The sequence below is a fragment of the Nicotiana tabacum genome, chromosome 17 (assembly GCF_000715075.1).
Source record: "Nicotiana tabacum cultivar K326 chromosome 17, ASM71507v2, whole genome shotgun sequence".
In the NCBI taxonomy this organism is placed as follows: Eukaryota; Viridiplantae; Streptophyta; class Magnoliopsida; order Solanales; family Solanaceae; genus Nicotiana; species Nicotiana tabacum.
The window spans coordinates 142,496,281-142,568,369 of record NC_134096.1 but is presented as its reverse complement, the minus strand read 5'-3'; the positions used below and the strand labels follow the sequence as shown (position 1 = coordinate 142,568,369).

Here is a 72,089-nt window from a genome sequence, read left to right as displayed (position 1 = left end):
AATGCTCATATATATATGAACAAATTGACATCCCCAAAAATAAGGATCATGCTAGCACAGATATGTGTAATTCATGAACTTGTTGAGTTGTTCTCACTAAATTTGGCAGACAAATGCATTCCTCCCACTATATGAAAAAATGAGATAAGACGGACCTATAATCAAATGGAAAAAAGTTATCTCGAAAGACCTACAATGTTTTGGATAAGGATCTCGAAAGACCTACAATCTCTTCGAATCTTGCAGACTTGGTGAAAAATAAAACACACAATAAAACAAAAGTCAATATATACGATACAAATTAATTGGGATTAATGCTTAGTAATGTTTGTAAACTTACATTAGGTCCCGCATTTGCTAGAAGTATTTTTAATTAAAATTTGTATGTTAAGAGGAAAATATAAAGGACATTCTAATGTTAGAACCTAAATTATTTGAACATTGGCTTAAAACAAGTTCAAATGGAGCAAAGTAGATAGAAGGGATTCATAGAGCCGACCCCTGCCAGCTTGGAATTGAGGTATAGTTGTTTATAAAGAAAAATGGAAAGCATCAAAGAAATTGTGAAAACAAACCAATCAAGGGCACTAACAGAAACTTTTCCAAAATAAGAAATCAAGGGCACTAACAGAAAACTAACATTCATCGCAAAAAAGAGGGTTCCCAAAAACCATATGTACATATAAAAGCTATAAATTGCACCACACATGTACACCACTTGCTTGATTAAGCAACCTGAGTTTTCAATGAATCAAGCATTACTTGATATATGAGCGTGAGAAAAATAAAATCAACAAACTGAATTTTCTCAGATGAATGAGTATAACCTGACATATAAACTTGATAAGTAGACAGAGATAAAGAATGACATAGAAACCTACTCATCAAGGATAACCAGGATATCACGAAGATTGCACCCTCAAATAGAACAACTAGTAAATGCCTCTCTGTGACACTTGAACTGCACAAACCAATTAAAGAGTAACCTCAAATCCACCAGAACACAGCAATGGAAATTGAAGAACTGGCTATTGTCATCAAATTTTAAAAACTGATAATAGGAAGCTGGATGACAATGGTGAAGGTGATTAAGCAAACAAGTAAAGGACTACTATTGTCATAAGTGAGTTACCTTGAAGGCTTTCACGGAGAAGGCGCAAAAAAGGCTGCATGAGGAGGTTAGTGCATCAATTGAATTAATTGGGTTTTATTTACTCCTGACAGATGAATGAGGAATTGATCTCTAAAGAAGACAGTCAAGAAAGTGACAGATATCCTGATTCTGCCAGTGGTTGGTGCAAACTTCCTTGCAGCCGACTGAACCAACAGTGATATCAAGATACAAGATCAATCGGATCAAAAGCGAACAACACTATCTCACATCTCAAGTAACTACCCAGCAACTTTAAGAACAAATTTGGAAGAAAATACTTTCACAGTTTCAGTTGCACAGGATAATATTTGTGATAAGATGAAAACCAACATACTCAAACTGACCTTCATCCCAGAATTATCTTTCAGTATGACAACAGATAAAGAGCATGATCATAACGAAATACATTTGGATTACATGAAGGGATTCATTACGGAAATACTCAGCAGGAACTGTAATTAACTTTCTGCAACATTCTATCGCCGAAAAGCATTGCCTTCTGAAGCTTCTGCTCTCTGCGAATAATGTGTTCGGCGACGAACACTTTCTTCAATTGTGGAGCTTCCTCCCTTCCCAGCACCATAAACACTTCTTTGAGCAGCATCCAGAAAATTCCTACCACCAGACGAGCCAACATGAACAGCTTCCTTAGCGTCCTTTTCCTCTGCCTTCTTAATTCTTTTCCATCTTTGCTCCTCATGCACTTCAGCATCTCTCTGCATCTCCCGTAGACGGGCAGCTCTCTCTTCTTCAGAAAGCCTAACAGGCTTACGAGAGTTATGACGTGATTCATGCCTTGGTGCAAAATCAGACCTTGTCTGCCTTTCGTACTTCTCAGGTTCAAGATTACCATGCCTAATCTTAGTTTTTTCTCTGCCAATATCATCGTCTCCTTCAGGAACTCGTAACAGAGACGATTTCCGCTCATTAAACTTCTTGTCCTTGTGAGAGACTTTCTTTCTCCTGGAATCATTTTCGCTCGAGTCTTCATCTAGATCAGACGTTTGTCTAGGTGAAGAATTCCTTAAATGCTTTGACTTTGAGTGGCGATGCTTTGATTTCTTGTCACGATGCTTATGTCTGTGTTCATCCTTCTCTTTCCCATCATGCCCCATATCCTTATTCTTCATCGTTTCAACAGATTTCCGAATCATGGCCATCTGGACAGGGTTGTTCTTCACACGTGCTAGGGCTTCTTGCTCTCGCTGACGAATCATAAGCAAGGGATCTGAATGGAGTTTCCTCCAAGCATCGTTGGAAGATTGTGGCTTATCCTCAAATAGAGCTCCTGGCGCAGATGGCACAGATGCTTGCGGCTTCTCAGAAGAACTGGAAGCAGCAGTTGTTCCAGGATCAGTCGGCTTGGCCAAAGATTCAAATCCACTAGAACTTCCCTTGCCAACAGCTAACCCAGAATCATAGAGAAATTCCAGCCTCTCTTGCCTGGGAACCAAGCCAGCTTGTTCCTGAAGTTGGCGAAATTCACTGCGCTCACGCTCCTCCAGGATCTGCTTGCGGAGCTCCTCCAACTTCTTCTGTTCGGCCTCATGCTTCTGCTCTGCTTTCCATACATTTTCAATGTTCCGAAGACTCCCCGTGTGCCATCCCTTCTTATTCAAGAACTTCAAAGCCATTGAGTCTTACAAAATTTATAAGGCTTAGACTGTTAGAGAATTCCTCTCTTGCTTACCTCTAATACCTACACATCACAGGAACCAAATAGGATAAATCAGAATGCCTTTAAGTACAGTTTTTGTTATCTGGTTGAACATAAAGCTCAAAACAAAGATCTTATGTCTATCTCTATGACTCTATCTCAAGAATGTTATCATACAAAAAGCTACCAAGTTGTCTAACATCAGCTCAAGGGGCCGTGTGGAAGGACTAATTTGGATTTACATGATATTTAAAATTAATTGATTTCAAATTCTTACTTGTTAGTTGTAGTATATCAGAAATCGTAAATTGCTAACTTAAATAATTAGAGAGGATTCGGCAAATACTTAGATCTGTCTTTCACTAAAACACACAACCTAACTGAAGAAATTCCATCTTTTACGGCCTCTAATTTTGCTTTTTCTATAGAAAAAATATGCAGAGAATTTATAAGTAATACTTCAAGGGCAGATTATTACCCACCAAACCCTTGAAACAATTACAACATCGGAATCAAATAACAAACAAAATTAACTTAAAAAAATCAAAAAGAAATCGGGTTGAGGATTTCTATATGCAGTAAGAGTAGACAAAAAGAAAGAGTAGAACGAATTAATACCTGATACTATTTTTTACCAATTAAAGGAACAACTTTAATTAGGGTTCTCGGTATAATATATATATATATATAGATAGATAGATAGATAGAGAGAGAGAGAGAGAGAGAGAGAGAGAGAGAGAGAGAGAGAGAGAGAGAGAGAGAGAGAGAGAGAGAGAGAGAGAGAGAGAGAGAGAGAGAGAGAGAGAGTGACTTACAGCTTGATTCGGCCGAGAAGAAGATCGCCGTATCTCGCCGTCGGGGAATTGGGAGCCCCGTAATAGTGGTTCGAACAATCGAACTGGTCCGGGAAAAAGTGATCGCAATTGGCAGCCAAGAGACTGTTTTAGTCAATTCTCTAATTCAGATTATTGAAAACTAAAAGCCTACACAAATCCTAATTCTGGATAAACCGGAACCTAACTTCTACAAATTACACTTTGACCCCAATATCTAATATAAATACCCCTGTTCCTTTTATTTTTTCACCCAAAAAACCAAAGAATTCTATTTTAATTCTCTTGGTGCTCTCTCTCAACCTCTCAATTTTTTAAGTCTCTCGATCTGTATTTGAAGTTTGACAATTTTTAATAAAGGCTTCCATTATTTTAATTGTAGCAATGTGGTACCTTAGTTCCAGTTTTTTTCCTTTAATTGATTTGTTTTAGTTAAATATATTTGCTACTATTACTTTTTATTTGCACGCATTATAACACACAATTTCATTCAACTTCTTAATAAAACAAGAAAAAGACCAAAGTGATGAAAATGATAAGAGAATAATCAATATATATTATATATACGAGTTAAATTAAGCCCCTATTAGTGAATCAGAGCATCCATGTTAAAGTAAAAGTCCAAGATATATGCCTATTTTGATAGAAATTATTATAAATATAAAGTTCACTGCATGTAGTGGCTGTTTGGACATAAAAATTGTAAAAATTCATAAAAATATTTAAAACAAATTCAAGTAAAAATGTTATTTAAAAATTAGAGTTGTGTTTGGACATGAATATAATTTTGGGCTGTTTTTAAAATTTTTTGAGTGATCTGAAGTGAAATTTTTAAAAAATAGCTTTTTAGAGTTTTTCAAAATTTTGTAAAATTCTGAAATTTATATTTAAATGAAAATCAAAAATTTCATTGACAAACACTGATTTCGAAAAAGTATAAAAAATATATAAATTACTTTTTTTTATGACCAAACGGCCCATAATGTGAATATCTTTTTTATTATGAAATTGGGAGTGGTGATGAGGTGCCAAATAATAAGGGACTATTTTAAGACTTCAAACCTTCGAGTAGGGGTGTTCATAAAAATCCGAAAAACCGAACCAAACCGAAAACCAAACTAAACCGACCAAAAAAATCAATACTTTTAGGTTTGGTTTGGTTTTGGTTTTAAATTTTAAAAACCGATCAAATTTGGTTTGGTTTTGGTTTTAATAAAAAAAAACCGAACCAAACCGACTATAAAAGTAGCTATTTAAATTTATTATTATGCCTATATATATGTATATTTTTATATAAAATTTTTAAAATTTTATGGCACATATTAGTCATTTGTATTTTTAGTCTAGTTCTTTGCTATTATAATAATCTAATTATTTGCCTTCTAGTTTGATTGGTAGTTTTCTTTTATTAAATACAAGAATTTATTTTATGTTAAAAATAATTAATTTTTAATTGAGCACTTAAGTTATTCATCACTATTTGAGTCAATTATCATCAATATATCTTGGTAAATGATAGATTTCTCAAAGAGCAATTGGTTTGATAGCGTTACGTTGAAAATGTACTCGCCGGAATATGCGTTTGGTAGTGTATGTCTCATATTTTAGAAAAAAACCGATAAAAAAAATGAAAAAACCGAAAAACCGACAAAAACCGAATGGATAAAAAACCGACTTAATTGGTTTGGTTTGGTTCCAATTTTTGAAAAACCAATTTACTTGGCTTGGTTTCTTTTTAGGAAAAAATCGACCCAAACCGATCCATGAACGCCCCTACCGTCGAGACAAATGCATTGCTAACTCAAGTACAACAATCAATTCACTCACGAGTCTATTCACTACTAGTTTCGTACCATTAAGTTGAACATGTTTAATCTTCACGTTACCCATTATTAGTAATTGGCTCATTGTTTTTGGGTGGTACAAAAATTAATGAAACTTTAACTTATTACTCCGTTTGAAATGAAACACTAAATTATAGGGTCTTACCTACTCCAGCTAAGCTAATAATTTTTTCAAGGGTATTCAAATAAGAAGTATAAAAAAATTTCGACAAAGGGTGTTCAATATGTGTTATATACTTCTAAAATGTAATATTATATCTATATACATAGTGTAATTTTTTGACGAAGGGTGGTCAAATAACCATCCTTATGACCATATAGCTTCGCTCCTGCTTATATAGGAAGTTTGATTATTCCATGGGTGCAGTAAGAATGTCCTTGTTCTATAGGAAACACAATGCATGGAGTTATACACACACAAACATTGTGTTACAATCTTTTGATTAGATGCCTTGGTTTGTACGTGCATTATTGTATAGGGTAAAATATGTTATATTAAATGATCGCATGAGGAAGTGATACGTGGAGCTAAAGACAGAAGATAGTTGAAACCGAAGGAAACGATCCCGTCTGTTACCGGAGAGAATAATACTCAAAAAGATGAAATAAATGCCTGCCACCCGGTAACATTTAATGAAGAACATTCTACAACATTAAATACACTGCATGTTACAAGAAATATGGCATTTAGTGCCCGTCTTTACACATTCTTCAGTGGCCCTCATAATTGACATTAAAGAAGGGCTTGATCCTAGGACCTTGCTCCCTAGGTGCAAACTATAAATAGTGAGCTATTATCATTGTAAGGGACATGAATTTTCTGGCAAACATACGTTACACTCTATTCAAAACTTAATATAATTTTATCTTCTTATTTTTTGACATCATTGATGTTTTGCCCGGAAGCCCTGCTATCGGAACTACTATTTCTGCTATTTCGTCTCCATCTCAAGGCTAAGAATTAAATTTTTATCTAATTCATCTGTTATTTCAGGATCAAATTAATTCACTTGTCTAAAAATCACGTATAAATTTAATTGTACCATTTTACGGGTAAACAGTTTGGCGCCCACCGTGGGGGCCTAGACAATTGTGTAATTAAGTTGGTCCTTACCTCTTTTACTAGCGTGTTTTGTTATTTGTTCTTAGCAAAAAATTATAGAAAATAGCAGATAATGGTGTTAACAACATACACATTCTTGAGGCCCAAGGAAACTAGCCTCAGCACGAGGATTCAATCAGTGATACCCGCAATGAGAGAAACGAGGCCACACCAGTCCACGGCAGGTGTTACTCGCGACATGTTCAGGAGGCGACTCCTGATGATGCTGAAGAGGAGCACGTCGTTGAAGCAGTAAGGGTCCTGCAGAAGCAACAAGAGGCCATTCTAAGCCATCTTACACGACAAAATAAGGTTATGACACAGCTAAAACAGGCATTATCGGGTGCTTCCAATAACGCAAACGGACAAAGTTCAGTTCCTCCCGGTGCTCCCTCAAATCAAACAACGCAGAGAGTCGACAAAAACACCGCGAGGGGCGAGGTCGGCTTCGATGGGGCCGAGGAGAGCGGATCCGGTCACAACAACAAGAGCGATCCCTTCAAAAATGAACTCATACGGCTTATGAGGGAAGTGAATGCCCGTATGGACCAAATCCCCGGTGCTGAAAGGACCGGATAAGTACACTAAATTGTCGTACAAACTAAGTGCAACACCAAAATTGATCCCGAAGCGGTTTAAAATGCTCGATGTGCCGAAATATTATGATGACCCGATAGGTCATTTATATTTTTAACCCTCAATTATGTGTTTTGAAACCCCGAATAGCTCCGTTTAGCCTTTTTAGATTTGTGTGCACAGTCCGTGTCTTTTTCTGGAAGGTTTTTATATGAAAATTTAATAAAAATGTGAAATCGTACTTTAAAACTCATTCGAGTTGATTTCGGTCAATGTTTTGAGCAAACGGATCTAGATCAGTGTTTTGACGGTCCCGGTGGGTCCGTATCATGATTTAGAACTTAGTCGTATGCCCCGAATTGAATTTGAAAGCCCCTAGCTTGATTTAACACAATTTGTTGAAAACTAGAAGTTTAAAGGTTTAAAGAAATTTCAAGTTTGACCGTAATATGACTTTGTTGCTTCCGGGTCCGAATTATAGTTTCAGAACTTGGTATAAGTTCATTACAATATTTATAACTTGTCTGCAAAATTTGGTGCAAAACAGAGCTGATTTGACGTGATTCGGACGTCCGGTTGAAAAGTTGCATGTTCTTAAGTTTCATTGAAAATTTCATTCGTTCTGGTGTATGATTCATAGTTCTAGGTATTATTTTGGTATTTTGATTACGCGAGCGAGTTCGTATGATATTTTTGAACTTGTGTGCATGTTTGGTTTGGAGCTCCGAGGGCTCGGGTGAGTTTCAGATAGGCTTCAGAGTAGTTTTGGACTTAATGAAATTATTGGTTGTGGTGCAGGTCTCTGACCTCGCAATTGCGAGGTCAGTGTATATTTGCAAACGTTCATGTCTTCTGTCAAGTTCGCATTTGTGAATAAGTAGTTCGCATTTGTGAAGTGGTACTGTTTTGCGATCAAATAGTCGCAATTGCGGAAGTCCAAGTTCGCATTTGCGATGGCAGCAGAGATGGGGGATCTTCGCATTTGCGAAGGCTTTCTTGCATTGCGAACCCCGAGTTGCAATTGCAATATCTGCGCCTCGACAAAAGAAGAAAAAACGAGAATTAGCTCATTTCTTTTAAAACTTTAACCCTAAACACCTTAGAGACGATTTTTTCAAGAGTTTTTCTTTCTAAATTCATTGGTAAGTGACTCTAATCTACTTTCTTTCAATTACCCATTACATTTCATAAGATTTCAATATCAAATCTAGGATTTCCATGTTAGAAATAAGGGATTTGGGTAGAATTAGGAATTTTTGTAAAATTAGGATTTAGACCTCGAATTGAGGTCGAATGTTGAATTGAATTACATAATAGGGCTTGGGGGTGAATGGGTGATCGGGTTTTGTTCCGAACCTCGAACTTTGACCAAGCGGGCCCGGGGTTAACTTTTGTTGACTTTTTTAATAATGACTTAAATTGAACCTCTTTCATTCGTGAGTAGTTTCTAAAGCTTATTTTGAATCGTTTGGTTAATAATTTTCTAGATTTGGTTAATTTGGAGGCTTGTTCGAAAGGCAAAGTCGTGGTTGAACTTTGAGTTGATTGCGGAGTGAGGTAAGTGTTGTGTCTAATCTTGATTTGAAGGAATAGGAACCCTTAAGCTATGTGTTATGTGAATTTCATTTGTAGCAGCGTATATGCAAGGTGACGAGTGCCTATACGCCTTCAATTACTTGTTTCAATGTCTACCCGCATTTCATTAGTTATAGCATTCTATGTTTTGATTGTTACATGCCTTAATTGCTTCCTATGTCTTAACTTACTATTTGTCATTTATTATTCTCGCATTATAAATGTTAACTTTTTCCATGCTCTCATGCTTATCGATACTTGCCTTAATTGTCTTACTTGTATCCTTTAACTACCATATATTTGACTTGTCTTGTTGCTCTATACTAATTGTAGCCTTTCATGATTTGGTACGAGATTCCTTCTTGATTTGTAGCTTTTATATTCGTTAATTGTAGAGATTCTTGTGATTTGAGTTGTTAAATTTATTGCGCTTATTGATTTATTTATGGATCGGGTTGCACATCGCAATAGGTGGAATAAGGGTGAATTTATATTGATACAGTGGGATCGGGTTGCTCGCCGCAACAAGTGAAATAAGGATGGATTGATATGGTGAAATAAGGAGAATTATGATATTTACTCTGATTATATGGTGGGATTGGGTTGTGCACCGCAACATATATTTACTTATTATTATTGATATTTATATGGTGGAATAAGGGAGGATATGTGTTGTACGGTGGGATCGGGTTGCGCGCCGCAACAGTTTATGTGTTTCTATTCCTTATTGTATTGTGTTGGCTTTGGTACTTTCATAAGAGACTATAAGGATTGGTATTTCTGGCATTCACTGGTTTTCTTTGAGGATTGGGTTATTTTTATGAGTTAACTGCCTTATTTTGTTTCTGAAATTTCCTTTCCTGTCATTATTTTTATACTCCGTACAGGTTATTGTAAGTGATTCGCCTTAGCTCATCACTACTTCGTCGAGATTAGGCTCGGTACTTATAAAGTACATGGGGTCAGTTGTACTCAAACTATACTCTGCACTTCTTGTGCAGATTTTGGAGTCGATCCCAGCGGCAGTTAGTAGATTGCTCGGGTTGACTATCAGTACGGAGACTTGAGGTACATCTGCTCGGCGTCTGCAACTCTGATGTCCCCTTCTATTTTATCATAGTTATGTATTTTCTTTCAGACAGCTTAACTTTTATTCAGACCTTTATCTGTATTATTCTAGTAGCCCGTGCACTTGTGACACCAGATTCGGGGTTATATTTAGATATTTCGGTTGTTATGACATTTTCACACTTTATTCTAGTTTTGTTACAGTTATTTCAGTTTAATTGGCATTTGTTAATTTGACTTGTTAAAAATGGCTTAAAACTATTCTAACATTGGCTTGCCTAGCAAGTGAAATGTTAGGCATCATCACGGTACCAAAAGTAGGATTTTCAGGTCGTGACTAGTTGGTATCAGAGCACTAGGTTGCCTAGGTCTCATGAGTCATGAGCAAGCTTAGTAGAGCCTGGAGGATCGGTACAGAGACATCTGTACTTATCTTCTAGAGGCTATAGAGTTTAGAAAAAAATGCCACATTTTTCTTACTCTGTCGTGCGATTTTATTCTACATTGATGATTGAACCCTTGTATTCTTATTCTCTCGCAGATGGCGAGAACATGCACTGCATTTACCATCGGATAGGAGCCAGAGCCCCCTGTGGAAGCTACGACTTGGGGAAGAGATCGAGGCAGAGGTCGCGCCAGAGGCCGAGGCAGAGGAAGAGGCAGAGCTCAGCCTAGAGCTCGAGCAGCAGTACCCGCAGTGGAGCCTCAGGTGGATTTAAGAAGGAGGTTCCATCTCAGACTGTACCTGTCGGACCAGCTGAGGTCCCGGAGGGATTCATAGCCACTTTAGTGCTTCAGGACACTCTAGTCCGTTTGGTGGGCCTTATGGAGAGTGTGGCCCAGACCGGTACATTCCCGGAGGCACCAGTCATCTCTCGGGCTAGGGGAGGAGCACAGACTCCTGCTACTCATATCCCGAAACAGGTGGCTCCCCAGTTTCAGACTCCAGCAGCCCCGCCAGTTAGGGTAGTTTAGCCGGTTGTTGCAGCACAGGCCGGGGTTAGGCCCGCTGTGTCTTTTGAGGCTATGTTGAGATTTGATAAGTTCATCAAGCTCTTTCCTATTCATTTCAGTGGTGCATCTTCTAGGGACCCACAGGATTTTCTGTACCGTTGCTATGAGGTGTTATGTAACATGGGTATAGTTGAGACCAATGGGGTCGTATTTGTAGCATTTCAGATGACTGGTTCGCCCGGAGATGGTGGAGAGACTATATGTTGACTAGACCAGCTGGGTCGCCTGCACTTACCTGGGATCAGTTCTCACAACTATTTCTAGAGAAGTTCAACCATGTCACCCTAAGAGAGGAGTACCGCAGGCAGTTTGAGCGACTTTAGTATGGTGGTATGACTGTCAACCAGTACGAGACTCGGTTAGTGGACTTAGCCCACCATGCCACTATCTTGCTTCCTACTGAGAAGGAGAGAGTGAGGAGATTTATTGATGGGCTCACTTACACTATCAGGTTTCAGATGGCCAAGGAGACAGGGAGTGATATATCTTTCCAGACGGCCGTAGATATTGCTAGACGGATCGAGTTAGGTATGGATTGGTTGTCACCATATCATATTATATTAGATTGTCACGCCAAGACGGTCACCTTAGCCTTGCCGGGGTTGCCTCGATTAGAGTGGAAGGGGACTCTTGTCCATGCTACCAGCAGGATTATCTTCTATGTGAAGGCTCGATGCATGGTTGATAAGGAGTGTCTAGCTTATTTGGCTTATGCTACCGCCGGAATTAAAGGAGTTGAAGTAGCAGTTGCAAGACTTGCTTGATAAAGGCTTCATTAGACCAAGTATCTCGCCCTTAGGTGCGCCCGTGTTGTTTGTGAAGAAGAAAGATGGATAGATGAGGATGTGTATAGACTATCGGCAGTTGACCAAAGTCACTACCAAGAAAAAGTATCCACTGTCGAGGATTGATGACTTATTTGATCGGCTTCAGGGTACCAAGGTATTTTCAAAGATTGATTTGAGGTCTAGCTACCATCAGTTGAGGATTAGGGCATTCGTTATCTCTAAGACGGCTTTTCAGAATTGGTATGGGCAGTATTAGTTCCTAGTGATGTCATTTGGGTTGACAAATGCCTTAACAACATTTATGGATTTGAGGAACCGGGTGTTTAAACCCTACATGGATTGTTTTATGATTGTGTTCATTATTGATATCTTGATATACTCCCGCAGTCGAGAGGAGCATGAGCAGCATCTTCGGGTTGTACTTGAGACTGTGAGAGATAACCAATTATATGCCAAGTCTACAAAGTGTTAGTTTTGGTTAGACTCAGTCGCATTTTTGGGACATGTTGTATCGGCAAAGGGCATAAAGGTGGATCCTAAGAAGATTGAGGGGTTTTCATCTATAGCAACCCCATTGACCAGATTGACCCAGAAGGGTGCCCCATTCGGATGGTCGGACGAGTATGAGTTGAGCTTTCAGAAGCCCAAGACTACTTTGACTATGGTGCCAATGTTGGTATTGCCCACCGGTTCAGGATCTTACATGGTGTGTTGTGATGCATCTCGTATTGGGCCTGATGCAGTATTGATGCAAGATGGCAGGGTGATTGTATATGCGTCGTGACAGTTGAAGGTTCATGAGAAGAATTACCTTGTTTATGACTTAGAGTTGATAGCCATTGTTCATGCACTGAAGATTTGGAGGCACTATCATTACGACGTGTGGGGAGAGGTATTCACGGATCATCGGAGTCTGCAGTATTTGTTCAAACAAAAGGATCTCAATTTTAGGGAAATGAGATGGTTGGAGCTATTGAAAGACGGTGATATCACCATTTTGTATAATCTCGGGAAGGTCAATATGGTGGCCGATACCTTGAGTAGAAAGGCTGTGAGTATGGGCAGCCTTGAATATATTCCACTTGGTGAGAGGTCGCTTGCTGCAGATGTTCAGGCGTTGGCCAATTAGATCATGAGGTTAGATGTTTTAGAGCCCAGTCGCGTTTTATCTTTCACAGTCGCTCGGTCTTCCTAGTATGAGTGCATTAGAGAGCGTTAGTATGATGATCCCCTTTTGCTTGTCCTCAAGGATATGGTGCAGCACGGCGTGGCACGGTGGTGCCAAGCAGGTTACTGTAGGAGATGATGGGGTTTTGAGGATGCAGGGTCATATTTGTGTGCCCAAAGTGGATGCACTTCGTGAGTTGATTCTTGAGGAGGCCCATAGTTTTCGGTATTCTATTCATCTGTGTGCCGCCAAGATGTATCCGGACTTGCGGCTGCATTATTGGTGGAGGACGATGAAGAAGGATATAGTTGCATATGTAGCTCAGTGTCTAAATTGCCAGTAAGTAAAGTACGAGCATCAGAGACCTGGTGGTTTGCTTCAAAAGTGAGAGATTCCTGAGTGGAAGTGGGAGCGCATCACTATGGAGTTTTTTGTCGGACTCCCAAGAACTCAGAAGAAGTTCGATGCAGTATGGTTCATTGTGGACAGGTTGACCAAGTCGGCATATTTCATTCTAGTGGCAGTTACATATTCTTCAGAGCGGTTAGCTGAGATCTACATCCTCGAGATCGTCCGTCTTCACGGTGTGCCCGTGTCTATTATTTCTGATCGAGGTACGCAGTTTACCTCGCACTTTTGGAGGGCTGTACAGTTTGAGTTGGGCACGTAGGTTGAATTGAGTACAACATTTCATCCCCAGACGGACGGACAGTCCGAGCGCACTATTCAAATATTGAAGGATATGCTTCGTGCTTGTGTTATGGATTTCAAGGGGTTCTTGGGATCAGTTCTTGCCACTCATAGAGTTTTACTACAACAACAGCTACCAGTCGAGCATTTAGATGGCTCCCTATGAGGCAATATACGGGAGGCGGTGTCGTTCGCCAATTGGATGGTTAGGCCCGGGGGAGGCTCGGTTGTTGGGTACAGTTTTGGTACAGGATGCCTTGGATAAGGTCAAGATTATTTAGGATCGACTTCGTACCACTCAGTCTCGGCAGAAGAGTTATATCGACCGTAAAGTTCAGGATATTGCATTCATAGTCGGAGAGAGAGTATTGCTCCGAGTTTGAGGTTTGGAAAGAAGGGCAAGTTAAGCCCTAGGTATATCAGACCCTTTAAGATTCTTGAGAGAGTGGGAGAGGTGGCTTACAAGCTCGCATTGCCACCCAGTTTATCAGCAGTCCATCTAGTGTTCCATATGTCCATGCTCTGGAAGTATCTTGGTGATCCATCCTATGTGCTAGATTTCAGCTCAGTCCATTTGAGTTGACTTCGATCAACGTTTTAAGAAAACAGAGCCGGATCAGTATTTTGACGGTCCTGGTGGGTCCGTATTGTGATTTGGGACTCGGGCGTATGCCCGAAATTGAATTCGGAAGTCCATAGCTTGATTTAACGAAATTTATTAAAAACTAGTAGTTTAAAGGTTTAAAAAATTCTAAATTTGACCGTAATTTGACTTTGTTGCTACGGGGTCTGGATTTTGGTTTCGGAACTCTATACATTATAGTACTTATGACTTGTCTGCAAAATTTGGTGCAAAACGGAGCTGATTTGACGTGATTCGGACGTCCGGTTGAAAAGTTGCATATTCTTAAGTGTCATTGAATATTTCATTCGTTTTGGTGTATGATTCGTAGTTTTATGTGTTATTTTGGTGTTTTGATTGCGCGAGAGAGTTCGTATGATATTTTTGGACTTGTATGCATGTTTGTTTTGGAGCCCCCAGGGTTCGAGTGAGTTTCGAATACGCTTCGGAGTGGTTTTAGACTTAAGGAAATTTCTGGTTCTGGTGCAGGTCTCTGACCTCGCAATTGCGGGGTCAGTATTGCATTTGCGAACGTTCATGTCTTTTGTCAGGTTTGCATTTGCGAATAAGTAGTTCACATTTGTGAAGTGGTACTAGGGGGAGGGGGGTTCGCATTTGCGATCAATTGGTCGCAATTACGGAAGTCCAAGTTCACATTTGCGAACAAAACCATCGCATTTGCGATGGCAGCAGAGATGGGGGATCTTCGTATTTGCGAAGGATTTCTCGCATTTGCGGGGTTCGCACGGTCGCAATTGCGACATCTGCGCCTGGACAAAAGAAGGGGAAAACATGAATTTGCTTATTTCTTTCAAATTCTCAACCCTAAACACCTTAGAGGCGATTTTCCAAAGAGCTTTTATTCTTAAATTCATTGGTAAGTGACTCTAATCTACTTTTCTTTAATTACCCATTACGTTTCATAAGATTTCAATATCAAATCTAGGATTTTCATGGTAGAAATTAGGGATTTGGATAAAAATAGGGATTTTTGTAAAATTAGGGATTTTTGTAAAATTGGGATTTAGACCTCGAATTAAGGTTGGATTTGGAATTTTATTGCATAACCAGGCTCAGGGGTGAATTGGTGATTGAGCTTTTGTCCGAACCTCGGGTTTTGACCAAGCGAGTCCGGGGTTGACTTTTGTTGACTTTTTCAATAATGACTTAAATTGAATCTCTTTCATTCGTGAGTAGTTTCTAAAGCTTATTTTGAATCGTTTAGGTAATAATTTGCTAGATTTGGTTAGTTTGGAGGCTTGTTCAAAAGGCAAGGTCGTGGTTGAACTTTGAGTTGATCGCGGAGTGAGGTAAATGTTGGATCTAACCTTGATTTTAGGGAATAGGAACCCTTGAGCTATGTGTTATGTGAATTTTATGTGTAGCGGCATATATGCGAGGTGACGAGTGTCTATATGCCGTCAATTACTTGTTTCCATGTCTACCCGTATTTCATTAGTTATAGCATTCTATGTTTTGATTGTTACATGCCTTAATTGCTTCATATGCCTTAACTTGCTACTTGTCATTTATTATTCTCGCATTATAAATGTTAAATTCTTCCATGCTCCCATGCTTAATTGATACTTGCCTTAATTGTCTTACTTGTACCCTTTAACTGCCATATATCTGACTTGTCTTGTAGCCTTTCATGATTTGGTACGAGATTCCTTCTTGATTTTATAGCTTTCATATTAACTTATGGATCGGGTTGCACGCCGCAACATGTGGAATAAGGGTGAATTTATATTGATACGGTGGGATCGGGTTGCGTGACGTAACATATATTTACTTATTATTATTGATATTTACAAAGTGGAATAGGGGAGAATAGTGTTGTACGGTGGGGTCGGGTTGCGCGCCGCAATAGTTTATGTGTTTCTATTCCTTATTGTATTGTGTTGACTTCGGTACTATAGTACGAGACTCTAAGGATTGGTATTACTGGCATTCACTGGTTTTCTTTGAGGATTGAGTTATTTTCATGAGTTAACTGCCTTATTCCGTTTCCGTAATTTCCTTTCTTGTCGTTATTTTTATACTGCGTACAGGTTATCGTAAGTGAACCGCCTTCGCCTCGTCACTATTTTGTCAAGGTTAGGCTCGACACTTACAGAGTACATGGGGTCGGTTGTACTCACACTACATTCTGCACTTCTTGTGAAAATTTTGGAGTCGGTCCCAGCGGCGGTCAGTAGATTGCTCGGGTTGACTATCAGTACGGAGACTTGAGGTATAGTTGTTCGGCGTTCGCAGCCCTGAAGTCCCCTTCTATTTTATCTTAGGTGTGTATTTTCTTTCAGACAGCTTTACCTTTATTTAGACCTTTATGTGTATTATTCTAGTAGCTCGTGCACTTGTGACACTAGATTCGGGGTTGTATTTAGATATTTCGGTTGTTATGATATTTTTGCACTTTATTCTGTTTATGTTACAATTATTTCAGTTTAATTGGTATTTGTTCATTTGACTTGTTAAAAATGGCTTAAAACTATTCTAATGCTGGCTTGCCTAGCAAGTGAAATGTTAGGCGTCATCACGGTCCCGAGACTGGTATTTTCGGGTCGTGACTAGTTGGACGAGTCATGAGCAAGCTTAGTAGAGCCTGGAGGATCGGTACAGAGACATATGTACTTATCTTCCAGAGGCTATAGAGTTTGGGAAAAAATGCCACTTCTTTCTTACTATGTCATGAGACTTTACTCAATCATTGATGATTGAACCCTTCTATTCTTATTCTCTCGCAGATGGCGAGAACACGCACCGCATCTACCATTAACCTGGAGTCGGAGCCTCCATAGGGACAGATGTTGAGGCCGAGATCCTACTAGAGGCCGAGGCAGAGGAAGAGGCAGAGCTCAGCCTAAAGCTCGAGCAGCAACACCTATAGTGGAGCCTCAGGTGGATTTCGAGGAGGAGGTTCCAGCTCAGATTGTACTTGTCGGACCAACTCAGTTTGGTGGGCCTTATGGAGAGTGTGGCCAGACTGGTACATTCCCGGTGGCAGCAGCCGTCCCTTGGGTTAGGGGAGGAGCACAGATTCCCGCTACTCACACCCCGTAGCATGTGGCTCCCCAGCTTTAAACCTCAGCAGCCCCGCCAGTTGGGGTAGTTTAGTCGGTTATTGCGGCACAGGTCGGTGATATGCCCGCTTTATCTTCCGAGGCTATGTTGAGATTAGATAAGTTCACCAAACTCTTTCCCGTTCATTTCAGTGGTGCATCTTCTGAGGACCTACAGAATTTCATTCAGTGCTTCAAGCATCTCACAGTGCTTCAGGGAGTCGTGGTCCTTATGTGCCCTACTCTGGGCAGCCAGCCTACAGTGCACCATCAGCTCCTATCAATGTGCCTCCAATGCAGAGCTATCACCGTGGTTATTTGGCCCGTTGGGTCAGCTTCAGTTTCAGTAGCCACAATAGAAGGATGGGTGTTTTGAGTGTGGTGGTATTGGGCACATCAGGAGGTCCTGTCCGAGATTATTAGGCGGTATGCCACAGCAGAGTTCTCGTGCCATAGTTGCGGCATCGGTTGCTCCATCGCCCTCTCAGCCAGCTGGAGGCAGGGGTCAGGCACCCAGAGGTGGGGTTCATGCCGTTAGAGTTGGAGGTCATGCCGTTAGATGTGGAGGCCAACCAGCTAGAGGCCATCCTAGAGATGTAGTTCAGAGTGGTGGGACCCAGGCCCAATGCTATGCTTTCCCAACAAGGCCTGAGGCCGAGTCATCTAACATCGTTATCACAGGTATTATTCCCGTTTGCCATAGAGATGCTTCAGTTCTATTTGATCCGGGATCTACTTATTCCTGCGTGTCATCCTATTTTGCTTCATATCTGGTTGTGCCTCGTGATTCTTTGAGTGCTCTTGTGTATGTGTCCACGCCTGTGGGAGATTCTATTATTGCAGATCGTGTTTATCGCTCGTATGTAGTTACTGTTGGGAGTCTTGAGACTAGTGTAGATCTTCTACTTCTTGATATGGTAGATTTTGATGTAATCTTGGGAATGGATTGGTTGTTACCTTATCATGCTATATTAGATTGTCACGCCAAGATGGTGACCTTAACCGTGCCGGGGTTGCCTCGATTAGATTGGAGGGGGACTCTTGTCCATTCTACCAGTAGGGTTATCTCCTCTGTGAAGGCTTGATGCATGGTCGAGAAGAGATGTCTAGCTTATTTGGCCTATGTTCGTGATTCTAGTGAGGAGGTTCCTTCCATGGATTCAGTGCCAATTGTTCGTGAGTTTCCAGAGGTGTTTCCTGCAGACCTGCCGGGTATGCCACCCGATAGGGATTTTGATTTCTGTAATGATTTGGCTCCAGGCACTCAGCCCATTTCTATTCTGCCATACCGTATTGCCCCACCGGAGTTGAAGGAGCAGTGGCAAGACTTGTTTGATAAGGGCTTCATTAGACCAAGTGTCTCGCCCTAGGGAGCGCCCATGTTGCTCGTGAAGAAGAAAGATGGATCGATGAGGATGTGTATAGACTATCGGCAGTTGAACAAAGTCACTATCAATAACAAATATCCATTGCCAAGGATATATGACTTATTTGATCAGCTTCAGGGTGCCAAGGTGTTTTCGAAGATTGATTTGAGGTCTGGCTACCATCAGCTGAGGATTAGGGCATCCGATATCCCTAAGACGGCTTTTCGACTCGGTATGGGCATTATAAGTTCCTAGTGATGTCAATTGGGTTGACAAATGCCTTAACAATATTTATGGATTTGATAAACCGGGTGTTCAAACCCTACTTGGATTTTTTTGTGATTGTGTTCATTGATGATATCTTGATATACTCCCGCAGTCGAGAGGAGCATGAGCAGTATCTTCGGGTTGTACTTCAAACTCTGAGAGATAGCCAGTTATATGCCAAGTCTTTAAAGTGTGAGTTTTGGTTAAACTCAGTCGCCTTTTTGGGACATGTTGTATCAGCTGTCACACCTCCTTTTTTCCGAGGGGGATAGGAAGTTTTTCCAATTTAACTGACATGAATCGAAATAGGATTATTTATTTATTTCAGAGTCGCCATTTGGGATAATTTATGGTGTCCCAAGTCACCTATTTATTTTAAATCCCAAATCAAAGAAATTAGCTCTTATTTATGGTCTATAAACATAGAAGATCGGGAAAGGAATTATGTTAACGCGGGAGAAGGTGTGAGGTACTCCCGAGTTCAGTGGTTTTAGCACGGTCGCTCAACTATTAATAACTGATCTAATTATCTGATTTATTGCATGTTTAAAACCTATTGTGCATTTTTTTACTTTTGAACCGCATTTAATATTTATGAAATTATTTCTAGACCAAGTCACGATGTCGTACACTTGTCGTTTTGGTATACATTGCAAACTGCGCCGCATGAAATGCACCCGCAATTTACGACATATTTATTTTTATTACTATTAGAAGTTATGTTCGGGCCACATGAAATGCACACTCGAATGGGATTTACGTATCGTGATCATGCCAAGGGAACCGTACCCATAGTCACGATGATTTATTTATTTATCGTGCCTAAAGCAACTAGTGCATTTGAATCATTTTCTTAAACTATTTTTGAAATTTGTTGTGGGACTGCTCGCTTCTTTCTGGTGGCCTATTTCATACCAAGAGCTCAATAGATGTTTACCAACCATCCTTTCTAATTACTTTGTTTAACAGCCAAAATGCATGCCTCAATTAATTGATAATCAACTTAAGAATTGGATATTTGCATCACTAACGCATTGACTATTCACATGGGGAATTATTTGATTATTTATATGAGGAACTAAATGATCAAAATAAGTTTATACCTAATCTTAAATCCCAACTATTTTCTTACTGGGCCAAAATCCCTTTTCAGTGCATTAACTATTTAAAACAATCTGAAAACCAAAACTTTGATTCTAACTAAACCCAAAACTCACTATTGTCCGAGTTCTAAAAAGGAATTAATTCACAGTGAAGCATTCAAAATTTCTCATCAAAAGGTGCATTAGCAAAACCCAAACAAACGCATGGAAAAGGATTCAATAGCAAACAAAAATTTAAAAGAGAGACCACTAAGAAATTCGAATAGCAAAGATAAGAATGAACCTTTATATTCAGCAAATAAACTTCTTCAATAGATGAAAATACGCAGCTCCCAAAGTCAACAAAATATATGAATCCCAAATATTACAACTCCAATAAAGAGCTCGAACAAGATCCACGACATGAGCACTCGAACGACGACCTCGACTCTCTTTGTGGTGATTTAAGATCTGATTGGAGTTGGTTCTTGGACTGATTTATAATTGGGTTTGAGTTTTGTTTTTTCACGTTCTTGGAGCTTATTCCACTGCGTTCTTGAGGCTGTTTTGTGGTGTCATAGATCTGATTTTTGAGACTTCTTTTGGAGCTAAAACAATTGGTTTTTCATGGTTATGGAGGTTAAAAAATGAAGCATGGAGAAGGAATCAGTTAACAATGGTGGACTGATTTCTTAGAAGTGAGGTCTAGAAGATGCTTGCGGCGCTTAGAAATTTTTCTCCGCCGACTGTTTCTCCGTTTTTTACTATCCTCCCTCTCTTATTTTTGCTTCTCTCGCCACTCCCCTCTATCTGTATTCCTCTCTTTTCTGTTTTCAGAGTAGTGTCCATTTGTCATTGTGTGTGTGTTTTTTGTGTGTGGTCACGTGAGAGTTGAGTGAAACAAAATTAAAAAAAAATAAAAAATAATAACATCAAAAAGAGAAAAGAATGAAACGTCAGTGTGTGGAGTGATTGTGAGGTATCTGATCAAGTTTGTTACAAAGTGAATAATGAAAAATCTTTAGGCATGTGCTATTCTTTAATCGGCTTTTTTTTTTTTTTTAATGTGTGTGGAAGATATATAGGTGTAGGTATATAGATTAATTGGTGGGCAAGAAAAAAAAGAGTATATATGGGCATGTGAGTTTTGAGGGAGAGCATGTGAGTTTGTTACAAAAGATAAGGAAGAATCTTGCCACATGAAAATGACTCATTGACTCTTGCTTTAATTAATATTTTCTTTCTTTTCTTTTAAGAGTGTAAAATAAAAAATACTAGCTAAATATTTTAAAAATCAAGAACATATAATATTTTTTGTGATTTTTAAATTTTTTTAAATAAAATCTACTAAAAATGAAATAAAGGTAAAAATATATAGATTAAACTTTAAAATTATTTGCATACTAAAAATTGTTGAAAAATTTCAAGTATAGTAAAAAATTATGTGCTCACAGCTGCCCCTCTTTGCTTGGAAACATGAAAAGTTTTCAGCCAAAGATAAAGTGAGCCGTGTGACTAATTTTTGACCAAATCTTTATTCAAAAGGGAAAATAAACAAAGGAAAGGGTGCAACCGAGTCCTGATTTTAGACAACCTACATATCCCAGGCTATAAGGGAATTAGGTCGTGTGTAGTTCAAAAGTGAATAAAGTGATGGAGTATGATAAGATAAGGAGAGAGTCGAGTGAGGTTCCGTCGAGGCTCCGATCTATGGTCCTGTTATTACATCAAAATCAATATCTAAGGAACTAAATAAGCCTATCAGCTATGAGTTACAAGATTCCTATCTATAAGTCTTCTGAAGCTTGATTTTGTGTCTTGAATGGTTCTTCATGTAGACTTTTGATTTGAACCTTGATGCTTGCTAGCTGTAGGTGTTGATTCATTCTTCCACGGCTTCTTCGGATCAAGACCGGACATGTAGTGCTCGTGACTTCAGCCATGTTTTGAGCAGTTCACATCTTTCATCTGCTTCTGCATTTTGGATTCACTTCTTTTTTTCCTTTTCTTTTATTCTGGATAGAGACTTCTTCTTTTGGTCATCTTGGACTGTCGACTCGCATTCTTGAGGCGAGCTTCTGCTACTTCTAACTTGAATTGAATTCTGAAATGACTTCTCTCATTCTCCAAGTGGGCGCCTGCTACTACAACAAAACAGACAAAACAAAAGAAACTTTTCTGCCCCAGTTTACACTAGAAAATTTTGTGAGTTATTAGCAAAACTATAAATCACCTATGTTATCGATAAAGGATGCAATTATGAGAATAAAATTGAAGACTCGACTAGGATGTGTGTCTCCTGTGAGTAAAACCAAGAAACATTTCGACTAGCAAATGCGTCTGCTAAAGAGAACCTAAATGACTCGAACTAGGAAGCGCGTCTCCTAGGGATGAACTCGAACGACCCAAACTAAGAAGTGTGTCTCCTAGGAGTGAAATCTCAATTTAGGAAGTGTGTCTCCTAAAATAATAACCTACAAGACCCAGATTAGGAAGTACGTCTCCTACTTCATACGGGTGAAACTTAAATGAACCAAACTAGGAAATGCATATCCTAGGGGTGAAACATGAATGAATCAAACTAGGAAGTGCGTCTCCTAGGGGTGAAACTTGAATAAACCAAACTAGGAAGTGTGTCTCCTAAGGGTGAAACATGAATGAATCAAACTAGGAAGTGCATCTCCTAGGGGTAAAATTTGAAAACTAGGAAGTGCATCTCCTAGAGCTGAACTTAAATGACCCAAACTAGGAAGTGCGTCTCCTAGGGGTGAAATCTCAGTTTAGGAAGTATGTCTCCTAAAATTTATATCTTGAAAGACCCAGACTAGGAAGTGCATCTCCTAGGGGTGAAACTTCAATGACTCAAACTAGGAAGTGTGTCTCCTAGGAATGAATTTAAATGACCCAAACTAGGAAGTGCGTCTCCTAGGGGTGAAATCTCAATTTAGGAAGTGCGTCTCCTAAAACTATATCCTAAAAACCCAGACTAGGAAGTGCACCTCCTAGGGGCAAAACTTCAATGACTCAAACTAGGAAGTGCGTCTCCTGGGGATGAACTTAAACCTAAGATTAGGAAGTGCGTTTCCTAAAAAGTATGACCTGAAAGACTCAGACTAGGAAGTGCGTCTCCTAGGGATAAAACTCGAATGACTCAAACTAGGTAGTGCGTCTCCTAGGGATGAAAATTGAATGAACCAAACTAGGAAATAAAACCTGAATGACCCAGATTAGGAAGTGCGTCTCCTAAGGGTGAAACTTAAATGAACCAAACTAGGAAGTGCATCTCCTAGGGGTAAAATCTCAATTTAGGAAGTGCGTCTCCTAAAAGTATAACCTAAAAGACCCAGACTAGGAAGTGCGTCTGCTAAGGGTGAAACTTGAATGAACCAAACTAGGAAGTGCGTCTCCTAGGGGTGAAATCTCAATTTAGGAAGTGTGTCTCCTAAAATAAAAATATAACTTGAAAGACCCATACTAGGAAGTGCGTCTCCTAGGGGTGAGACTGAGCTTGAGGAAAACTATAAACTAAGCATGACTAAAGTAAAAACTGACACTATTCTCCAGGCGGGACCCCTGAACTTTAAGAAAAGCCAAAGATTCCTCTCAACTAGGGATATGCCTAGGAGGTATAGTGCTTCTCAACTAGGGAACATGCCTAGGAGGTATGATCTTCTCAATAGCCTTTACGTTAGCAGAACTGGGGCATTACACCTGAAAAATTCAAGCTTCCAAGCTTTGATATGAACATAGCCTTCATCCCTGTTTTAGACAAAGAAAACTTGTGAGTTTTAAACATGGTGGTTAGTTTGTGGCTTTGACTTCGAGGGCGATTTCTCTTGCACTTGCCATGACAACTTTGAATTCAACTTGGGGACCTTGCTTGTTATTGGCCAAACACTTTTCTATCAACCCTTATCATAGAAAACACCTTTGATCCATTCAAGCCTAATACCCTTTATCTGTTGCATTTTGCTCATGAAGTGACATTTACTGAACCTTTGCATTTCATATGAATACCAAAACACGTCAATTATCACAAACCAAGGGCGCATACTACTGTTTCCTGACTTGTGCCACTTTGATGTGCTAGCCAGACTTCGCTTTGTGCAATTGGAAAGCTGGTAGCAAATTTTGAAGTCATTTCTCGCTTGTTCTAACCAAAAGGACTCAAAAAAAGGACTTGAACAAAGCAAGAGGAATAGAGTAAGGGGACAATGGAAAGAGATGACATCTAACAAGAAAATTACCAAATAGAAACTTATCAGATGTGGATACCAACTCTAATGACCGTGACATGCATTTTGGATTAAGTGGCCTAATCTGTCAAGCAAGTCTAATGTTCAACTCTTGTTGTACCTCTAAGCCGTGAAACTGGGCTTCAATGCTCCGATTATCCCTATCTGATTCACGATCCTTATTCGACTTGTAGTGCCCGAAGGGTTTTCACCATCAAGCCTCTCTCATTTTGTTCTTTCTTTCAACTCACTGTCGCCTTATGGTGCCTGTGAAGGTTTTCACCGATAATACTATCATTTTGTTCTTTTTTTCTTATTTCCTCTGATTCTGCAGATGACAAGGCATTAACCATGGTAAAAATAACGTCATATGCTCCTGGCATGTCTAGCTAGGCACTCTCAAAGATTATCTCGGAGGTCTTTTTGGACTGTAATGTGGCTTTTGGACAAGGTTAAAAAGAAAGAAAGGCATGAAGACTCAAATTAAAACTAAGACAAAAGGGCTAATTTATTTACAACTTTTGGAATCCATTAAAAACTTTGCCCCAGTTTCTAGAACAAGTGAATTTGATTCTTTTCTTTTTTTTCTTTTTTTTAGATGGAATTACTAAAATAACTGCCCCACTCTTGACTTCGTGGAATTTATAAAATATTTTATTTGGTGCTACCGAACCGTAAGGCTGCCTACGTATCTTGTGGTGACAAGAATCAGGTCGGACGCAGTTCAAAACTAAGAGTTGTTTTGTTTTTGTTGCTTCCCCATTTTTTTCTTTTCTTTTTTCTTTTCTTTTCTATTTTTCTCTTCTTCTTTTTTTTGCTTTTTTGTTCTTCTTTTCTTTTTCTTTTCTCTTTTCTAACTTTACTTCTGATTCCAAAAATGGGGTATGAAAGAAAATAAATAAGGCTCAAAAGGGGTAACAAATGATAAAAGTGTTTGGGCTAGCAGAATAAAATGCCTTCGTCATTCCAAACTTTAAAAATGCCAAGTACAAACATGCAATTGAAGATAAGCAAAGAAATCATACGTAGTATCTATTGATGGCATCAACACAAACAAAAAGTGCTAATGGGTAATACCTTCATCCCAATGAATGACCCTTGCCAGTTCGAAGCAGACTTGACTCAACCTTATCTTGATGTGGAAGGATGAATTTCAACACTGACTGATCTACCTCAAACTGCTTGAGAGACATTTCCTTGTTGTGTGCTCTTATCAACCTCTTGATTTTCCAGACTAACTGCCTTAGTTTCACTCAATTCAAGCTTGAGGTTATCTTAGAATGCGTGAATCTTTACTTGTTTCCTCAAATGAATCTTTTTATCATATATAAAATTATGTTTCATTATTCCATGATTAAACTGGCTTTCAAGATCTGGCTAAAAACTCCGCATGCATGTCATGTCATTAGAACTAGCGGGAAAAGAACTAAACATAGAATGACACAAAAGGTCAAACTGTGTTTCATTGAGTAAAGGATGGAAGGGTTTAACAACAAGACAAACAACCTAAAATCCGAGTTACAACCCTAAAATAACCCGGATAATGAAAATAACAATAGAACAGACACACAAGATTCACACAAATAGAGGGATAGAAGAGTTTGACTCAATAAAACAAATAAAATCTGGATCACAACCCTGAAATAACCCAGTTAATAGAAAAAATATCAAAACAAGCTACCAAGATTCCTTCCGAGTGAGGAGAGAATGACCTTTCCATTACTAAGCTTGACACTTAGCCACAAATTTGCTCATCAGAATCACCAGGGCCTTCTCCAATTTCAAAATCATTAACTTTAGTCAACAAGTTCCCGAGAGGATTCTCATACTTCCTGTCACCACGTATCATCCACACAAAGGGTACATCATCATGTGCAGGTAAAGGATTCTGCACGATATTCTGGGTGTCACTGTCCTGGATCATAATTATCCCTTCTTGAATCATTCTTTCTATTTCCCTTTTCAAAGCATGACAATATTCAATATTATGCCCTTGTACATTAGAATGGTACATGCACCGTATATTAGGATCAAAACCTTTTGCGCATGGGTTCGGAGTATAGTCGATAAGTGGCTCAATCAGGCCAGAATGTTTTAACTTTTCAAACAAGCTTGTGTAGGATTCCCCGATTGGCGTGAAACTATATCTTTGCCTTTGTTCCTCTCCATGCCCCTATTTTCTAGGGTTATTGGGTGCTCGGAAATGATGTGAAGGCGAATGAGTATTTTGCGGTGCTGGTGCTCGCCATAAGGGGTGGCCCAATGGTTGAACAAATGACTGGACTTATACGGAGGATAATACTGGCTAGGATTACGTGGAGCTCGGGGATAGGTTTGAGGTTGGGGTTGGGGTCGAGGCTGAGTCTATTGGTGAGGCGGACCCTTTGAACCATGTCGTAATCCTGAGATAACCATGGCAACATCATCCTTTTTCTTCTGACCCGACAAGCTTCATATGCCGTTCCGAATTGCTTGTGTTGTGGATTTTAAAGCAAAATAGCTCATGATCTTGCTCGACTTCAACCCATCTTCTACCATTCCTCCCATTTTAAACACATCATTAAAAGGCTTACCCACTGCCGAGATCAAATGCCCAAAGTAAGTAGGCTCTTGAGCTTGAAGAAAGTACTCAACCATCTCGTCTTCTTCCATCGGCAGATTGACCTAGGCAGCTTGTTCTCTCCATCTGAACCTGTAATCCCTAGAGCTTTCATTAGGTTTCTTTTCTATCTTGGTGAGGGATAGGTGATCCGGGACAATATCTATATTGTACTGAAAATGCCGGGCAAAGGCATGAGCCAAATCATCCCATGTGTACTACCTGCTAGCGTCTTGGCAGGTGTACCATTCCAGAACCGCCCCACTCAGACTTTGACTGAAATACGCCATCAATAATTCGTCCTTCCCACTAGCGCCTCTCATCTTGAAGCAAAAACATCTCAAATGGGCCACGAGATCTCCATGTCCATCGTACAGGTCAAACTTGGGCATCTTGAACCCGGTGGGCAGTTGGACGTTAGGGAACAAGCACAAATCCTTGTAAGCCACACTCACTTGGCTTCCTATCCCTTGCATATTCCTCAAAGATTGCTCCAAACTCTTCACTTTCCTGAATATCTCATCTTGCTCCACGTTCTTAGATGGCTTCTCCGTTTCAACAGGAGGCTCAAAGGGAGGGGTGTAACAATAAGGATCCGGGACCTTGAAGGATTGGTTCTACAGCATAGAATTGGGCATCTGGAACTTTGAATGGGAGTTCACTAGAAGATCGATGGATGGTAGCTTATGGAGGGGCTACAAAGACAGGACTGGATGTTGGGGCAGGGTATGAGGTTGTTTTGACTTGTGGAGCATGGGAAGGTTGGGACAAAGTGCTAGGGTAGTTGTGGTAAGGGGTAAAGCCTGGTGCATGTTGAGGGAAAAGATCACCGGCAGTGGGAACCTAAGCTTGTGATAGTGGTGGGATAGAGGCAGGGAAAGATACCCCGATCCAAGCCTGATACATTTCTGCCATCTGTTGTTTCAACCTTTGGACCTCCTCTTTCAATTCAGATTCCGACTCCACAATATCTCTCGATGGGTCAACCACTCCTATGTCCAATTCTTTGCCAGTCATGACTGCCTTATGCTTTGACCTGGTGTTGTATGGATGACTCGCCAGAATGCCAACAAACTAACCACCTTAAAAAGAACATTTATTTCAAAACAAGAAGCATGTTAGAATGAACACTCAATTTTCCCCCTCTTTTTCTCTTTTTTTTTCTTTTTCGCTCTTTTTTTCCTTTTTTTTTCTTTCTAATTATCTCTTTTCTTTTCTCTCGTCCCACAACTTCATCTTCTTCTTTTTCTTTTTTTTTCTTTTTTTCTTTTTTTTTCTTTTTTCTTTTAATTTCAAAAATAATTTGATCGAACCCGATGTAGGTTGCCTACGTATCATGTGGGAATATGAATTAGATCTTGCGTAGTTCGGGCAGATCGGGAATAAAGTAAATAAATTAACTGTTCTTTTGGGATTTTGGTTTTTTTTTAATGTCTTTTTAATTTTCGAAAGAAAGACTTATAAAGAAAAATATTTTTGGATATCGATTTATTTTATTTTTTTAAGAATTTTGGAAAAGAAAAACTTCTAAATAAGAAAGAAAATATATATATATTTTTTAACTTCAACAACTTTTGTTTTTGTTTTTGGAATTTCGCAAGAAAAACTTCTAAAGAACTTTTATTTTGAATTTATGAAAGAAATACTTCTAAAAAAGAAAATATTTTTGAATCTTGAATTTTCTTTTTAATTTTCGAAAGATAAATGAAAATGTTTTTGAATTTTGAGAAGAAATTAAAAGAAAAATATTTTTGGATTTTTAAAATCTAATGAAGGAAGTAAAGGAAAATATTTTTGAATTTTTAAAAATTATGGGCTGGAACCGATGAGGTTTGCCTACGTATCTCACATCTGGTGAGGTTTGCCTACGTATTTCTTCTTTTTTTTCAAAATTTGGCAGAGTTTCGGATTTTAACTACGTCTCACTCTTTTTTTTTCGTTTTTTATTTTTTATTTTCTTTCCCTATTATAGAAGCCATTCAACATGCAAGCCGAAACAATCAACTGCGCAAGTAGAATATAAGATGCATCACGATGGTCTTTTTAATTTGGGTAACACCTCTTCTAAACGGACCCAACCTCTGTGTTGAGTCTCCAAAGTCAAAAATGCACGTGATGCAAATAAACATACCTACTAGGGATCCAGCATGAGGTTATGTTATTCTAGGTTTGAAACCTAGGGTATATTGTTCTAAACCTGGCTTATCCGAGCGGACAACTCGAGCCAAGGGGCAGCGTACCGGGAATACAGAAGCTTCACCGGCTTTGCAACTTGTCCGAACCTCGTTCTAAAATTAGGATATGACTCTAACATACAAGAAGCCACGCGAAGCACACACTTCCCAGAAGATTTAGAAGACACGGAGAGAAGAAGGGTTTTGTAACAGTTTTATATACAGTTCAAACAATATCAAAGTGGCAAAAAGCGGCAGTTAGCACATTAGGCTCAAACACGTAAAAATCAGATAATAAACAAAACCAAGTATCACAATTATTCTAACCTCGAATTCTGAACCCTGAACTAAAGATTCTGGGTTCTTTTCCCTAGCAGATTCGCCAGAGCTGTCACACCTCCTTTTTTCCGAGGGGGATAGGAAGTTTTTCCAATTTAAGTGACATGAATCGAAATAGGATTATTTATTTATTTCAGAGTCGCCACTTGGGATAATTTATGATGTCCTAAGTCACCGATTTATTTTAAATCCCAAATCGAGGAAATTGACTCTTATTTATGGTCTACGAACACAGAAGACCGGGTAAGAAATTATGTTAACGCGGGAGAAGGTGTGAGACACTCCCGAGTTCCGTGGTTTTAGCACGGTCGCTCAACAATTAATAACTAGCCTAATTATCTGATTTATTGTATGTTTGAAACTTATTGTGCATTTTTTTTACTTTTGAATCGCATTTAATATTTATGGGATTATTTTTGGAACAAGTCACGATGTCATACACTTGTCGTTTTGGCAAATATTGCAAACCACGCCACATGAAATGCACCCGCGATTTACGACATGTTTATTTTTATTACTATTAGAAGTTACGTTCGGGTCACATGAAATGCACACCCGAATGGGATTTATGTATCGTGACCATGCTACGGAAATCGTACCCATAGTCACATGAAATGCACACCCGATGATTTTCTTAAACTATTTTTGAAATTTGTTGTGGGACTGCTCGCTTCTTTCTGGTGGCCTATTTCATACCAAGAGCTCAACAGATGTTTACCAACCATCCTTTCTAATTACTTTATTTAACAGCCAAAATTCATGCCTCACTTAATTCATAATCAACTTAAGAATTGGATATTTGAATCAATAACGCATTGATTATTCACATAGGGAAATATTTGATTATTTATATGAGGAACTAAATGATCAAAATAAGTTTATACCTAATCTTAAATCTCAACTATTTCCTTACTGGGCCAAAATTCCTTTTTAGTGCATTAACTATTTAAAACAATTTGAAAACCAAAATTTTGATTCTAACTAAACCCAAAACTCATTGTTATCCGAGTTCTAAAAAGGAATTAATTCACAGCGAAGCATTCAAAATTTCTCATCAAAAGATGCATTAACAAAACCCAAACAAACGCATGGAAAAAGATTCAATAGCAAACGAAAATTTAAAAGAGAGACCACTAAGAAATTCGAATAACAAAGATAAGAATGAACATTTATATTCAGCAAATAAACTTCTTCAATAGATGAAAACACGCAGCTCCCAAAGTCAACAAAATACATAAATCCCAAAGATTACAACCCCAATAAAGAGCTCGAACAAGATCCGCGACATGAGCACTCGAACGAAGACCTCGACTCTCTTTGTGGTGATTTAAGATCTGATTGGAGTTGGTTCTTGGACTGATTTATAGCTGGGTTTGAGTTTTGTTTTTTCACGTTCTTGGAGCTTATTCCACTGCGTTCTCGAGGCTGTTTTGTGGTGTCATATATCTGATTTTCGAGACTTCTTTTGGAGCTAAAACAATTGGTTTTTCATGGTTATGGAGGTTTAATGAAGCATGGAGAAGGAATCGGTTAACAATGGTGGACTTGTTTCTTAGGAGTGAGGTCTAGAAGATCCTCCCTCTCTCATTTTTGCTTCTCTCGCCAATCCCCTCTATCTTTATTCATCTCTTTTTTGTTTTCAGAGTAGTGTCCATTTATAATTGTGTGTGGTCACGTGAGAGTTGAGTGAAGCAAAATTTTAAAAAAAAATTATAATAATATCAAAAAGAGAAAAGAACGAAACATCAGTTTGTGGAGTGATTGTGAGGTATGTGATCAAGTTTGTTACAAAGTGAATAATGAAAAATCTTTGGGCATGTGCTATTCTTTGATCGGCTTTTTTTTTGTTTTTTTTTGTTATGTGTGTGGAAGATATATAGGTGTAGGTATATGGATTAATTGGTGGGAAAGAAAAAAAGAGTGTGTACGGGCATGTGAGTTTTGGGGGAGAGCATGTGAGCTTGTTACAAAAGATAAGGAAGAATCTTGCCACATGAAAATGACTCATTGACTCTTGCTTTAATTAAAATTTTCTTTCTTTTCTTTTAAGAGTTTAAAATAAAAAATACTAGCTAAATATTTTAAAAATCAAGAACATATAATTTATTTTGTGATTTTTTAATTTTCTTAAATAAAATCTACTAAAATGAAATAAAGGTAAAAATATATAGATTAAACTTAAAATTATTTACATACTAAAAAGTATTGACAAATCCCAAGTATGATCAAACATTAGGTGCTCACATCGGCAGAGGGCATGAAGCTGGTTCAGAACTGGCCTAGACCTACTTCAGATACTGAGATCCGGATTTTCCTGGGTTTGGCCAGTTATTATCGCCAATTCGTGGAGGAATTTTCATCTATAGCAACCCCATTGACCAGATTGACCAGAAGGGTGCCCCGTTCGGATGGTTGGACGAGTGTGAGTTGATCTTTCAGAAGCTCAAGACTGCTTTTACTACTACGATAATGTTGGTGTTGCCCACCGGTTCAGGATCTTACACAGTATGTTGTGATGCATCTCGTATTGGGCTCGATGTAGTATTGATGAAGGATGGTAGGGTGATTGCATACGCGTCGCGACAGTTGATGGTTCATGAGAAGAATTACCTTATTCATGACTTAGAGTTGACGGCCATTGTTCATGCGCTGAAGATTTGGAGGCATTATCTCTACGGTATGTCGTGTGAGGTATTCACGAATCATCGGAGTCTGCAGTATTTGTTCAAACAAAAGGATATATATTTGAGGCGGAGGAGATGGTTGGAGCTGCTGAAAGACTATGATATCACCATTTTGTATCATCCCGGGAAGGCCGATGTGGTTACCGATGCCTTGAGTAGAAAGGTTGTTAGTATGGGCAGCCTTGCGTATATTCCACTTGGTGAGAGGCCGCTTGCTGCAGATGTTCAAGCGTTGGCCAATCAGTTCGTGAGGTTAGATACTTCAGAGCTCAGTCGCGTTTTAGCTTGCACAGTTGCTCGGTCTTCCTTGTATGAGCGCATCAGAGAGCGTGAGTATGATGATCCCCATTTTTTGTCCTCTATGATACGGTGCGGTACGGTGGTGCCAAGCAGGTTACTGTTGAAGATGATGGGGTTTTGAGGATGCAAGGTCGTATTTGTATGCCCAATGTAGATGGACTTCGTGAGTTGATTCTTGAGGAGGTCCACAGTTTCCGGTATTCTATTCATCCAAGTACCGCTAAAATGTATCAGGACTTGCGGCAGCATTATTGGTGGAGGAGGATGAAGAAGAACATAGTTGCATATGTAGCTCGATGTCTAAATTATCAACAAGTAAAGTACGAGCATCAGAGACCTGGTGGTTTGCTTCATAAGTAAGAGATTCCTGAGTGGAAGTGAGAGCGTATCACTATGGATTTTGTTATTGGACTCCCACTAACTCAGAAGAAGTTCGATGCGGTATGGGTCATTGTGGACAAGTTGACCAAGTCAGCATATTTCATTCCAGTGGCCGTTACATATTCTTCAGAGCGGTTAGATGAGATCTACATCCTCGAGATTATCTGTCTTCACGGTGTGCCCGTGTCTATCATTTCTGATCGAGGTACGTAGTTTACCTTGCATTTTTGAAGGGTCGTACAACGTGAGTTGGGCACGCAGGTTGAGTTGAGAACAACATTTCATCCCCAGATGGATGGACAGTCTGAGCGCACTATTCAGATATTGGAAGATATATTTCATGCTTGTGTTATGGATTTCGGGGTTTCTTGGGATTAGTTCTTACTGCTCGCGGAGTTTGCCTACAACAACAACTACCAATCGAGCTTTCAGATGGTTCCTTATAAGGCATTAAACGGGAGGCGGTGTCATTTGCCAGTTGGATGGTTCAGGTTGGGGGAGGCTCGGTTGTTTGGTACATATTTGGTAAGAGATGCCTTGGATAAGGCCAAGATTATTTAGGATCGACTTCGCACCGCTTAGTCTCGGCAGAAGAGTTATGCCGACTGTAGAGTTCAGGATGTTGCATTCATGGTCGGAGAAAGAGTATTGCTCCGGGTTTCACCTATAAAGGGTGTGACGAGGTTCTGAAAGAAGGGCAAGTTGAGCCCTAGGTATATCAGACCCTTTGAGATTCTTGAAAGAGTAGGTGAAGTGGTCTACAAGATCGCATTGCCACCTAGTTTATCAGCAGTCCAGTGTTCCATGTGTCCATGCCCTAGAAGTATCACGGTGATCCATCATATGTGTTAGATTTTAGCTCAGTCCAATTGGACAAGGATTTGACTTATGAGGAGGATCTGGTGGCTATTCTAGCCTGGTAGGTCCGGCAGTTGAGGTCTAAGAGTTATCCCTCTGTTCGAGTGCAATGGAGAGGTCAAACAATCGAGGCTGGCACTTGGGAGTCCGAGTCGAACATGCGGAGTAGATGTCCACTCCTTTTCACCAGTCTAGGTACTTTTCTATGTGTGTTCGGGGACGAACGTTTGTTTTAGAGGTGGAGAATGTGATGACCCGATAGGTCATTTATAGTTTTAACCCTCAATTATGTGTTTCAAAAACCTGAATAGCTCCGTTTAGCCTTCCTCAATTTGCATGCGTAGTCCGCATTTTTTTCGGAAGGTTTTTATGTGAAAAATTGATAAAAATGGTAAATCGTGCTTTAAAACTCATTCGAGTAGAATTCGGTCAATATTTTGAGCAAACAGACATGGTTCAGTATTTTGACGGACCCGTCCGTATCGTGATTTGGGACTTGGGCGTATGCCCGGAATTGAATTCGGAAGTCCCTAGCTTGATTTAACGCAATTTATTGAAAACTAGAAGTTTAAAGTTTAAAGAAATTTCATGTTTGACCGTAATTTGACTTTGTTACTATCGGGTCCAGATTTTGGTTCCATAACTTGGTACAAGTTTATTACAGTATTTATGACTTGTCTGCAAAATGTGGTGCAAAACGGAGCTGATTTGACGTGATTCGGACGTCCGGTTGAAAGGTTTCATTAAAAATTTCATTCGTTTTGGTGTTCGATTCGTAGTTCTAGGTATTATTTTGGTGTTTGATCACGCGAGAGAGTTCGTATGATATTTTTAGACTTGTGTGCATGTTTGGTTTGGAGCCCCGAGGGCTCGGGTGAGTTTCGGATAGGCTTCGTAGTGGTTTTGGACTTAAGGAAATTGTTGGTTCTGGTGCAGGTATCTGACCTCGCAATTGCGAGGTCAGTGTCGCATTTGCAAACGTTCATGTCTTCTGTTAGGTTTGCATTTGTGGAGTGGTACCGGGGGAGGGTGGTTCGCATTTGCGATCCAATGGTCACAATTACGGAAGTCCAAGTTCGCATTTGCGATGGCAGCAGAGATGGGGGATCTTCGCATTTGCGAAGGCTTTCTCGTATTTGAGAGGTTCGCAAGGTCGCAATTGCGACATCTGCATCTCGACAAAAGAAGGGAAAATGAGAATTAGCTCATTTATTTCAAATTCTCAACCCTAAGCACCTTAGAGGCGATTTTCCCAAGAGCTTTTCTTCTTAAATTCATAGGTAAGTGACTCTAATATACTTTCCTTCAATTACCCATTAGATTTCATAAGATTTTAACATCAATTCTTGGATTCTCATGTTAGAAATTAGGGATTTGGGTAAAATTAGGGATTTTTATAAAATTGGGATTTAGACCTCGAATTGAGGTTGGATTTCGAATTGAATTGCATAATCGAGCTGGGGCGTGAATGGGTGATCGGGTTCTGGTCCGAACCTCGAGTTTTGACCAAGCGAGCCCGGGGTTGACTTTTTCAATAATGACTTAAATTGAACCTCTTTCATTCGTGAGTAGTTTCTAAAGCTTATTTTGAATCGTTTGGGTAATAATTTGCTAGATTTGGTTGGTTTGGAGGCTTGTTCGAAAGGCAAGGTCGTGGTTGAACTTTGAGTTGATTGCGGAGTGAGGTAACTGTTAGGTCTAACCTTGATTTGAGTGGATAGGAACCCTTGATCTATGTGTTATGTGAATTTCATGTATAGCGGCATATATGCGATGTGGCGATTGTCTATACGCCATCAATTGCTTGTTTCCATGTCTACCCGTATTTCGTTAGTTATAGCATTCCATGTTTTGATTGTTACATGCCTTAATTGCTTCATATGCCTTAACTTGCTACTTGTCATTTATTATTCACGCATTATAAATGTTACTTTCTTCCATTCTCCCATGCTTAATCGATACTTGCCTTAATTGTCTTACTTGTACCCTTTAACTACCATATATTTGACTTGTCTTGTTGCTCTATACTAATTGTAGCATTTCATGATTTGGTACGAGATTCCTTCTTGATTTGTAGCTTTCATATTCGTCAATTGTAGAGATTCTTGTGATTCGAGTTGTTAAATTTATTGCACTTATTGATTTAATTATGAACCGGGTTGCACGCCGCAAAAATTGTGGAATGAGGGTGAATTTATATTGATACGGTGGGATCGGATTGCCCGCCGCAACAGGTGAAATAATGGTGGATTGATATGGTGAAATAAGGGAGAATTATGATATTGACTCTGATTATATGGTGGGATCAGGTTGCGCGCCGCAACATATATTTACTTATCATTATTGATATTTACAAGGTGGAATGAAGGAGGATAGTGTTTGTACTGTGGGATCGGGTTACGCGCCGTAACAGTTTATGTGTTTCTATTCCTTATTGTATTGTGTTGGCTTCGGTACTTTCGTACGAGACTCTAAGGATTGGTATTACTGGCATTCACTGGTTTTCTTTGAGGATTGAGATATTTTCATGAGTTAACTGTCTTATTCCGTTTCCGTAATTTCCTTTCCTGTCGTTATTTTTATACTGCGTACAAGTTATTATAAGTGATCTGGCTTAGCTCGTCACTACTTCGTCGAGGTTAGGCTCAACACTTATAGAGTACATGGGGTCGGTTGTACTCATACTACACTCTGTACTTCTTGTGCATATTTTGGAGTCAGTCCCAACGGTGGTTAGTAGAGTACTCGGGTTGACTATCAGTACGGAGACTTGAGGTACAGTTGCTCGGCGTTCGCAGACCTAAAGTCCTCTTCTATTTTATCTTAGCTGTGTATCTTCTTTCAGACCTTTATCTGTATTATTCTAGTAGCTCGTGCACTTGTGACACCAGATTCGGGGTTGTATTTAGATATTTCGATGTTTATGACATTTTCGCACTTTATTCTAGTTATGTTACAATTATTTCAGTTTAATTGGCATTTGTTAATTTGACTTGTTAAAAATGGCTTAAAACTATACTAACATTGGCTTGCCTAACAAGTAAAATGTTAGGCGCCATCACGGTCCCGAGGGTAGGATTTTCGGGCCGTGACAAATATGATGGGACTTCTGACCCTCAGGAGCATATCACCACCTATACAACGGCGGTGAAGGGAACGATTTATCTCCCCATGAGATCGAATCAAGTTTGCTAAAAAAATTCAGAGACTCTCACGAGGGGAGACTTGACATGGTATTTGTTGTTGCCCCAGCATTCTATAGACTCCTTCGAGATGCTCGCGAATTCTTTCATTAAGGCCAATGCCAGGTCCAGGAAGGTGCAGTCCCGGAAGGCCGATATATTTAGGATTGCACAAGGAGAGTCTGAGTTGCTGCGGGAATTTGTAACCCAGTTCCAGAAGGAAAGATGTTGCTCTTGTCCATTCCGGATGAATGGGTGGCTAAAGCATTTACCAAGGGTTTGAATCCGAGAAGTTTCGATGCTTCCCGGAAGTTGAAATAAAGCTTGCTCGAATTTCAAGCAACAACTTGGGTAGATGTTCATAACCGGTATGAGTCAAAGATAAAGATTGCAGATGATCAGTTCGGCTTCCCGGTCGGGAGAAGAATAAAGAGAAATCAAAAGACGATTTCGATACAGATAGATGGTCTTCGAGGAGCCAGTGTTTGCCCTATGAACGAGCCAAAAGACGCGGCAGAGGCTTTCGGATGGCAGACAAGTTCGTTACCAATAGAAGAACTGATTGCGGTAGGAACAATAGGTCATAACAGGACAAGGAAACGTAAGGTTCTCGAGATCCTTCTCACCCCAGACTTTCAAATTACAACTTCAACGTCAGTGTAGTAGAGTTGGTATCGGATATGAGGAACATTAATGAAGCACGATTCCCGAAGCCGATGAGATTTGATCCCATCCAGAGGGATCCTAATTTGTGGTGCGAATACCACGAAATGTACGATCACCGGACTAGAGACTGTCGGCATCTACGTAAAGAGGTGGCGCATTGCTGAAAAATGGCCATCTTAGGTAATTTTTAAGTGACCGGGCCAAAACCAATTACGGTCGCAACCGTGAAAACACAGAGCCATAAAAATCTAGAGAAGACCCCCCCTCCCTGATAATTAACATAATTTTCGGGGGTACGAGATTAACGGGGTTACCTTCTTGGCAGCAAAAAAGACGGAGGTATCAGTAACTCACAACAAGATACTACGAGAAGTCGTTGAAGACGACATCACTTTCACGGAGGAAGACGCAGATGGATTGTTGCTACCGCACAACGACACATAGGTAATTTCTTTAAATGTATTAGATTTTAAAATCAAACATGTTCTGGTGGATCCAAGGAGTTTGGCCAATATTATACAATGGCGGGTATTGGAGCAAGCCAATCTTACTGGAAGTATCATTTTGGCCACAAAACTCCTCGTTGGGTTCAACCTAGCAAGCGTGACAACCGAGGAGAGATCCTGTTACCCACGAACGCTGAGGGGGTGATGAAGATGACCCTTTTTGAGGTGGTGGATGGTGATATGGGTTACAACATTATCCTGGGAAGACCATGGTTGCACGAGATGAAGGTTGTACCATCGACGTATCACCAGTTGCTGAAATTTCCAACTCCCAAGGGGATTAAATAGTCCCCCCCTTCCTACGGGTTCCCCCACCGACCAGTGACACACCAACCATGCCATTTCTCTTTCTCCGATCATAAAGCCCCCTGATATCTTTATTTGTCTTTCATACCTCCAAAATAAGTAAGATCCTGCTCTTTCTAATTCAAAAAAAAGGAGGGGCGAAGCGCCCGTTTGAAGTGGCGAAGGCCCAAAAGTCGAACTCAGATTAGACAGAATCCTACCAATCTAAATCAAAGTTTCCAACAGTGAATGGTTGCCCCTGTCGGCGGGTTGCTTAGGTCCATGTAGTCCAAATCTCCGCTTAGGAAAGAAGTCCAAGTTTACTTTTTGGAAAAGGGAAAATGGCTTTCTGTTAGAGAGTGATCGAGAGAAATTTTCAGTTGGGAGCCATTCTTTAGCAGCTAGGAGACATTGTTGTTATGTTTTCCAGTTATGAGCTATTGTTGCGACAAAGAAGATGAATGTGATTTTGGTCTCCAGTAGAAAAGGGAAGGAGCACGCGGCATAGCAATTACAGGAACTGGCGCCTGCTCCCAAGTCACGCGAAGTTAACCTGGGGGAAGAAGCGTCGGAATTTTATCAGATACCAAGATATTTCTAGGTACCAGAAGAGACAGACGCAACAAAGCCTATAACGGAAGAGCTTGATCAAGTCGCATTGTTCAAAAAGTTCTTGGAGAGAAAATTCTACTTGGGGATAGGACTGCACCCCGAACTAAGGTATAGTTTTACTGAATTTATTAAATTTAACGTCAATTGTTTTCCGTGGTCGCATGCGGATATGACAGGTATCCCGACGGAAGTGGCCGTACACAAGCTAAGATTGGATCCCAGCATCCCTCCGGTAAGACAAAAGAAACGTCCTATTGCCGAGGCCAGAAATAAATTTGTCAAAGAAGAGGTAACTCGCCTACTTGATATCGGTTCAATCCGAGAGGTAAAGTATCTGTACTGGCTAGCTAACGTGGTAGTGGTTCCTAAGAAGAATAACTAACTTTTCATGTGCGTAGACTATAAGGACTTGAATAAGGCATGCCCAAAGGACTCGATCCCATTGCCAAACATCGATCAAATGATTGATGTAAAGGACGGGCAAGAGTTAGTGAGTCTCCTTGATGCTTACTCCCGGTACAACCAAATTATGATGAACCTCGAGGATCACAAAAAACCTTCGTTCATAACGAATTTCAGCACATATTGCTATAATATAATGCCCTTCGGGCTAAAGAACGTTGTAGCCACTTATCAGCGGCTCGTAAATAAGATGTTTGGAAAATAGATTGGGAAAACCATGGAAGTTTATATAGACTATATGCTTGTTATTCTTTAAATGTAGGTGAACATCTTAAACACTTGTAAAAACCTTTTGACATCCTAAGGAAGCATAACATGAAGCTTAACCCCGAGAAGTGTGCGTTCGGGGTCAGCTCTGGCAAGTTACTTGGATTCCTGCTGTCACAAAAGAGGATTGAGGTTAACCCCGATAAAATCAAAGACATCCCGGATCAGCTAGCAAGCGTAAAAGAGGTTCAAAGGCTCACAAGGAGATTAGCCACTTTGAGCATGTTCATTTCCCGGTCTTCAAAGAAATGCCACCATTTCTTTGCGTTGCTTAAAAAGAAGAAGAACTTCGAATGGACCCCGGAATTCCAGCATGCTTTGAGGGATTTGAAAAGGTACTTATCAAGTCCTCCGTTACTATCGATGCCGGACGAAGGCAAAAAATTATTAATCTACCTAGCAGTCTCGCTACTAAGCGCCGTTTTAGTTCGTGAGGATGCAGGTACGCAATCTCCCATTTATTACGTTAGTAAAATTTTAACGTAAGCAGAAACTCGCTACCCGCATTTGAGAAGTTGGCCTTGGCCCAGGTAGTCGTCGCTCGGAAGCTAAGGCCGTATTTCCAATGTCACTTGATAGTTGTGGTGACCACCTTTCCCCTGCGGAATATCCTTCATAAACTCGAACTTTCTGGTAGGTTGGCTAAATGGGCCATCAAAATGAGTGAATTTGACATAGAATATAAACCTATGACTGCGATTAAGTCACAAGTTTTGGCTGACTTTGTGGCCGATTTCAGTCTAGGATTGCTGCCTCTGGAAACCAAAAAAGCAGTGTTGGTGTCGTAATCGACATCAGGAGTATGGACGCTATTTCTGGACGGAGCTTCCACCATAAAATGGTGCGAGCTTGGCATAGTATTAACTACGCCTTCGGGAGAAACCCTAAGGCAAGCCATAAGAACGGTTCCTATAACTAACAATGAAGGGAAGTATGAAGCTTTAATTGTAGGTCTCGAATTGGCCCAAGGACTAGATTCCGAGGTCATAAAAATCAAATACGACTCCCAACTTGTGGTAAATCAGGTATACAGGATCTTTGAAGCCAAAGAGGAATATATACAACAATACATAGCGAAGGTTCAAGCTCTGCTTACTCGATTCTAGGAGTGGTCAATTATGCATATCCCGAGGGAAGAAAACTCAGAAGCAGACGCATTAGCTAACCTTGGCTCATCAACGAAAATGAAGGGATCGGACTCCGGTACGGTCTTACAGCTTATGCACTTGGTTCTAGACTCGGATAATAACTATGAGGTAAACAAAACTAATTGTTTTGGGACTGGAAGAATAAGATCATTGACTATCTCGAGCACGGAAAGTTGAGTGAAGACCCTAAGGCATCCTGGGCGTTGCGCGCTAAAGCAATACGATATAGCTTCAAATGAGGCCAATTGTACAGGAAATCTTTCCAAGGCCCGCTGGCCCGATGCTTAGGAGCCTCCGAAGCCAATTATTTTATACGAGAAGTCCACGAAGGGATCTGAGAAAATCATTTGGGCGCAGATTCCTTGGTACTAAAGTTGGTAAGGGCAGGATACTACTGGCCCCGAATGGAACAAGACGCCAAAGCTTTTGTTCAAAAATGCGATAAGTGTCAACGCTACACACTATTGGTACATCAACCAGCACAACTATTACACTCAGTTTTATCTCCATGGTCATTCATGAAGTGTGGAATGGATATCATCGGACCACTGCCGCCGGCCCCTAGTAAGGTAAGGTTTCTTTTGATTTTTAACTGATTATTTTTTTAAGTGGGTTGAAGCAGGTCATTATCAAAAGATCGGTGAATGTGAAGTGGTGGATTTCTTATGGGAGAATATAATTTGCAGATTTGGGATACCAAAAGAGATAACCTGCGACAACGAACCACAATTTATAGGTGCAAAGGTCACAAAGTTCCTTGAAGACTTGAAAATCAAAAGGATCACATCTTCTCCCCAATCATTCTAGCACAAACGGTCAAGCAGAATCAACGAACAAAGTTATTATACAAAATCTCAAAAAGAGATTGGAAGCAGCTAAAGGTAAATGGCCCGAGGAACTGCCCGGAGTACTATGGGTGTACCGAACAACGGCCAAATCGAGCACATGACAGACTCCTTTTTCCCTTGTATACGGAGCAGAAGCCCTAATTCCGGTGGAAGTAGGGGAGCCTACCTTGAGAAATTTCCAGGAAAATTAAGAAACAACCAACAAAGCAATGTTGGTCAATTTGGAACTGCTCGATGAGTGCAAAAACTTGGCGCATAGAAGGATGGCAGCTCAAAAGCAGAGAATAGAAAGATATTACAATCGAAGAGCCAACCTACGTTATTTCAAAGTGGGAGACTTGGTTTTAAGGAAAGTTACTCAAAACACCCGGGAACTCAATGCAAGGAAGCTAGGTCCCACATGGGAAGGCTCCACCGGGTTTCAGCTGTCACTAGGAAAGTATAAGAGTTGGAGAATCAAGATGGAGAAAAGTTGTCAAGCAACTAGAATGTGGCGCATCTCAAGAGATACCGCTGCTGATGAACATCACATGTACTGAAAGTATGTGCTGCACTCTTTTTCCTTTCATCCACGTTTTGTGTTCTGGCAAGATTTTTAAGGAGGCAGCAATGGAAAGCATACTACGAAGAAGGTTTCGACAGCAGTAAAAAGACCTTTTAATAACAAGGCACGCAAGCGAAGAACCACTCCGGAGCGGTTAGATAATCTTTTGCTCGGTAGCAAAGTTCCCACCGGGAAGTTAAGTTTGCTATAGAACAAAGGCTACCTGACCGTTCACAAGTACAAGCCACTAGGGGATTGTTAGATAGTTTTTAGCTCAATAGCATAAATTCCTAAGGGGAAGTAAAATTTGTTACCTAACTGAAGATTCTCTAGCAATTCATTAGTGGAATCCTCGAAGGTGTTAAACTTCCAGGGTTCCAATTCGCATTTTTTGCATTCAAACACTAGGGGGAGGGAAATGATATGAGGATAAAGCAACAACGACTGCTGCTTCGATCGGGATACGAAACCCAGAAGCATAGTTATATCATCGGGATCGGGGACTGCGTGACCAGCCCCGTAGAAACAAGTTGTACAAGTTAGCCATAAGAAATGGCCATTTCCTTTTAGCATAGCGAATGCTTACGTACTTTTTGAAAATGGAAAGAATAAAGTAAAGTTTTTTTATTTCTATCATGTTTCTTGTCTGAACGATGAATTGATTTTATCATTTGAAAGTTAAATAAGTACTTCAAATGCTAGTGCCGTAATGAACAGGAGACGTCCTCTTAAAGAGCACCGTAAACATAAGAGGGCCCTCTCTTATGAAAACCAAATGCTTTCAAGAGAAAATACACCCAAAGCCTTGCATAATCAGATGCAAAATGTAAAACTTGAGCAAAACACTTAAACGAGAAAGGACGTAAAGATTAAACTCGCATAAATGTTCAAACAAAAGAATGCCGAAAGACTCATGCAATACTTGAGCAAAATGTGTTTTTATTTACAATGAATGTGCCAAAAATGGCACAAGTACAAAAGTTGGGAAAAGAATGAAAACCTAAGCTGTTGCATCTCCGGAACCCGCAGGAAGAGAAGCATCCACGCCCCGAAGAGAAGTGGGTAGATTCGTTGCCGGTTCGATATCTTGATCTCCATTATTTTGACCTTCAACATCTTCGCCTTCCGGTTCCTCTTCAGTTCCCGAGTATTCGAAACCGGAACCAGAAAAACCAGAAGCATCAGGCCTGGCCAGAAGACCCTTTTTAGCAGTTAACTCTAGCTCACGGGCTTTAGCAATTTTGACATCAAGTCAATGATACCCGCTTTAGCCTATTTAAAGATTTTTCTCCTCATGATATACATAACATATGTTTTTTTAACAACGAGGGAAGTCGTTCGGTGCTTGAGTTCTTCTGTAAGTTGGTCAACCTCGGCACAAAGATTTTCCCATGAGGATCTAACGTACCGGAGGCTAACATCGAGATCACAGATAGTAGAGCTAAAAAGTCTATTATGCTCAATGGTCCTCTTATACTTCTCCTCCAATTGGGCATATTTCACCCCGGCATCAATAAGCTCTTCAGTTTTGGAGTTCAAGGCCGCCTCTAAATTTTTTAATCTTTCAGCGGAGGCAGCCTTGGGATCGGATGAAGCAAAAATAGAACTATGGACTTCAGACCATTTGGCCCTAGCCTCTTCAAATTGAACCCTCGGCGGGGCGATCTATTGGCTAAGGGTCTCTACTTCTTGCTCACTTTGCTGCAAACGAGCCTCCAACACAACAATGTCAGCAATCTTGGCTTCCATTTCTGAGATGCGAACATCAGTTTGGTCCCGCTCAGCCAAAAAGTGATCACGCTCGGAGGTAAGTTCCTCCTAATATCGAATCAACAAGCAAGGAAATTGGCCTGCGAAACAAAAAAGGCAAACTCAAAATACTATTAATCAAAGAAAAAAGAGATACCAAAGGAAATGAAGTATATACCGTTGCGGCGTTGTGCATAGCATAGTTCAACAAGCACTCTCCCGAGAGAGCTTGTATCTTTCCCAATCTTTTTCTGAAGCCAAAGGCTTCAGATAATTAGTAAGTTCCATTGGCCGGGATAGCAGACTGCATCCAGTAGAGACCGAGAGAGTAACGCTCCTCCTCCTTTGCGGATCTTCTGAGGGGGCAACATAATTTTGCCCCTAGTTCCCATGAACTGGGGAGTGGGGGAGAGGAATATCCTCTTCTCGGACAAATGCAGCCGGTGGAGATGATGTAGCAGTTACTGGTGGAAGAGTCGGTGAAGAAGAAGATGAATTCGATGGCTTTAAAGGAAGAGACGGTTGTGGCAAGCGCACAATTGGGTATTGGTTGCTCATCAACCGAAGACGGCAGGGACTCGGTACTCAGCCTCACAGTACAGGGTGCAACGACTGGGATCCGAAAATGGGAGTTGGCATTTTCCCCCGTCTCAAACTCCCCCCAGAGCGTCGAGGCATCATCCTCGCTTGGTGTAACTAACTCAACAAATTGAGCAGTCTGTTGAGCTGAGGAAGGTCGTCATCCTCTATATAGAGAAGCTCCATCCTCGCTGGCTTCCCCATCATCGTTAATCATCACAGTGTCTATGGATGGCCCGGGCGGAGGGCTCATCACGGTGTGAAGATAAAAATAAGATGAGTTCGACTTACCATGATTTTTGGCCTTTCACCCATATTTCAGGGATACCTCTTTTCACGTGCGGGTTTCGGGCGTGGTAACGTCCAAAATTTTCTGGACCCATTGATCCAAGCCCTCAACCCTAGGTGGAATCCATCGAGTCACTAAAACAGGTAAAGAAAGAATAGTCAATAATAATGTGGAATGATCTTTAATAGAAGAAGAAACAAATGGTGGACTTACGAGTGAGGTTCTATAATTTCGGGAAAGCCGGAGCCGTGGCCAGAATAATGTCACTGGTGCCGACTGAAACGAACTGTTCCATCCACCCACATTTATTGTCATCATCCATGCTGGATAGTAGTGCATGGTGGCCACGCTTGCTGAAATTTATCATTCCCCCGCAAAAGATTTTGGGGGAATAGAGGTTCATCACTCGAGCTACGGATAGCTCTTCTCCCGTCTCCTGGCACAAGCGCCGAACAAGCGATTGTCCTCCACACGGAAGGGCTTACCTGTGCCAAGCACATCTGATAGCGGAGGCAGAACTCCACAATGACAGAGTCAAGCTCTCCGCTCAAAGAGAACGCTCCCAAAGTGAAGGGATACGTGTAAAAATATGTAAAACTCTTTCTTAGGTAAACCTATCCTCTCCGCCAGGTCAGGAGAGATAATATCCAAATCTTGATAGTGGCAGTCTTACTTCACAATAGGGATACTGGAAGGGCGGATAGAAGAGGGGTATACGCTAACAACCCACGTATGAGGGTGAGTAGAAGGGTACTTCTCTTCAAAATCTTTGGTGGTAATCAGATTCTTTGGGATGATGCTACTCGCCGGAAGGGGAGCAACATCATCAGTTTTACCTTTGTTCTTTGAAGAACTAGAATTTCTTGAAGAAGAGGCCATTTTTTATTAGAAGGAGGGTTTTTCTCTCAAAGCAGGAAGCTAAAGAAAGGTTAAAGTCGAAGTATGAGTTGAGTAAAGAAAGTCTAAGAAAATTTAGAGTATTATGAAGTATAAATGAAAGAGGTTGATGCGTATAAGTAAAGGTATAGGCGGCTAAACTCGTGGCCATAATTACCTCGATAACCGACAAAAGTGATGCTAAATCGTGGGATGACGCGTGTTCGGGATATTAAATGCGGAGAGACGTGCGTCTAATCAACCGTCAGAAACTTTTCAGAGGGGGTCAATAAATTTCTTGCCAAAAAGAATATTTCTACCAACTTCCGGGTGACACAAAGTTATACTACCAGAAAGTAGGGGGACTATCTGTATAGGGTAAAATATGTTATATTAAATGATCGCATGAGGAAGTGACACGTGGAGCCGAAGACAGAAGATAGCTTAAACCGAAGGCAACGATCCCGTCTGTTACCGGAGAGAATGATACTCATAAAGATGAAATAAATGCGTGTCAGCCGGTAGCATTTAATGAAGAACATTCTACAGCATTAAGTACACTGTCTGTTAAAGAAATATGACATTCATTGCATGTCATTACACATTCTTCAATGGCCCTCATAATTGACATTAAAGAATGGCTTGATCCTAGGACCTTGTTCCCTAAGTGCAGACTCTAAATAGTGAGCTATATTATCATTGCAAGGGACACGAATTTTCTGGCAAACATACGCTACACTCTATTCAAAACTTAATATAATTTTATCTTCTTGTTTTTTGATATCATTGATATTGTACCCGGAAGCCATGCTCCCGAAATTACTATTTCTGCTAGTTGCCTCCATTTCAAGGCAAAGTATTATATTTTTATCTAATTCATCTATTATTTCAGGATCATTTTAACTGTACCGTTTTACAGGTAAATAACTATACTAGTGATGTTAAAGCTCGTATAAATATGATATGGTCATAATGATATTTTGGAAAAGAAAGGGCCATATGTATTCAATTTTTAAGAAACAAGTAACACACTATTTAGAAGGACTACGAGGAAAATATAAACATTCAACTAGTAATTCAAAGATGACATATACCTTTCTACACTTCTTTCTAGGTACATTATAATATTAATGGAATAAAAAACAAGAAATACCAATATAACTACGAAGTGACAAAAGAAAATGATTTCAAATTAACACTAAGAAAGCAAAAAAGAAAAAACTCTCAATCCAGCTTGTATAATCTCAGGTATATTTGTTCAATCAAAATCTTGAAAGTGTGATGCGGGAAGTTGAACTGATTTAGAATAAAGGGTATTTATTTGATATTTGTTATAAAATAAAGACTTTAAAGTAAAAAAATTGAAGACAAGTATAGAGAGTGATATATTATTCAACTTCAAACTGTTGTAATAATGAACTAAAATATTTTTTATTTATAGAAAAAGGAAGTTGTTGTGTAAGCTATTGTGTAAGCTGCTTGTAACCTGCTACTGCAAAAACTAGTACTGTACCAGATATAAATAAGTTTTTATCGGGATAATATTTATCCATAACAGAGTACCAAAATGATAAAAAATTTTATTTTCAATAGACTACTAAAGAGATAAACATATTTACAGCGGAGTCTTATATGAATACACTTCTGTAGGAAGCTTATTTACAACGAAATATTAAATGAACATCCATAATATAATATATTTATAACAATATTTAATACGAAAACAACAATAAATTATATCGGCAAAAAATAAGGGGAAATACATATATTTGTCTTCCTCTTAATATTTCCACAACAATGAATATTATTGTTATAATTTTTCTGTTAAATGTATCAAAGGTGAATAAATTTGCGTATGGCTTTTTACTATGTGGGTGTGGGTTCAATCTCAGGGCATTACCGAGCTTCTATTTACTTTAACGTTTGATTTTACCTGCAAATATCATTCATTCCTTGGCACAGAAAAATGGAACATTTCACTTATACGGTAACCATTAAGTTGATCATCTTTGATCCACCGATGATTATACGACGCCATTAACAACCATTACAAGTAATAAGGGTCGACAGTAAATCGGCAATAGGGAAGAAAGCTTGTTGAAAAAGAGAAGCTGAATATTAACACGAACACCACGTTAATTTGCACAGGTACATAACGGTTAATGTAGAAACTTATGCAGCCCAAGTAGAGATCTAGATCCTATCTACACTACACAACATCACAGACACAAAGTAGAAACTTCATTTTCATTATTCACAAACCTAACAAAACAAACGCTTATTACTCCTATTATCTACTCTATATTAGCGAGCCACCATACTTAAGCTGCAACCTTCTTAGCCCTTTTAGCAGCAGGGGACTTAATAGACTTGGGCTGCTTTGCCTTCGCCGGAGTAGACTTCCTTATCTTCTTGGCTCCAACCTTTTTCGGCTTCTGCGTCGGTTTTGCTTTCTTTGTCACCTCTGTTTTCTTCGCTGTAGCGGTGGTGGACCTTGTGCTTCTAGGTTTCTTCTTAGTATCAGCCTTTGGAACCTTTTTGGTAGAGGCTGTTGTTCTCTCCTTTTTCCCAGCCACGGATAGCTTGTACGAAGCCTTGATTTTCATAAGCTTACCCTTTGCTGCAGAATTCTTCAATTGAAGACCGAGAATTTTCCTGAAATTCGCTGGTAATTCGTCCTTGTGTTTGTCCTCCATGTATTTTGCAATTGCATAAGGACTTGATCCACCTTTCTCGTTGAGAGCCAACAAAGCCTCTTTAATCATCTGCAATATTTCCCTTCCAATATTAAATACACCGAAATTGCTAATTATAAAATCTATATTCATTAAAAATTGGCAAATTAATGAATAAATACCTGAAAGTAGGGAGGATGAGTAACAGTTTTGGCAGATTTAGGCTTTTTCTCTCTCGGTGCTCTAGGTTTCTTCTCCTTAACAGACTTCTTCGTTGCCGGAGGCTGATCCTCAGCCTTGGGAGCCTTTGCCGGCGGCTGCTCCACGGCGGAGCTCTCCACTTTTCCAGTTGCCGACATCTTTCTAAATTTTCACAATCCTCACAAATTCTCAAAATTAGGTGATTGAATTACAACTTGCTGTGATCATTTTAGAGTGCAAGTAACGCAATTTATATCGAGGAAATGATCCTGGTTTCACAGGTTTCTGCATTTTGATTGGTTCAACTGGAGTGACGGGGATCGGTATTTTAATTAAGAATTAATCACGCGAGCACACGTGGATGTCATCTAGACGTTGATTCACTTGTGAATTGGATTAAGAGCTGTTATTCTTATCTAGAAAGAAATACTGGTGCTGGTTTTTTCTTTCATTGTGGGTGTTCTAAGGGGTGTGTTTTCTGTTTAACTTTGTGATTTTATTTTAAATCACAGAGTTTTGATCTTGATTTGAAACTTTTTTAGTGATTGAAACTAGGAAATTGCTGATCTAATGTGGCTGGAAATTTGCAAAATGGTGGGCATTTGCATGTATTTTTGAGGTGTTAAAAGTAATACGGTATAAAGGTCAAGTGATAAACTTGGAAACATTCTAGTTAAAGTAATACTCCATTGACAATTACAAAATGTCATCGTTGGTAATTAGCCATGCTTAGCAGTAATGATAATATAATTCTTTTTAGAATTTCTTTTTCTTCTTCTTCAGAGAAGTAGACTTACCAAAAAGATTTTAACACTTTGAGTTTCATAAGTATGGGTCATGGTAATTTTTCTAATTCATTAGTGTGATGACCCAAAATGTCATCTTTAAATTTAATAAGTAATTATGTGTTCTAAGACCCCAAAAAGTACCATTTATCATTTCTCGACTTGCGTGCTCAGTCCGTACAATTTTTCGAAAAGTTTTTATGTGAAAAATGGATTAAAATGGGAAATAGAGCTTTAAAACTCAATTAAGTTGACTTTGGTCAACATTTTGAGCAAACGGATCCGAATCAGTGTTTTGAAATTTCCGGTAGATCCGTATCGTGATTTGGGACTTGGCCGTATACCCGAAATTTAATTTGAAGGTCCCTAACTCAAGTTATGACCATTTAACGGAACTAGAAATTTAAAGGCTAAATATTTCAAGTTTGACCGCGGGGTTGACTTTTTAATATCGGAGCCGGAATCCGATTCTGGAAATTTAAACAACTCTGTTTATGTCATTTATGACTTGTGTGACAAATTTGAAGTCATTCCGGATTTATTTAATATGTTTTGGCACGAGATTTGCAAATTTAAAGGTTTAAAACTCAAAGTTTGAATCGGGGTATGAATTGTAATTTCAACGTTGTTTGACGTGATACGAGACCCCGAGTAAGTCCGTATTATGTTATTGGACTTGTTGGTATATTCGTACGGGGTCCCGAGTACCCCGAGTGTGAAACGGATTAAAATCGGATCAAGAATTGGACTTAAGCAAAATCTGTATTTCTGCCTTTTATTATAATCGCACCTGCGAATTTTTGACCGCAGGTGCGAACTCGCAGAAGCGAGACTTCCATCGCAGAGGCGGTCTTCGCAGGTGTGGCCTCCTTGCGCATATGCGGATGCGCAGGTGCGCATTTTTCCTCCGCATGTGCGAGGCCTCGCCTAGTAGCCCCCTTTCGCAAATGCGAGATTTTTCTCGCAGATGCGAGCTCGCATGTGCGAGCCCACGTACCGCAGGTGCGGAAATGCTGAGCAGTGTATATATCGAAGAGTCAGACATTTTTACTCATTTTTGGTCATTTTGAGCCCGGTTAAGGCGAACTTTCGGGCGATTTTCACGGAAAACATTGTGGTAAGTGTTCCTTATCCTATATTGATTATATTTCATGATTCCATACTTGTTTATATCATTAATCCGTGAATTTATGGGAGAAAAATCAGATTTTTCTAAAATCTTCCAAAAATGAGAAATTTAGATTTGAAGGTCCATTTGATATCGGAATTGGACAAATTTGGTATGGTTGAACTCGTATCGGAACGGGTGTTCGAATTTTGGGAGTTTTTTCGGGAATTGAGACGTGAGTCCCTATGCCGAATATTTTAATGAATTTGGGATTTTTATCCGAAAAAATTATAAATTCATATGGAATTAATTCCTATGATTAATATTGAATATATTGAATTGTTTGTGAATAGATTTGAAGCTTTCGGAGGTAAATTTAAAAGGAAAAGCTGTGGTTGAATAATTGATTGGAATTTGCAAAGCGAGGTAAGTGTCGGGGTTAACCTTGACTTGTAGTAATAGAACCCTTAAATTGTTTGTTATGTGAATTGCATGTAAACGACGTATAGGCGAGGTGACGAGTGTCTATACGTCGCCGAATTAATTGGTTGCTTGCTTACATAAAAAATCATAAATTATTTTTAATCATAAATTAACTACTATAATAATTATTTCTCTCTTATTCTTTGTCAAAATATTAATTCTTGAATTCCTGCATTAATTGTGACATGCTATTTGAATTATGTGTTTTAATTGTTATTTGACATTTAGCATATCAAATATTAAACTGCTTATTTTCTCCGTGATTTCGATAATAAATTGTTAATTGTCATTGTTTGTTTTATAATTAAATTATAATTATTGTATGCTTGTTGTCTTATTATTTTATATTAATTATTGCGTTTATTGAGGAATTTCTTCTATAAGAATTGATTGAAATGGAAATATTGGAGGATCGGGTTGCATGCCGCAACAGACTTATTTAAAAGTCTATATATATACTTGATTGAAATAAATATAGAACATACTTGATTAAAATGAATATGCTGGAGGAGCGGGTTGCACGTCGCAACAGAATTGAATGTGAATATATCACACTAAGAGCGGGTTGCACGCTGCAACAGAACTGAATGTGGATATATTGTGAGAGCGGGTTGCACGCTGCAACATAATTGGTTGAAATGATAATTGGTTATGACTGCTGAGTTGCCTTCAATTATTATAAATGAATTACCTGATTTATATCTATTATTGTTGTTGTTACTAATATTGCGTACAGGTTAATGTAAGTGAACCGCCTTAGCCTCGTCACTACTTCGTCGAGGTTAGGCTCAGCACTTACCAGTACATGAGGTCGGTTGTACTGATACTACACTCTGCATTTCTTGTGCAGATTTTGGAATTGGTCCCAGCGGCGTACCATAGACTTGCTCGGATTTCAGCTATCAGAGGAAACTTGAGGTATAACTGCATGGCGTCCGCAGTTCTGAAGTCCTCATCTATTGTACTTTAGCTGTGTGTTTATTTCCAGACAGCTTTATTTTATTCAGACTTTTATTTATTTTTATTCTAAAAGCTCGTGCACTTGTGACACCAATACTAGGATGGTATTTAGGTACCATTATTATAATGGATTATTTCAAAATTGCTTCCGTATTTACTTTCTTGTTATTAATAAATTTAAAAATTATTTAAAAAATAGATAATGTTATTCTAACGTTGGCTTGCCTAGCAAGTGAAATGTTAAACAGCTCCGTTATGTCATTTATGACTTGTGTGCCAAATTTGAAGTCATTCCGGATTTATTTAATATGTTTTGGCACGAGATTTGCAAATTTAAAGGTTTAAAACTCAAAGTTTGAATCGGGGTGTGAATTATAATTTTAACGTTGTTTGACGTGATACGAGACCCCGAGTAAGTCCGTATTATGTTATTGGACTTATTGGTATATTTGTACGGGGTCCCGAGTACTCCGAGTGTGAAACGGATTGAAATCGGATCAAGAATTGGACTTAAGCAAAATCTACATTTCTGCCTTCTGTTATAATCGCACCTACGAATTTTTGACCGCATGTGCGAACTCGCAGAAGCGAGACTTCCATCGCAGATGCGGTCTTCGCAGGTGCGGCCTCCTTGCGCAGATGCGGATGCGCAGGTGCGCATTTTTCCTCTGCAGGTGCGAGGCCTCGCCTGGCAGCCCCCTTTCGCAGATGCGAGATATTTCTCGCAGATGCGAGCTCGCAGATGCGAGCTCGCATGTGCGAGCCCAGGTACCGCAGGTGCGAAAATGCCTGGACAGTGTATATATCGAAGAGTCCGATATTTTTACTCATTTTTGGCCATTTTGAGCTTGGTTAAGGCGAACTTTCGGGCGATTTACACGGAAAATATTGGGGTAGGTGTTCCTTTCCTATATTGATTATATTTCATGATTCCATACTTGTTTATATCATGAATCCGTGAATTTATGGGAGAAAAATTAGTTTTTTCTAAAATCTTACAAAAACGAGAAATTTAGATTTGAAGGTCCATTTGATATCAGAATTGGACAAATTTGGTATGGTTGAACTTGTATCGGAATGGGTGTTCGGATTTCACGAGTTTTTTCCGGATTTGAGACGTGGGTTCCACTGCCGAATATTTTAATAAATTTTGAATTTTTATCCGAAAAATTTATAAATTCATATGGAATTAATTCCTATGATTAGTATTGTATATATTGAATTGGTTGTGAATAGATTTGAAGCTTTCAGAGGCAAATTTAAAAAGAAAAAGCTATGGTTGAATAATTGATTGAAATTTACAAAGCAAGGTAAGTATTGGGGTTAACCTTGACTTGAGGGAATAGAACCCTTAAATTGTTTGTTATGTGAATTGCATGTAAACGACGTATAAGCGAGGTGACGAGTGTCTATACGTCGTCGAATTAATTGATTTTCTGCTTACTTGAAAAATCATAAATTATTTTAAATCATAAATTAATTACTATAATAATTGTTTCTCTCTTATTCTTTGTCAAAATATTAATTCTTGAATTCCTGCATTAATTGTTACATGTTATTTGAATTATGTGTTTTAATTGTTACTTGACATTTAGCATATCAAATATTAAACTGCCTATTTTATCCCTGATTTCTATAATAAATTATTAATTGTCATTGTTTGTTTCATAATTAAATTATAATTATTGTATGCTTGTTGTCTTATGATTTTATATTAATTGTTGCGTTTATTGGGGAATTTCTTCTATAAGAATTGATTGAAATGAAAATATTGGAGGATCAGGTTGCACGCCGTAACAGACTTATTTAAAAGTCTCTATATATACTTGATTGAAATAAATATATAACAGACTTGATTAAAATGAATATGTTAGAGGAGCGGGTTGCACGCCGCAAAAGACTTGTTAAAAAGTTAATATTGGAGGATCTCGTTGCAACAGACTTATTAAAAGTTAATATTGGGGGATCGGATTGCACGCCGCAATAGACTTAATAAAAAGTCAATATTGGGGGATCGGATTGCACGCCGCAACAGACTTATCTAAAAGTCTCTCTCTCTATATATATATATATACTTGATTGAAATAAATATATAATATACTTGATTAAAATGAATATGTTGGAGGAGCGGGTTGCACGCCACAACAGAACTGAATATGAATATATCACACTGAGAGCGGGTTGCACGCTGCAACAGAACTGAATGTGGATATATTGTGAGAGTGGGTTACACGCTGCAACAGAATTGGTTGAAATGATAATTGGTTATGACTGCTGAGTTGCTTTCAATTATTATAAATGAATTACCTGATTTATTTCTATTATTGTTGTTGTTACTAATATTGCGTACATGTTAATGTAAGTGAATCGCCTTAGCCTCGTCACTATTTCGTCGAGATTAGGCTCAGCACTTACCAGTACATGTGGTCGGTTGTACTGATACTACACTCTGTACTTCTTGTGCAGATTTTGGAGTTGGTCCCAGCGACGTACCATAGACTTGCTCGGATTTCAGCTATCAGAGGAGACTTGAGGTATAACTGCATAGCGTTCGCAGTTGTGAAGTCCCCGTCTATTGTACTTTAGTTGTGTGTTTATTTTCAGACAGTTTTATTTTATTCAGACCTTTATTTGTATTTATTCTAGAAGCTCGTGCACTTGTAACACTAATTCTGGGATGGTATTTAGACACCGTTATTATTATGGATTATTTCAAAAGTGCTTCCGTATTTGCTTCCTTGTTATTAATAAATTTAAAAATTATTTTAAAAATGGATAATGTTAGGTGCCATCACGGTCCGAAAGTAGAAATTTCGGGTCGTGACAATTAGCCACTTAAAAATGGTACTTATTTTGTAATTAACAGATTTTATTAAGCTTAACTTTGATCCTTTTATTCCCTTAAAATTTCTTATCCGCAAAGTTAATAAAAGAATCTAATCAAAGAGTAACAAGATGTTTATGATGCAACACAAGATGTGCAAAGAGTGCAGATGTTTAGGGCCTATTCTAGTTCTTTTAAAGTGAATGGCAACAATATTACTCAGTTTTATTTTTTTTCTTTTGCAACATATTTCTCTTAACGACACGTCTCTTGTAATGCTTTGCTCTTGTAATGGGTAAATTCACGATGTTACATCCTTGTCATTTTGTGGTTGTGATTGCATGTTAGTATATCTTGCAATGGTAATCCATCCGTTTTAATTTATGTTAATCTATTTTATTTTTAGTTTATGTTAAAAAAGAATAATTTCTTTTTATATTTAAAAATATTTTACCTTTAGCCACATAAAATATGTGTATCTCATTTTATACTATAAATTCAACAGTATTTTTTGTTGACCTTTATGCCTAATCAAAAAAGTTCACGTAAATTAAAACGAAACCACTAATTCGATATACAGCTCAAATTGATAACAGTGAAAGCAACTCTAGTGTTGCTCAAGTAAGACATTATCTAAATATATCGTAATACGTGAATCCAATGAATCTGAATAATGTTTTCAGTCAATTGATCCCCGTGAAAACAATTACTCATATAAACGAGCACTTTCATTTCCATCTAAGGGGCAAAACACAATAAAAGAGACAAATGAGAATAACTAGTGGTCATCAGGGGCGGAGGTAGAGTGTGGGATGCGGGTTCGGCCGAACCTAATAACTTTTGTTCAAATAATATATTTGTCTTAAGAAATCTATTGAATATATATAACTTATTAATTTAAATACTAATAACTTAAAAAAATTATAATTCTAAACCATAAGGTTTAAATACTGCTATGCCTCTGATGATGGTCGAGAGCTCAATTGATCTTAAAATGAAAAAAGAAGTAATAACATCCACATTAGAAAATTTCAGTCTGCTGTTGCGACCAAACACACTCACGCAAGTATACGCGGTCGTCAAGTAATAAAGTGACTAAAAGTCGGATGTCGAACCCACGAGGACTTATGATTAACTATTAACTAAATTAGACTATCCTAATTATCTAAACAAGAATTAAATCTAAAAATATTTTATTCCAACTAATTAAATAAGAAAAATATAAATAATAAACTTTGAACAGAGAAAGAGCAGATTTTAATGATATCAATGTAATGAAAACGATCTAGGGTTATGGGCTATCTAACAATCCTATTGTATTCTTCAATTGAATTGACCGACTAATTTATCTAGCTTATTGGTTGACAGGGTTAATATTGCTCATAAGAATCTGTCGAGTTCTTACTCGCCTATTCCAACTAACTTAACGCCTATATGTCTATGGAGTGAGAATCAACAGGAACGCATTTATAATTCCTGTAAATCAACCAAGCAAGGCAATTAGGTATATGTCTATCCTAACCACGAATCCGTTCCCCGATGCCCGAGTTCAAGAACTTGCCCTACTCAATCCTATATGCAATATAGAATTCCCACTTTCGAGTTCAATTCTAGATTCGTAGATAATATTCAATTGGTGATCAAGTAATTAAATAATTAAGTGCAAGATTGAATAAATAAACTAATATGATAAATCAAGAAGTCAAAATCAATATCCGAATAACAATAGTCATGAAAGAACCACAACCCTAGAACGTGAAGTTTAACTCCACATAGACATGGTAGCCAAACAACAAATCATACAAAGAAACATAAAAATTACTAAGTTTGGTAGGAGAAAGATGAAACTTGATGAATTCCGGCCTCCACAGCTTTGTCGTGGCTTTTTCCCTCTTCCCAATATGTTAGATGACCTAAAAGAGGCGTTTTTGGCTTATATATTGCGTACCAAAGTCGTGGGCCAAAGTTTTCCTATTTCTAATCCAAATCAGCTTCAGGGATTGATGCTAGGGTGGATGCGTCGCATCCACCTCGTCCTCCACTTCTCAGCTTCGGATGCTACGGTGGACGCTATGGGCCGACTTCACTGCTAAGGGTGCACGAAAGATGTAGTTTTTTCTAGGTTGGATGCGACGCATCCAACCCTTCTTCCTCTGGCTAGACTACCTTTTCTTCATATTTTGCACTCCAAACACCTTAAATCGTCACACATAACTTAATTAGTCATAAAACCAATAATTAAACCATGTTGGGAATTTTAAAGATCAAATAACATCAAGAAGTGGTTAAAACATGGGTAAAGTAACATCAACACATATCGAAATATGCCAAACATCACTACCCCACACTTAAACCTTTGTTCGTCCTCGAACAAACCATCCTATAGTAGACGAAACAAAGTTAAGCTCTTATCATTCAAAGCACACTGCACCTATGACCGTGGTTATTTGCAACAATTAGGCTCTAGGCTATGCATCACATACCCTTCCCTTTACTTATGCCCTTCTTTAAACATATTCGAACAAAGACAACATGCTCACAACAACCCTAACCTCAAAAACCGACTCAATGTCACTATGTACTCATGGCTTGAACACCCAACATCATAGAGAAGTCTAATAACGTTACCTATCCCTCGTGAAATCATGTGCCCTCACAACAAGAACAAGAGAGCGAGTTCAATCCACACATTCGAATCTCATGATCAAATATATTTTAATGACTCACATATATCAAAGAAAATCGCTCACTCTCACAAAGAAGTCACATGCATGAAATTAGTACCATAGGCTTGCCCTTAATGTAAATCTCTACTAATGTAAGCTCGCTCGATCTAAAATCAATTAGGACTTTTTCATGGTTGTAATGTGGGCTAAGGGACGGGTAGGATATATTTAAGGAATAGTGACTCACCCTCCTAAGCACTTTAATACATCACAAAATTACTTTAAGCATTTTTTTTCTTCAACCCCACTTCAATTTCACAAACAATATCACCCCCAAAACAGTCCCTTTTTCTTTAAGCACTACTTTAGTTCATACCCACTAGCAAGAACAAGATAACAATTTATTCATTTATATTTTTCTTCTTTTTTTTTTTCCTTTCAATTTCCGCTAGTGGTGTATTATTTTACAAAATAAGTGCACCCTTCTTTCTTTCATTGGTTCCACTCAAAAGTCACCCCACACTTAGTCCCTTCTTACTTCTTTTAGCGCTCATCTAACAATTAAAGTGCTTTAAGAGGTAAAAGGATCAAAACAATGTCAATTAAGAATAAAAAGGGTATAGGCTTGTAATGTGGGTACCAAATAAAAGGTCTACAGGCTCAAAAAGGTTAACTAGGGATAGATTCTATTTGTGATAAGCAATAAGCTCAAAAAGATCAAAGAAAGCCTAAAATCATTTTTCAAACCGAGCATCACCTAAAATTTCGCTTCAACTCACATACCGGGCAAGTTCTAGACACAAGTACAATACATGGACAATACAAAAACCTTACCACACATGGCACATGACTCATTAAGGACGGTTACATTCCGACTCTCAAACAATACAAGTATTCACAGAGCAACGAGATATTAAGCATTAAGCGCAAAGTGAACACAAGTCAAGAAAATGAGAAATAGGCGCCACAAAATATGCTATCCATTTTAACAAGGCATCATCAATAATTTCAAATCATACAGAAGATACTACACATGCGAAAGTATAAATATGTTACTATCAAACAAGTCAAGGGCGCCTAGGTTCATCATTCTTGCTCCTTTTATTCCCTAAATTCCTAATCTACTCGGAAAGAAAAAAACTACCCGGTTCAAACTACATCCCATGGAAAAGAACCGAGGCACAAAGAAAAACCACAGGGGATTATTACTACCTAAAGAAAGCTAAAAGATATATTTTAGATTTTTGTTTAGACTTTAATCCCTCAAGAAAACTGTCTAGGAGATCAATCGTCGGGAAAAGTCCAATTTTTCTATTTTTTTTTTCTTTTTTTTTTCCTTCACAAAAGCTACTACACTTAAGAATGAGTACTACAACTAAGCTAAAATAGCACAGAAACTTATCCAAACGATCTCCTCACCCCACACTTAAAATTTTGCAATGTCCTCAATGCACATTATAAATAATAAGAGGGTAAACGAGACTCCCTGGTAGGCCAAAGGCCGAAGCAATAGCGGCTCACGAGGTACTCAGACTTCCCCCAGGCATCGTCCTTTGTGTGGGCACCCCACACTTAGTCCTCACAATCTAGCTCGCTTTTGCACTCTTCTAATGGCTTTGCTTCCTATGCTCATAATCCTACAAAACAAAAATAAATACTACAAAATAATAAAAATAAAATAAACTAAAAAGTAAACAAAAATAAAAGAAAGCAGTAACGCTGGGTCGCCTCCCAACAAGCGCCTGATTTAACGTAGGGGCACGACGTGAACCACTTTTTGCCTCCACCTCGAACTTATGAATTGAGCCCCTAACATGGCATCCAGTTTGCGGCTATGCTCCAGTGGTGGGGCTACAAAGATAACCAGGCCAAGTAATAAATTTTTCACTCTACACTTCTCGGCCTTTAGATGAGGAATGTATTTTTTGCTTTTTGGCATGACAAATTCAAAAATATAGGCATCATGTTCCTCTTCCATTGACTCCTCCAAAGGCTTAGATGACTCGATTTCCATGTCATCATCCAAATACAATGTCGAAAAATATTTAGAATGAGGACCAACACGCCCCAACTTTAGAATTGTATTACTATTTATATCCTCATATGTGCACACATTAGAGTCTTCAAATATAACATTATCTGCTACCTCGCATGGCTCTAGTGTACTTTTCTCAACATGGGCATCATCAACAGAAATATGCTCGAATGATTGGCTCTCCACTTTTAGCTCCTCAATTTGGCGTATAAGCTCCTTTTCAGCTTCTGACAACTCATTACTATTTTGTTGGGCGATAGACGCAACAACCTTTGCATTTAATTTATCTTGCAAGTCGTGAATAGTAGTGACAAATTTATAGATCCCTTGTCCCAGTTTAGATCTTCCCTCTATAAAGTGTCTCATCCCATCAGTAAGTTCCTCATGTTGAGCTTCATATATTTCTAACTTTTCAGCCTGTTCTGCCAGCCAAGTTTGGCTCAAAATCTCCTCTTTTTCAAAAATTTTCTCTTGCTGGTACTCGCTCTCTTCATTCAATTCTTCCATATTGGCCTTCATTCTTGTGATTGCTGCCCTCATTCTTTTCATATCTTTTTTGAGTTCATCCTGTTGCTCTGCTACTTGCCTCAGAATATCCCTAATATATGCATCAGGCTCCATATCCTGCACTTCATTGCCCCTATCAAACTCAGAAATATCATTAGAAAGATCATAATAAGGGCTCAGAGAAGGATGAACAAAATTAGGACAACCATCCCAATGGCCATCTTGACCACCACACATATTATAAATATTCCACTCAAAGGATTGAGATTGTGCGCACAACTCGCTCCTGGGAACATTCTGACAATTTTTCCACCAGTGGGGTCCTCCACAATATGGACAAGGATCATCAAAATAAGAATAACCATCATTCGAACAATTTTTATTCCAAGATGCCATGCTAAAATAAATAAAAAATACTAACTAAAATAAAATAATAAAAAAAATATGAATAGATAAAAAAAATGTCTAATCTAGAAAAATAGCAAATTTCTAAGTCCCCGGCAACGGCGCCAAAAACTTGTTGCGACCAAACACACTCACGCAAGTATACGCGGTCGTCAAGTAATAAAGTGACTAAAGTCGGATGTCGAACCCACGAGGACTTATGATTAGCTATTAACTAAATTAGACTATCCTAATTATCTAAACAAGAATTAAATCTAAAAATATTTTATTCCAACTAATTAAATAAGAAAAATATAAATAATAAACTTTGAACAGAGAAAGAGCAGATTTTAATGATATCAATGTAATGAAAACGATCTAGGGTTATGGGCTATCTAACAATCCTATTGTATTCTTCAATTGAATTGACCGACTAATTTATCTAGCTTATTGGTTGACAGGGTTAATATTGCTCATAAGAATCTGTCGAGTTCTGACTCGCCTATTCCAGCTAACTTAACGCCTATATGTCTATGGAGTGAGAATCAACAGGAACGCATTTATAATTCCTGTAAATCAACCAAGCAAGGCAATTAGGTATATGTCTATCCTAACCACGAATCCGTTCCCCGATGCCCGAGTTCAAGAACTTGCCCTACTCAATCCTATATGCAATATAGAATTCCCACTTTCGAGTTTAATTCTAGATTCGTAGATAATATTCAATTGGTGATCAAGCAATTAAATAATTAAGTGCAAGATTGAATAAATAAACTAATATGATAAATCAAGAAGTCAAAATCAATATCCGAATAACAATAGTCATGAAAGAACCACAACCCTAGAACGTGAAGTTTAACTCCACATAGACATGGTAGCCAAATAACAAATCATACAAAGAAACATAAAAATTACTAAGTTTGGTAGGAGAAAGATGAAACTTGATGAATTCCGGCCTCCACAGCTTTGTCGTGGCTTTTTCCCTCTTCCCAATATGTTAGATGACCTAAAAGAGGCGTTTTTGGCTTATATATTGCGTACCAAAGTCGTGGGCCAAAGTTCTCCTATTTCTAATCCAAATCAGCTTCAGGGATTGATGCTAGGGTGGATGCGTCGCATCCACCTCGTCCTCCACTTCTCAGCTTCGGATGCTACGGTGGACGCTATGGGCCGACTTCACTGCTAAGGGTGCACGAAAGATGTAGTTTTTCTAGGTTGGATGCGACGCATCCAACCCTTCTTCCTCTGGCTAGACCACCTTTTCTTCATATTTTGCACTCCAAACACCTTAAATCGTCACACATAACTTAATTAGTCATAAAACCAATAATTAAACCATGTTGGGAATTTTAAAGATCAAATAACATCAAGAAGTGGTTAAAACATGGGTAAAGTAACATCAACACATATCGAAATATGCCAAACATCATCAAGACTCAAGAGCTAGTCAATAATCTTAAAAATGAAAAAGAAGTAACAAGGGTATAGTGAATATTTTAATATAGTTAAGTGGGTAAACTGTCGCAAACAATTTACTTGAGGAACCATTCCGTAATTCACGGATAAATCTTGGAATTGATGCAGCTCAAATTCGAACATAATTGTTGATGCCTGGTAGCTGATCCGGTTGTTGCAGGCCTGCAACGAGTCAATCCCGAAACGACGCAGTTTAAGTGTCCCCTGATAATAAACGACAGCGTACCGATATCAATTTTGAGATTGGACAGTGCATAAGCATCTTCTGCATCTATCAGCTGGACAAATCGAAAAAGAAAGAAAAAAAGTAAAAAAAAAAAACAAAAACAAAAACAAAGAGGAACAGATAAAAAGACAACAGAAAGAGGGCTTTTGGCATCGAATCTCAGCCCTGCATCGGTTGTAATCAATTTTCTCGCTCAGCTCCTCTCCCCTCTCCCTCTGGTAAGCTTAGTTCCAATGCTGTTTCCTATTTCATGTTTCTATTGTTTGATCTGTTCAATTTCCTACTATTTCGCTAATTCAAACCGGATTTTTGTGGTTTCTTCTTCTTGTTTGCTTCGACTTGTAAAATCTAGCTTCTGATCTAATTTGCGTATCTCACATTTGATATGAGTTGCTCTAGCTTGTGTACTACATCAATGCATCGTTAAAAATTCACTTAGAAAGTCAGTTCTTCTTCTAAAATGTGGATTTAAGAGGGAGAAGAGGTGTGGTTGACCTCAAGGATTAGGTTGTTTGAACTGTAAAGGGGCGGTCTTTATTGGTTTCATTAGATTTACACTTTGTACATATAGAAATACAATGAAGTTTCTTGGTTGACTGAGCGAAATTTATTCTCTTGCTATGTTGCTTCCACTGCTTGTTGAACCTAAGTGTTTGCTTAGCCTTGCTCTCATATCATGGAGCCTAGACTTCGCTTTATTGTAGAATTCAGATAATTAGGCTCAGACTTCAGGAGAATGACGTAATAATTGATAGAAGGGAGGAATGATATGGGAGGTACTATGCGATAAAAAGATACTTAACTAAGTAAAAGACAAGTTCGATAGAACATTGGTGAGACCAGCAATGTTAGATGAAAGTGAATATTAGGCCTCGAAGGCTAAACATATCTAGAAAGTGAGTGTCACAACAATGCAAGATGGATGTGTAATTATGAAATATTTGACAAGATTAAAATGATCCATTTGTGAGGGTGCAAGTAGTACACATGGAGGGTGTAATAAGAGAAGATCGCCTGATATGATTTGACAATGTTCTAGTAGACCTTCATGGGAACTGGTTTATAGGTGTGATATTATGATGAAAAGCTGTGTAGGACGACCAGAACCGATGTTAAATTTGCTTAGGACAGAGCACTAGTGAAAGAAAGGGGATTCGTGTAGGTAATAAATATAGACTGGTTGGGTCTAGAGGTTACTTATGGGTGTCATTTTTACCTTAGTTACGATGTTTACCATGAGTTTCTTTGATATGCTAAAAGACTTATCGATATTGTACTTATTGATATTGCAGTCATAAGTGTGAGATTTAAAGAATCTCAAAATCTAGACAACTCCTAATAAAAGGAAAATTATTTATAAACAAAGTAGTATTGGAATGATTTAGGGCCTAATAAAGTGGAATGGCTATAGAGGATTCAACTTATGTGTCATACTATCGAACTTTTGGAAAGAGCAATGGAACATAGACTTAGGGACATTACAAGGGTGTATGAGAGCCAATTTGGATTTATGTTCGATCGGTCTTTAACATGTCCTATTTTTTCCTAAAAAGATTGATGAATATTCGTAAGGATAAGAAGGAAAAAGATCATTCTTCCTCTGCTTCACAATGATACTTTTGTTGACCTAGAACAACATACAATAAGACGGGAGCCTAAGAGCAACAGTAAAGTTGTCTTCGTGTGACCTATAGGTCACGAGTTCTAGCTGTGGAATCAGCCACTGACGCCTGCGTCAAGGTAGACTACCTATATCATACAATAAAGTAATATCAATACAATAAAGTGTCAGGAAAAGTCTGTTGCTGGGTGCGTTGATGGGTGTTGGAGAAGTTAGGAATTCTTACCAGATGTACATTCCGTAAAGGATAAGCATAAAGGAGTTGTCACAAGTGTGAGAACGATAGGAGGAGATATAGGAAGTTCTCATAACTGACTGCAATTAGTTTAAGATTGAGACATAGTTGTTGTTAACTTGTTATTGTTGTTGGTTATAGAGGATTAATGTAGCCGAACTCTAACTTTGTTGATTGCGGCATAAGTTCTTATTATTATTTCTACAACAGGTAACTTTTTTTTTCCGTTTAGTAATATTTCTGCGAATGATATTGTCATACTAGTAAAGCATGCTAGTTCAGTTTGTCCTTACTTACCTAGTTAGAGATAAGAAATATAGACTAGCTTTGGGTTGAGGAAACCTGTGTTTGCTCCTTGGTTTCTTTGCATAAAATTCAATCAACTGTCTCAATCTCAAATTAGTAGGGCTTCAATATATCAATATTCTATATCCGTTTCGTTCTACTCAAGCCTATTTCATTCCGATAATAGATGATTTTCCTTTTCAAGACAAATTAGAAATTCTCTAAATTTCAACACTTAGCCGTACACTAATAACTAACTTAAATCTCAACTATTTTCCTGGATCTTTTGTTTTCATTTCGTTCTATCCCTAGCTAAATCGCCTATAGAGTTGGGAATTAGTAGCAAGTAACATTAAATAGATAAAGCGGGAACGAAACTTAATATTACGTGTTCATGTTCTTGTTAAAAATTTGATCTGGGTTTGCTAGTTAGAGGTAGTAGGTATCCCGTGGAATTAGTCGAAGTGCGCGCAAGTTGGCCCGGATACCACGGTTATTAAAATATAGGAATTTGATCTGGGTTTGTATGTACTTCTTTACCAAGTCATAGATGGTAAAAGAAAGAACTGCTTTTTATGTGGAAACCTGTGTTCGCTTTCCTTATTTCTTGGCATAAGGGGGGACTTAATCATGAGTAATGTTAGATAGAACAGATGGAGATGAGATAAAGTTCCCGTCTCTAGGAAAGCTTGAAATCAATAATATTGGGTTTGTGACTGATGTGTCGCATTCATTTGTCTACAACTTTGGTTGCTTTGAGATCATTATATAAAGTATTTTCTCTTATATTTCCGCAGAAAGGCCAAATTCAAGATGGGTTTCTAGCATTTGCCTTTTCTCCTGAATGATATGATGGTATGATGCCATACTTTTATATTTGGATTTTGCATTTTTCTGTATCAGATGATTGTTTGGTAATGTTGACTTGTTTTCATAAGAAACAGAAAAAAATTGCAAGTACCTTTTTTGAGAAGGTTTAAATATTTCTGAGAAGGAATCTGCAAGTACCTTTGTTTAAGGATCTTTAAATATATATATATCTTACAATTGCAGTAGCTATCAGTAATTGATTTAGAAATCTTTTAGATTTCACTTACTACTGCGAATTAATGAGACCTGACTGAACCTATTCTAGATTAACAAACCAAAGAGAAAACTGGTAGAACCTACTTATGTACCATAATGCTATCGCTTAACTGGCAACTAAAATAATTTTCATGAACAGGCTACTGTATTAAACTATAATTGATCTGATTATGTATATGCTTAATGATTCTTTCTTTAATAAAGGACCACAATAACTTTACTATAAAGACTTACATGGCCATCATGGCCGAGAGGGATGCTGCCATCCGCGAACGGAATATGGCACTAGAGGAGAGAAAGAGGGCTTTTGCAGAGCGAGACATGGCAATGCTTCAGAGGGATGCAGCTCTTGCAGAGCGTAATGCTGCGATACAAGAAAGAGACGATGCCATTGCTGCTCTTCGATTAGGGGAGAGCTCTATAAATGACAACAATGTGGTTCCAGATTCACCAGGAAATGACACTGAAAGTGGTGCAAAGCACATTTATAACCAACAGCAAATGCATAAAACCATAGCTGAAGCAGCTCATGGTTCAACGGAAGATCCCACAGCTGGCTACTTGAAAGGCACGGATACTTCTGAAGCAAAGAATCCTAAAAAGGTCAGGCGACCTAAAGAGAGCAGACACAATAAGCAAGCCAAGATACCAAGGCAGGGTAAAATTGGCGCAGAAAGTTTGAATATGCAGGTCATTTCTACATCATCAGATGATTGGGTAAATCTGCAAGAGTTGGATAGTGATAAGGAGGGAGATATGCAGCTCACATCATGGAAAGATAACTTGGGTTTGAACCAAATCAATTTTGATGAGTCTGCCATGCCAGTGCCAGTTTGCTCCTGTACTGGGACTCCACAGCCATGCTACAAATGGGGTCATGGTGGGTGGCAATCAGCCTGCTGCACAACTACCATATCTATGTACCCGTTACCTCAAATATCAAACAAACGCTATTCCCGGGTGGGTGGCAGAAAGATGAGTGGTGGTGCCTTCAGTAAATTGCTTAATCGCCTTGCTGGTCAAGGTTATGACCTGTCTGTTCCACTTGACCTTAAGGATCATTGGGCTAAACATGGTACAAACCGCTACAGCACATTAAAATAGCTTTTGTATGTACGTTGGATTGGGACCTCAAAACATGTAGAAGGCATTGTTGGGGAAGTGTGTTGTGGATGAAAGAAATTGTACTTTAAAACTGTGCAGGAGATATACAGCTAATAGTTATTCATTCACATTTTTTAGCTGTCTCTGTCTCAGAGTTCCAATTCATCTTATCAGAACGGCCTCATATCATGTAATTTGCTTTTATCAAAATATATTTAAATGAATATGGTGATTTGGGTGACAAATAGCTTGCTTTGCTTAGACAGCGAATACGGCAAACAAATGGCTAATACGTGTGCACGCTGGTGTATTTGTTGCATTTTGCCCGCATCGAACAATTCATTTATCGTTGCAAGTTTTCTGCTTGTTTAATCATTCTCTATGAATCTTTTCAACATATTGACTCTCCTTGAAAATGATCTTCCGCGTCAAATAGAATTTGCTTGTGGTATAGTGTTAGCAGTAGTACATGAAATTAAATGGCACTATTTTTATTGATGGAGGAAATAAGTACAAATTAATGACCTGACAGAATTTTATGCCAATTTTGTGCTCGCATTACCATTGTTACATTGAGCGTTTGCAGCTAATATAGGCCTACTATCTACAACCATAACAAACATCAGTTATTGCTTCATCTACAGAAAATCAATGTACGAACAAATAGAAAGGAGGAGCGATGAATAAAAAAGATGTAATAACTCGTGGTTTAGTGTTAGCAATGAAGTCTATCTCGCGCTAGATAGGACTTTGAAATCCTCTCTTATACCTTTTGGAGGCTTGGCCGCTTGGGTATAAATCAAGTTGAACGGTAAATAAAATATACACATCGGTAACAACGTCAGTTAATCTCTCAATTCAATAAACTCTTATCTATTTCTTTGACTACAACCTTTTGTTTTTTATTTGTGTAATCTTAAAAAAAAATGTCTCTTATAGTTATATGTGAAATTGGTGTATCTTTCTTGTATTGATTCTTGCGTGGATTGAATAATTTTCATTTCTTCACATTAAATAAAGAAAGAAAAAATTGCATATACTGCTCGTAGGAAAATAATTAAAAATTCATTTTCAGAGAAAAAAGAAAAGAGAAAGAAAAACAGATCGATAACAGCATGTGGCATCATTTTGTTACCTGCGCCAACAAGAGTGGCTAAATTGAGTATTTTGACCCATCTCAGGCTCATTTATGAACGGCCTCTCGGCATACACCTGCTTCTTAGAAAAAGACAGACGACAGGGGAAGCTTTGGCCGTTAAAAAATTCAGTTTTTCTGTTCGTCCGACGAAAAGATTTCACTCTAACTCTAGGTGTTGTTAATTGCTGCTCAACATAGGTGCTGTACCCTATCAATGGGTGCATCGGAATCAATTCTCTCCAGCTCACAGGTACTTTTTCAACTTCAACAAATTCTATGAATCTCAGTTCAAATTGTTCGCTTTTTTCCTTGTTTAATTTTAATTTTCTCGTGAGTGCAGAGGCCAATCGATGAGATCACTACAGTTTCCGAGCGTGTAGAAGGCGTTGATCCTATTTTGGAGAGGCTAAAATCTCTCAAAATTGTAAGCTCTCTTTCGCTAACTTCAGAATATTTGTTTTGGTAGCTATTAAGCCATCACTTACTGTGTGAATTTATCTAAATTCGTTGCCTGTATGAGTAGGCTGCTCCAATACTGAAATCGCCGCCGGCTGAGAGTAGCCTGACTGACATTCTGGTGAGAAAACCATCGTCCTCTTCGAATAAAGGTAATTGCCCTGTGCCTGCTAATATTTGAAACATTGTGATGCAAGCGGACTATGGTGGTGTTACTCGAACATAAAAAGTAATTTAGAGTTCCTCAAATGAACAACAAATCAAGAGAATATATCAAGCTTTTATAAAAGGAAAAAAAGGAAACAAAAAGAAAGGAAGTAGAGAGAGTCAGTTAAATTTCATCCTACAAATATTACATTAAGCATAGAGCCACACTGATTGATTCGTTTTCACCCCTGTAACGTTTCCAAGATTATGGCCTATCGCGCTCTTCCAGAGTTTCATTTTAATAACACAACAGTTCCACATCTTTGAATATCTCCCTCTATTGTCATATATCGGAACGAGCTACTCTTTGTTTTAATATAACATTGAGTAACTTGGATGGCCATATTACACCAACTTCTTCAAGGCATTTACAAAACTATGTTGTGATACCATTTGGACCACATGCCTTTTATCCTCAGATTTTTCATATCTTACTTTTCTCTAGTATACCTAATTTATGAGTTTAGTCAAGGTTTCAATTTGTCGCAACTGTAAGGTATCCTCGTAATTTGTCTTAGGCAATTGATCGAAATAACATTCTCATCTCTCTTTTTATTCTCTCTATCTCTTGTCAAAACTTGCTGAAAATTGTCTTTAATACACATAATTTGGTTCAAGTCTTACCCCTCCTCTCTTAATCGTGCTAGCTTATATAGTGCTTTCTCTTCCCGTGTCCATTACTTTTGGCAATAGTCCTCATTTCACTACTATGATTCTTTTGGTTAGGGTGCTAAGCTTTTAGACACACCTGGAAGCTTATGTGCTACTTTCTTTAGTCACTTGTGATTTTCATACATGATATCAACTTTGAAGAGTTGGATTAATATCAATGTTGTTGTATATTGGATGTTGAAATGTTTGTTTCTTATTTAAGTTTAATTATTCTAGTGCCAAATATCATATATGTATGGTATTATTTAGTTTTCCGTAAAGTTTGCCCTTCACTTCTCGCTTTTCGCTTTTCGCTTAGAACCCCCAGCACCTTTTTGCCTTTTTTGCGGTTTTCGCTCTTTAAACACGTATTTACTTAATTATTTCTTCAAGAGCCTTCATCATGATACTATGTAGTTTAATTCTTGATTATACTTGGGGGGTAAGCATGAGAGTGGCAGGTTTGACCATGCTGATGAAGTGGTTAATCACCAGATGTCTTTGGGCACCCATGACGACATCTTAAGTCACAGATTTTCTGTATATAACGTCATCAAATGAAGGGTGTCTGTAAAATTTGCAGACACAGAGCTATCTTTGAGTTAAAATAGAGAACAACATCTCCTAGAACAAGGTTGATAGTAGATGATTTATTGCCACTTTGTCTTGCTTGCTTCTCTTGTGTATATGATTTTCCCAATCTTCCCAATACTAAGTTGGTAATCAGGCTTAGATTCACCTATATTCAATTTGTTATCAAATTCAGATTTTCCCTGATTCCTATACTCCATTTAGTTCTATTGGCTGAAGCCTCATCTCTGGCAGTGTCCACAGATTTGCTGCTCCAGTTTATGATCCCTATTATTTTCATTATTGGAATCTCTGCAGATTTTGGAGATCCTGAATGAGATCATATATACATGTCTTTTCATCGAACTAGCTCCTTTTCGATGAGTCTGATTCACCTTTAAGCAAATCTGAATGACTAAACTTGTTTGTAGTATCCAAAGCTACAAAACTAATCAATTTACTTTTGTTATCTTAAGTAATCACACCCACAAGGGTGAGTATGTCTAACTTATCAAAAGAAAGTGAATGGTCCTCACCTAAAGAGATACCAAAGAAGCTTAAAATAAAATAATGTGAAACAATTCAAAAAATTTCGTCACAGCAGTGGTAGCATTTGACCAGCACTTTCTTCAATACCTGTTGCACTATACTTTTTTATTTTCAACAATTGTCATCAGGAATAATTAGAAGTTTTCTCTTATCCTGCTGGTGAGATACTGATATTCCTTTCTTTGTTCTTGTAGGCTGTGTAGATCCAAAAGTTCTACTTGAGCTCTTCTCTGTATATCGCCAGTGGCAAGAGGAGAAGGCCCAGAAGATCTGTAAAAGACAGGTTTGCTCAATTATTATCATGTGTGTCTGGTCACTTAATGCTTCAGTAGCCATTTACCGTTGTGGCAGTGGTTGCCTCCTTAAAAAGAGTGGATCTAGAACAAGTCTACGAAATGCACCTTTGTGTCAGTTTGAGTTAGACTATGTAATTACACAACAAAATCTATTCTTAGTGCAATTTCCAGTCTCAAAACATGGTCGTTTTTTGGGTCATTTCTTGTTAACCGGGGGGGGGGGGGTAGGAGTTATCACTTATCAGTATCCTTTTGAGTCAAAGCTGTGGTCTGAACTTTGTATGGTGCTCTTGCAAGTAAATTAAGGTCAGGTAACTACTGTTAGCCGAGGCTGGTGATGAGGTGGATTATCACCCAAATAGTCATCATTGATGCTCAGAATTGTTAAACAGTTATTGATCCTATCATCCTAATTATGTTTACTATGTAGAAGTGGCTGATTAGATTGATTTGGGTTCTCTAAAACTTGGTTCTAGAATTTACAAATAAAGGAGCAGCTGCCTCAAAATCTTGTCTATCTGATTACTCGATATTCATCAACTTTTCGGGCATATTTATTCCCAAAGTTGGTCACTAAAACTAAAAGCCCTCTAGGTCTGTGATAGACAATATCCTTTTAAATCAACAAGTGCGCATCATCAACTCTGAGATTTTAAAAGGTGGGTAAAGATAATGCAAAGTTTTATGTTTGATCACAGCTACATTATTATTTGTTCCATTGTACCTTGGTTGAGAATTGTCTTGCCACCTCCCGTAGTATTGCTTGTATTACGCAGATGGTATACCATTTGCGAAGTGCTTCCTTTGAAGATAATTAAAAGTTATAGTCAATTTGGTGGTGGCTTTTCGACACTAGGATATCGAAGCTCTTTTCATTACATTAAGTCCTATGTTCTAGGTGTTAGCCTGCCTATGCTAGCATGTGAAGCTCTTCATCAGTGTTTACAAGCTTTTGCTGTTTCTTGTAGTTCTTCTTCAAGTGAAAAGAAGAGCTAGGATATCTTTTTTAAGTAGATCTTTGGATAATTGCTGCAGGAAGAAATAGAAAACAAAATAGAAGTTGCAGATGCATTGGCTGTTAAGCTGCTTCAACGTTTCAATTACTCTGTTTCTGCAATGAAAACCACCTCACAGCATCTATCAGAAGGTATTTTCTTTGAACTGGATCTATCAGAAGGTAATATAATTTCCAATCTCGGAAAGCAGAAGAAAATAGAAATGCCCAAGGGAATCACTAGGGTTACTATAGTCTGGGGCTTTAGAATAAAGTTAAATGGTTGTCCATATGATATCTGATTCCAGGTATTTAATCTAGCAAGGGAATGCTGTTTTTTAACTCAATGTTTGAATTGCATGCAGTACATGGTTTGCAGGTTGAACTTGGGGAGTTAAAAGGGAGGTTGACAGAAGTAATCAGTAATTGTGATGCATTGTGCAAGAGGATTGCTGCAGAGGGACCTGAATCACTTCGATCGTCTATCAAACCACTTACAGCAGCTTCCTCTGATACAGGAAGCAATTGCAGTAGCATACATAGTACTCTGCAAGCTGAAGCAGATGAAAAGAAATAGCGTGAATGCTGTGTTGGAGCTTATAAAATGTCTCTGTCCCCGGTGTACATAACTTGTTTGAGCATCATGACCCATAATTGTATCTTTTGTCCAACTGACTGTTAGTTCAAGCACACTCAGGAAATTAATTGCACAGGAAACATAGTCAGGGAATTTAAATGCATTGGAAGCACGTGGATCTACTTCTCAACTGGTATTGACTGTTCATTAATTGGCACTTGAAATGTTAAGATTCATTGTTTTGATGTTTTATTGTATTTATTTATTTCTTTTTATTATGACAAATCCCTTCCTATGGACATTCAGGAGTTGTGTGGATTTGAGAATTTAATTGGACGGTAAAAGAAGTTTAAATAGATTAGTATGCTGATCTAGTTTTGCCTTGTAAATATTCGTAAACTAAAATAAGATCTCTGAAAAAATTGCGGAGCTTATCAGGCAGATAACATTGATAAGGCTACATTGTAGTAAACATGTAAATGTTTAGAATTAAGGGGCAGAAGGGTAGAACATAGTTTTACCTCACCTAATTGAAGAAG

The 72,089-nt window shown here is 38.6% G+C and overlaps 4 protein-coding genes across 4 annotated transcripts; 2 read left to right on the top strand and 2 right to left on the bottom strand.

Moving 5' to 3' along the window:
• Positions 1–1,384: 1,384 nt before the first annotated feature.
• LOC107832045 (uncharacterized) lies at positions 1,385–3,782 on the bottom strand. Its single transcript, XM_016659851.2, has 2 exons — positions 3,626–3,782; positions 1,385–2,852 (listed from the first exon to the last, which is right to left on the bottom strand). The coding sequence occupies exon 2, from the start codon at positions 2,785–2,787 to the stop codon at positions 1,630–1,632; it is 1,158 nt and encodes a 385-aa protein (XP_016515337.1). The 5' UTR covers positions 2,788–2,852; positions 3,626–3,782; the 3' UTR covers positions 1,385–1,629.
• Positions 3,783–47,552: 43,770 nt separating this feature from the next.
• On the bottom strand, positions 47,553–48,515 carry LOC107832044 (histone H1-like). Its single transcript, NM_001326271.1, is given in 4 exon segments — positions 47,553–48,216; positions 48,309–48,459; positions 48,461–48,479; positions 48,482–48,515. Coding segments are annotated over 4 exon segments (618 nt in total). The 5' UTR covers positions 48,486–48,515; the 3' UTR covers positions 47,553–47,772.
• Positions 48,516–61,834: 13,319 nt separating this feature from the next.
• On the top strand, positions 61,835–66,357 carry LOC107832043 (uncharacterized). The gene is made up of 3 exons (XM_016659849.2): positions 61,835–61,999; positions 64,720–64,777; positions 65,213–66,357. Exons 2-3 carry the CDS (start codon positions 64,772–64,774, stop codon positions 66,110–66,112), a joined length of 906 nt encoding a protein of 301 aa, XP_016515335.2. The 5' UTR covers positions 61,835–61,999; positions 64,720–64,771; the 3' UTR covers positions 66,113–66,357.
• Positions 66,358–67,301: 944 nt separating this feature from the next.
• LOC107832042 (uncharacterized) lies at positions 67,302–71,802 on the top strand. Its single transcript, XM_016659848.2, has 6 exons — positions 67,302–67,500; positions 67,591–67,674; positions 67,774–67,858; positions 69,878–69,966; positions 71,015–71,126; positions 71,339–71,802. Exons 1-6 carry the CDS (start codon positions 67,465–67,467, stop codon positions 71,548–71,550), a joined length of 618 nt encoding a protein of 205 aa, XP_016515334.1. The 5' UTR covers positions 67,302–67,464; the 3' UTR covers positions 71,551–71,802.
• The last annotated feature ends 287 nt before the right edge of the window (positions 71,803–72,089 follow it).

Excerpts from the sequence above, each read along its gene's own strand:
- LOC107832042 (XM_016659848.2), top strand. The coding sequence starts at position 67,465 with ATGGGTGCATCGGAATCAATTCTCTCCAGCTCACAG. Across the intron at positions 67,675-67,773 it reads GGCTAAAATCTCTCAAAATT|GCTGCTCCAATACTGAAATC; the intron begins GTAAGCTCTCTT and ends CTGTATGAGTAG. Across the intron at positions 67,859-69,877 it reads ATCGTCCTCTTCGAATAAAG|GCTGTGTAGATCCAAAAGTT; the intron begins GTAATTGCCCTG and ends TTGTTCTTGTAG.
- LOC107832045 (XM_016659851.2), bottom strand. The coding sequence starts at position 2,787 with ATGGCTTTGAAGTTCTTGAATAAGAAGGGATGGCACACGGGGAGTCTT.